Below are 68,082 nucleotides of genomic sequence, written 5' to 3' on the forward strand. Positions count from 1 at the left end.
GGGGTCCCAGCCCTGCCCACCAGGAAGCGGAGCCTTTGCCAGAGGCCACACTCACGGAGGGGCTTCCTGCCTTACTTTCACTCCAGGGTCTCCGAGTCCTCGTGGCAAGGTCGGGGGGCTGCGAGGAAAGCAGAGCGAGGAGAAATTGTTCCTCGTGCCTCCCCTCCCTGCTCCGAGCCTGCTTCCCGCCCCTGCCCGTGGGCCCAGCACTGTGCTAGCATCCCAGCCGTGGAGGCAGGACCCAGGCCGGAGCCCGCCGGAGAGCCCAAGGGAAGGCCCGGGGCCCCAATTCCGGGACTGGAGAGCCGGCACAGGCAGCCCGAAGGAAGGGCCTCCCCAAGGCCTGTCCGTGGCTGCCGTGCCCGGGCGGGCTGGCACCGTCTGACGTGTGTGGCAGCCCCATCGTTTCGTCATAGAGGAGGGCGAGGGGCCAACGGCGTTTCCTCTGCTTTTGTAGAAAAGTTTTGTCACGTCTGGCCGCCTCCGCACGCCAGGGACACGGAACCGGGGAGCCTCGGACCCGGCCCGAAGGAGGCTAGGATGGAGGCAGAGCTCGTGCCGGGCTCCCAGAGCCCCCTGCGAGGCTCTTCCCTCGGCCCTGTGGGCCCCCCAGAATCTGCCCTCCACTTCCCACGGATCTCGGGGCCCCAGCGCCCTGCCACCCCCAGAACGGAAGGGGAAGAAGCCACCCTCACACCTTTGGGTCCTGGAACCCCCTCCGCTCCTCGAGGCCCCGGGGCACCCTGGGGAAAGGCCATTGGGCCGAGAGCCTCTGAGCCGGGAAGATCAATGGGAAGAAAAGCCTCCCGCGGCTCCCTTAATGGCCTCCTGGAGGCTCCGTCAATGGCCTTCCCCGGCCTGGCTCCGGGCCACAGACAGCCCTGCTGAAATGGACCTGAACCGAGCACGAGTCCTGCCCAGAAGGGGGGCCCGGGAGAGGGAGCCCCGATTCTGCAGGCAGCGCTTGGAAAGCGTCCAAGTCCCCCGAGGAGAGAAGCGAAGCAGGAGAAACGAGGAAGAGAATCGGAACCTTCGGGTCCCAAGGTGGGCACGAGGCTCCCGCAGAACCGGGCCGAATCTCCCAGGCTCCAGCCGACGCTGCCCGCCCTGTCCGGCCTCCAGCCCCCTCGCCCAGACCCCCTCAGCCCTGGGCCCTCTCCGAGGCTCCGCTCAGGCCCGGCCCGGGAGGAAGGGGCCTTCCTTCGTGCTCCCCCGGCCCAGAACACACGGGGCGGCTGTTGGTGAAGGCCATCCGAGGACAGGCGAGGCCTGGGAGCCCCCGCGAGGGGCTGAGACGGGCCAGAAGCGGAATCTGCCGTCCTGACCCCAAGAGCGACTCTCCAGGAGCCTGGTGGGAGGCACCGAGGGGCCCCGAGCAAGGAGGGTCCTGCACGCACCCTCTCCTCGCTGGACCCCTAGGAGGGAAGCCGGCTGCAAGCGATGGAGCCGTGGACGGCCAGCACGCCGGAGACGGGAGCCGGAAATCAGGGGCGGCCCTTGGGGCCCTCGGTGTCCCCTTCTTCCCGTCGTCTCCCCGAAAACAGGAGGATGAAAGCTGGGGAGCTGCGAGCCAGAGGCCTCCCGGGCCTTGCCCAGCGGCTGCTCCGAGCCTGTCCCCGGCCTTCCCCCCCGGGGGGCTCAGTCAGCTCCAGCGGCTCCCTCTCCGGGATGTCCGGCTCAGAGAAGCCCTCTCGGGCTCCTTCGCACCCACTTTGCAGGCTTCGTCCCCAACAAGAGACAGACGGACAGATGGTGGATGGACAGATGGATCAAGACCGGGACCAGGATGCCACGTGGCGCCACGGAGAGCCTCTGGGGCGGCATGAAATTAGGGGTACGCCCAGGGCCTGCTGAGGGCTCCCCCTCGCTCACCACCTGGCTGGGGGCTGAGCCCAGACCCAGAGAACTCTGTGGGGAATGGAGGCCCCGCCGGGCCCGACTCCGTCAGAGCCGCCGCGCTGCCGGGCCCGACTCTGTGGATGGCTGCGGTGGGACGGAGGGATCCGAAGCCGCCGGGCATCGCCCAGACGGGCCGCCTCGGCCCACGCGCCCAGCCTCTCGGGAGTCCGTTTCCGGGCAGACAAGAGGCTCTCCTGGGTTTCTTCAGCTCCAACAGTCTGGGATTGGGGGAATCCTGGGGCCAAACCGGTGGCCTCTGGGGAGGTTTTCTCCCCTCCCCAAGAGTCCTCCTCCGCTGCCTCATCATGGCGGGAGGCTCTGCCGGTCCTGGCAAGTAGGAGAGGGTTTGGGGAAGGGGCCGGAGACCGCCGGAGTCCCTGTCATGCCCGCAGGAGACTTTGGCTGCGGAACGAGGTTTCAGGCCCAGAGAGTCGCCCCCTCCAGCCCCTCAAGACACCGGAGGAGGGAAGGTGTTGGGACCTGCACCAGCGGGGCGAGGACCCCCCAGCCCCCCAAGGGCTCTGGCACGGGGGTGTCTCTTGGGGGCGCCCCAGCCCTGACACCCAACAGATGCGTTCACACCCCAAGCGCGGGCCCGGAGCGGCCTCCTATCGTCTGCCGCTGCTCGAGGCCCCTCTGGGCTAGGCTGCCCTTGGCCAGGGCCTCCTTCTGGGCCTCCTTCCTGGGAGTCCGGCTTCCCCCAGAGGGGACGACATTGCGCGGCATTCGTGGCCACGTCGGCCGCCAAGCAGCCTTCACCCCGCGCTCTGCAGAAGGCGTCCACGTTTCCCAGTCGGGCCAAAGTGGAGTCACAAGGCCGGGGGCCAGGCGGGATCCGAGATCCCAAAGGGCAGAGGAAGCTGCTTTGTGACCGAAGAAATCAGGGCGCCATGGAAGAGGCAGCAGCCGGGCTTCCGGGGTTGGCTTCGCTTCTAGGCGGCCCTTCCATCTTCCATCCACCTTCCTCCTCCTCCCATGTCATTTCTCCTCCTCTTCTTCCTCCCTCCCTCCTCTTCTTCCTCCCTCCCTCCTCTTCCTCTTCCTCCCTCCCTCCTCTTCTTCTTCCTCTTCTTCTTCCTCCCTCCCTCCCTCCTCTTCCTCTTCTTCCTCCCTCCTCTTCCTCTTCCTCCCTCCCTCTTCTTCTTCCTCTTCCTCCCTCCCTCCCTCCTCTTCCTCCTCTCCTTCCTCCCTCCCTCCTCTTCCTCTTCCTCTTCTTCCTCCCTCCCTCCCTCCTCTTCCTCTTCTTCTTCCTCCCTCCCTCTTCTTTCTCTTCTTCTTCCTCCCTCCTCTTCCTCTTCTTCCTCCATCCTTCCTCTTCTTCCTCCTCTTCCTCCCTCCCTTCCTCCTCAATAGGGCAGGGAACACCCCGGGCCTTGGAGTCCCAGCTTTGCACTTCCGCTCGTGTGACCTCGCCTGAGACGTTTAACCTCTTTGGGGTTCAGCCTCCTCATCTGCCCAATGGGCCCCTGAAGGCCCCCCCGGATGCAGACCTCTGATCTCCCTGCAGTCACGCAGACTGAGGGCCCTTCCAGAAGTTGGGAGCCTCTTGGGCCTCCCTCATGTGTCTGTCCTCCATCCGGACTTCCCTCCTGGTCAGACGCCCCCGTGCCCCCCCTTAGAGGCTCTCCGGCTCCTGGACTCGGTCTTGAAGCCAGGGCGCATGACTCTAAGCACTGAGCTGAATCGAGGGCCCCCAAGCCAGAGATGGGGGTCCGGGGCCCGCTCCCCGCTCCCTCCCCGGGCCCTGCTGTCTCAGCTCATCTGGGCCAGCGAGGTCCGGGAGCCAAGGAGATCCTCCCCTTTGGGGCGAGCCGCTGGCCCCCCGGGGCCCGCGCAGGGCTGGCTGGTGGGCCTGGAGCTCTCCAGAACCAGGAAGAGTGGCCGCTGCCTTTGTGCCCCAGCCCCAGCCCCTGGTGAGTACGGGAGGAGTCCGAGCGTTGGCTCCTGCCAAGGATGCAGACTGGGCGCCAGGACGCCTGGCACCTGGGCCTCCCCCGGGTGTCCTCAGCCAAGCGCTGGCTGCCCGCCTAGCACGGGGGAGAAGGAATCTGTGGGAAAGCTGCCCGAGAAGCCCCGAGGCTGCGCCGCTCCAGTCTCCATGGGGCCTGTCTTGGTCCCCGGCCCTTCGCTCCTGGCCCTCCTCTTCCCTCTGATCACAGGCAGTGGGCACTGCCGTGGGCAGAGACCCTCGCCCGGGGGACCCGGCATCGGGCCCCTGGGAAAGTCCCTCGACTCCTCTTGGGCTCAGTTTCCCCGTCTGTAAGATGGACGTGAGTGTGGCGTGTCCTTGGTGCTAGCGAACAGGGAGAGGCTGCTGTTCCCAGTCAAATGTGTCTCGAGTCCCAAACCTGGGGGGGGCGAACCCTCGGCCTCGGGGGCCCACGAAGGCCGACCGGGTTTGCAGGTTTCTGTTCCGGCTCCGCCGCTTCCTGGTGGCACCGCGCTTGGATCAGAGCCAGAGGCCCTCTGCGGCCTGCCGCTTGGCCGTGTGACCTTGGCGGAGTCCTTTCCCCACTCGGGCCTCTGCGAAATGGGGGTAAGGGACGAGGGCTCTTGTGGCACGGGACATTCGGGGGTCCTGGCCCAATTCTGAGGGAGGGCCCTGGTCTACCCTCCTGTGGGCACTTCGGGCTCTTTGAACCTGCATTTCCCGTGGTTCCTCTCGTGTGATCACGGAGCCGGGAAGGAAGCACTGGAGGGCCTGACGCAGGAGGAGCCCCGCAGCGGCTTCCCTGTTCTGATGGCTGTTTGTAAGGCTTTAAACAGGATCTCTTTAAATCGGACCTGTTTTATCACTTTATTTCTCGCCGTCTCGGCGCTCCTCGCCATCGCCAGGCCTTGGCAAGGGCCCATTTTCTCCCGTCCTTTGGCCCGATGGTCCGTGTCTTAGGGCAGCCGGTGCCAGCCTGTGGGGGGCAGGATGGGGGGACGCCGGGCTCGCCGGGGCTCCTGAAGGCCGGGGCCGAGGCACAGAAATCTTCCCCAGAGTGTCAGCGGAGCTGAGCTGGGAACGGGATCTGCTGCGGACACACGTGGTCCGGCTCTGCTCCAGCCCCCGCTAAGCCAGGCCAGAGCCAGTGCACGCTCACCTTCGGACCCTGGACTCCAAATCCTGGCCCTGAAGGCCGGGGGCGCCAGTCTGGCCCCTCCTGAGCTCTGCGGAGGAATCGGGGACCCCAAAGGCCTCCACGGCCTCACTGGCCGCCGACCCCCTGAGAAGACGGCCAGGCCCTGGCCGCCTGAGCCTTAGCCAAAGGAAGCTTGGGGCCCCCCAGCACCGAAGAAGGAGGGAGCCTCTCGGGCTTCTCCGGCCCTCCTCCTGGTATCAGAGGTTGGCATCTGCCAGGGGTCCGGCCCGGGCCGTGGGACGTCCCAGAGCAGAAGGCAAGGAACCCCCGAGGATTCAATAGTCCAACTTTCAATGGGCTGAAGAATGCTGCCTTTGGGGGCTCCCCAGTAGCTGGACCAGGTCTGGGGGGGCTGCTGACTTCCCAGGGGTATTACCCCTCCCACTGGGCGCTTCTGTGCCCTGGCAGCCGACGCAGGCTTAATCTCAGAGCTGCTCCGGTGGAGGACCTCACCTTGGGCCCAGGGAGTCATCCCCAGGGAGAGCCTAATGGAAACTATGGGAGACCATGAGACAGACAGACAGACAGACAGACAGACAGACAGACAGACAGACAGAAGAGAGCCTGCGTGGCCGTGTAGAAGATGAGGGTCTCAGGGCAAATCCTCTGGCTCGGGCACCCCCACGTAGGGTACACGCACGATCTGATGAGCCCAAAGGTAGGAGGAGAACGAGGGGAGAGAAGGGTCAGCAGAAAGCCAGGCCTCCGACAGTCGGGAGAAGCGAGATGACCAGGAGCCGAGCCTCGCCAGTCCTTGGGAGGACAGTCGGCGGAGGGACGGCGGCAGAGGCAGATCCCGGCGGCTTCAGGAGCGAGCAGGAGGTGCTTAAGTAGAGGCGACCCTCCGAGGCGAGAAGGGCAGAACGCACCCAAGAAAGGGAAGAGAGGCCGCGGCAGGCTTGCGAGGAGGTCCGCTTGCACAGAGGAGATGTGGCCGTGCTCGAAAGCCGCTGGGAAGGAGCAGGCGCTGCGAGGAGGCTGGAAGACAAGGGCCGTGCTATGGGATGGGCGCAGGGATCGGGGGCATAAGAAGGGGGGTGGTATTGGCAAGGGGAGGACAAAGAAGACTATCCCCGCTCCCGGGAAGCTTCTACTCTACTGGGTCTAGGAACGTGGGCAAAGAACAGCTGGCACAGCATGCGCACCGTTCTCTTCCTTTTTTAAAGCCTTTACTTCTGTCCTAGCAACAACTCCGAGTGAAAGGGCAAGGGCTTAGGCAAAGGGGGGTAAGTGACTTGCCCAGGATCACACAGCTAGGACATGTCGGATTTGAACCCAGGCGCTCCTGCCTCCAGGCTTGGCACTCTTTACTGTGCCAGCCAGCTGCCCCATGAGGTCATTGCTATAGAAAAAAAGAGGGACAGACACCTAACAAAGAACACATCCGAAGACGGACAATAAGAATAACCCTCCCAGAAGGGGGAAACTTCAAAGGAAACACAGCCACAATTTGACAAGCGGCCGTCTCTTCCCTGCCTCTTTGAGTCCCTGCTGGTTGCCACACAACCGGAGGGGGACAGTACACTGGCAGGCCTTGGTGGGAGTCAGTGCCAGGAGGCTCCCGAGGACTTGGGCACGAGGGGCAGGAAGCTGAGCGGGAGGTGTGTGCCGGAGGCACATCTGGCAGCGGAGGAGTTAGTGATCTGGGAGACTCCAAAGGACGGAAGAACCCCCTCCAGCAGCGTGGCCACAGGGCCTCCTTTGGGAGCCAGATGGAGGATGAGGCTCTGGGGCTGCCCCAGGGAGAGGTGGCCATGGCCACAGGGAAGCCCTGGATGGACACAAACGACAGGGAAGATGGCACGTACCCGGTTGCCCTGAGTCCCGAGTCCAGGGGCACCCCTTGGCCCTCGAGGTCCCCCGGGCCCTAAATCTCCCTGCAGGGAAAGTAAGACAACGTGTGCCTCCGAATGAGGGCATTCAGAGCTGGCTATCTTGTGTTTCTAGAACGGATCCTCCCCACCGGGAGAGACTCTAGTCTCCCTCCCACGGGCCGCCCTGCGCATGAGGAAACAGATGGGAAGTGACTTATCCAAGGCTACCTAGCCAGGAAGTGTCTGAGCCAGTATTTGAAGCTACACCTTCTGCCCTGGACACTTCGTGATATAGTGGAAAGAATGGCAGCTGACTCTGAAGCCCAAAGGCCTGGATTCAAGGTCTCCCTACTTACTCCCCCTGCTACCACACAGCCAACTTCTGGGAGCCTCTGTTTCTAGCTTTTAACCGATACTTGGAGCACCTGTTTGGCAGAGCTATTGGGAGATTCATGGGAAATCACGGCTGCCAGAACTTGCCACCATTTCAAGCCCTCTGTCAATGCCGAATATTATTTTTCTTCCGTCTGCTGGCCTCGTGGGTACCGAGCACATCCTTAGTCGTCCCCTTCTGAGGGCTGCCGGCTTGGCAGGCCCAAGAGGACGTGGCCGACTCCTTGCCGCGGTGCTAATTATGGGATGCGGAGGAAGATCAGCAGAGCGGACTAGATCTACAGCACCCAGATGGGAGCTCAGCACTGAGAATCCCCAAAGCCCAGCAAGTGGAGCCGGAGCTCCGGCTCAGCCCCCAACTTCGAGAACTGACGGAAATCGGTTCACTCCAAAGCCTCACAGCCGAGCCAAGGCGAGCTCCGAACGGCCGCGCGACTTCACCCGAAGGCCACGCCATGAAAAACCGCTACAGAGAAGCTAAAAGGGGCGACTTTGGCTACGTGAAACCGAAAACGGTTTTACACGCGGAAACCAACCACTCGCTGGGAGAAAAGTCTTTGCGGCGACTTTCTTTGTGATCAACCCAAATATATAAGAAACGGATTCCAGTTTTTAAGGCGTCCCCAAATTCACATCGCCGAAGGCTGAGAAGGAGAGAACGCAAGTCATGGGTGGCCTCGCCAATCACGTCAGCAAAGGCAGCGGCAGTGGGAAACGACAACTGATGGAGGCGCTGCCGGCAAAGGGACTAGGAAGGCCCTGTTAGCAGAGTGTGATTCGGGCCACCAGTTCTGGAAAGCAGTTTGGAGCTCCGGCCTCAAAGCTGCAGAACTGACCCAGCGATACCATGGCCAGGTCTACGCTCAAAGGAGATCAGAGAGGAGAAACACGTCCACACTGAATCCCTGGGAGCTGGGAAGACCACGAGGAGAGGGGAGACGAGGGAAGCCTGGGCCCAGAGCCCCAGCACACAGACAGTGGGGGGCTGAGATGCGCCCCCAAGGACAATCCGGGAAAGGCGACTGAGGCAGTCCTGGGGCTTCCACTGCCCTGGACCACAAGACGGTGACGTAGGAGCCCAGAAGGGCAAAGGAAGGAGTTTGCTCTACAGAGTGGAGGGTGCGTGGGAGTCTGGCCAGTGAGGACCAGCTCTTTACTGGTTGACTGATCCAGGCTGGCCAGTCCGAGCCTTCGGGGTCATGGAGGAGGGGAGGTTAGAAGGTGGGGCAGCGGGGCAGGGTCCACATGGGTCCCCTCACCTTCTTTCCTCTGGCTTCCCCAGCCAGTCCTGCTGCTGTCCATCTGGTCTTCTCACAAGGAGAGGAAGGGCTTGTGGGATGGAGGTGGGGGAGGCCTGGAAGGAAGGAGGCTATGGAGCAGGGAGGCTGGGGTGGTCGTTGTGGCAGGAGGGAGGCTGAGGGACATCTTGCTCCCAGTGGCATCATATAAGAAATGTTTTCAGCGGCTTCCTCTCCTGGAGACCCTGGCAAGAAGGAAGGGGCCTCGAAGGCAGAGCCTACCATCCCGTCCAGGAGATAGCACAGCAGCCTTCCTGGCAGAAGACTACAGACAAAATTCACTTTTCTTTAGGGAAGTTTCCTTCCTGCTTCTTCTCTGTCTCCTTCCTCATCTAAACCGTTAGGTTCCATGGCTGTGCTTCTTCTCTCTCTTCTGACTCCTTCCTCATTCATGCCCACCCCAATTCTGAGGTGAGGGCCGGACTAGGAGTCAGAGACCCGAATTTAAATCCTGCCTCAGATCCTTAGCAGCCGAGTGACCCTTGGGCCAATCACTCTCGGTGCCTCAGTGTCCTCTTCTGTCAAGTGGGCACCACAATAGCCCCATCCTCCTAGGGCTATCGGGAAGGTCAGCCCAGAGATGATCCGCAAAGAGCTTTTCTGGCTGTGGTTACTCTGGGCTCCTGTGACTACCTCTGGGCAGACGATGCCAGGCCCGTGCCCTCCTGACCTGCCCCCTGTGCTCCCCAGCCACATGCCCCACTGTGTCCGGGCCTGACTGTCCCACTGGCTACTCAGGCTGCACCAATTTCCCCACAGACCCACTCCTCTGGGTGGTGTCACTTGTTCTGCCTGGGGCTCCCCTCTCTCACTGCATGTCCCAGGATCCCCCTTTGACTCTCTCCTTCTCCCCTCTCTAGTCCAGGCGGTTCCTGAATCCTCTGGCCTCACCTCTGCCAGCCTGGAACAGGATTGCTCCTTGCCCTCTTTGCCCCATCATTCACCCTCTGCCTCGAGCCTCACCACTCCTCCCCTCTCTAGTCATCGGTAGCTCCCCATTCCTCCTCAGACCTCGAGCTTGAGGGCTACCTCCCAAGTGGCGTGCCTGGCCTCGGGAGGAAGCAGTGTAAGGGGGAATAAGGGTTTTTTGGCTGAATATATTAAAAGATGGTCACCAGAGGATTGAATAATTATCAATCCTCAATTAAGAATAATCTCAAGTCAAAATTGACTTTATGGAAGTTTATTTACAATTGAGAAGAGAGAGAGGAAGTGAGGAAATAAGAATCTAACGCAGTAGGTAAATTACTACGATCCTCTAATTAATCCAGGTAGATCTAATTAACCCTCAGAGTCAGAGGGTCAGAGGCCTATTAAAGGGAAGTTCCTTAAGAGAAGTTCAGGAACATTGAGGCGGTCTTTAAACTCACCACGTGGACTTCTAAGAAGATATTGAAAATATTCTCACCGCGGTCTCAGCGTCCCAGCCAGCACTCCTCCACCGACCAGCCGCCCTCTTCACCTGAAGCCCTTTGACGCACTCAGCTCCCTCTTTTTAAAGGGGTCCCTTATGTGTCCCTTCCTGTGCCTTCCTCCTAATTTGCATGTCCAATCACAACAGACACTTCTCTTAGGACAGCCCAGGGGGCAGTCAGTCGAATCTGATTCATCCCTCACTCTAGCACAGAATTGGAGATGTTCTCACCTTTGGTGATTAAATCTAAAGATGGGCAGTATAGACTTAATCTAATTATCACTGAGGGAGGCCCCCGTGAAGAGCTCAGGAATGGGTGGGACAGAATTCCTCGGCCTCATTTATTCATTCAGACCACAGGGGCCCCTCTGGGAGTGCCCACCTCCTGCCCCATGGAGTTGGCACCTCCCTGACAGATGGGGCACCTTCCTCCTCAGGTGCCGCACAACACACGGCTCCTTCATTCATTCTCTCCTGCCTAGATTCCACCTACATTGCTGGGGCAGAGGCTCCAGGTCAGGCCCTGGGGGAGAGTCCGAGGGGCTGACTGGAGGCCCAGGGTGGTACCCTGAGAGCAGAGTCCTGCCAGCCCCTCCCCTGGCACTTAGCAGAGGGTCCCAGGACCTGCTAGACATAATTGTTCCCAAACCCTGTCGGTCCCCTCCCTCTCTGGCTCTTTGGAAACTGAGGAAAGTCAGGAAAGCTGTTGGGAGCCGGACAGCAAGGTTTGCTTTCCTTTAAGCTTCCCTGATGGGAGGAAGAGCGCAGACAGAAGGGGGGCTTCCTTTCAGGCCTGGCATCTCTCTCCTGTAGGGCCTGGTTGGGCAGCCTCTAGGCCAGAGCCACACAGGGAGGGGAGCCCACCGATCCTCGTTCCAGTGGGGAGGCCCAGCGCCAAGCCCTCCATCTCAGGAGCTCTGAAGAGTCTGAGCAGACGAGAAGACTCCCCCAGAAAGTGTGCCTGCCTTCTACAGATGGGTTCAAGTCCAGGCCCTCCAGAACTCCCCAGAGAGGGCAGCCCCTCTCCCTCCAGCCCTCCTCCCACTGCCCACCCTCCTCATTGTTCAGAGCTGCCTCATTCGTGTGGTCCAGGTGCGAGCTCTGGGCCCCCAGAAGCTCTCCAAAGCAGGAGCCTCTTGGATTCAGAAGGGATGCCACCGGTCCTGCGGGGCATCTTCCACTGAGCCCTGAGAGCGGAGCCGAGCCGTTCCCCGCGTGAGCCGACGGCAGCCCTGGCCTCTGACGGTCCATCTTCCCCTTGGTCCGCAGCCTTCTTGGCCCGCGAGTCAGAGATGCCCCCGACGAGCCCTTCCTTAAGACGAGATTGCCAGCTGATGGTGCGCCAGTGGGGATTCGGTTTGGGGCTCAGGAGCATCCCTGATGTTTGCAGCGTCCAACTGGGCCTGCGGGGAGATTCTAGCTCTCTGGTCATTCCGACAGGTCCCTGCTCAGCTTGGCCCAAGTCAGAGGAGTGGGATGGCAAGGAGAGTCGGCCGGGACTCTGAAGGCCCGGGATCGAAGAGCAGCTCCGCTTCCCTCCCGTGTAAGCACCTTCCTCCTCTGCCACAGTAGATGACCAGGACGCTCGGGGAAGCGGAGGGGTGGGCTGCAGCTGCTCAGGAGCGGGCTCCTTCCCATGACGCCCTCCCAGGACTCCCAGCTGTTGTCCGAGTTCTCCAAGACTTACGTTTCCTGAAGCCTTTTTCCTTTTCCAGGGGGGCGTGAGTGCGGGCCGAGTGGCACCGGGGTTTCCATCTGGCTCATGTTCCCTCACTTAGCTCCAACATTTCAGGGTGCTCCCTCACCTACCCCCACACTCCAAAACCTTCCACAGTTGCCACAAATGGCACAGGAACCCTGCAGTCCACAAGTCATCAATCCCTCTACTCTGAGTGGGTTTGCCTGGGTGCCCTCAGGAAGCCTCTAGGCCAGAGCCAGCCTCTGATTTCTGCAGCGTGCATAGAAGCTGCCCATCCACACCGTGTCCGTGGGGCGAGGCTCCTGGCACTTTGTCCACTGCAGGGAGAGCACACAGACTTGTTGGTCTAACCCTTGGGTGAGAGTTTTCCTCCCAACGTGAACCAACTGGTTATCACTCTGTGGGAATGCTCATTACTTAGCCAATAGGTGTTAAACATACCACTGGCATGTGGCCCGCAACACGCCACGTATAGTCCAAACCAGATTAAAATGTCGTTTCTCTCCACTTTTTTAATGTGTTGGGCCATTGATTAAAAAAGAAACATCAAACCACACAGTTTTCCAAGCCAATGCTTTGGCCCCCATTTCTATTTGAGTTTGGCACCGATGTCCAAGCTCCTTTTTTGCCACTCACGGCTTCTGAAAACTATTTGTCTGATGCCAGCTAGAATGCTGCCACCAAATCCCCTTACAAGCACCAGCTCACAAAGCTCACAAAAGAAATGTGTGAATTGGCAAGTATAAGAACTTGTTCATGGGGCTTTCATCCAAGCCCATAGCCAAGCCTCCCCGAGAGGATGGCAAACCAACTGCTCCCATCTCCCATGTGGCCTCTCCATGCAGATGGCTTCGTGCTTTGGGGGTCTTGTTGCACTTCTCTTCATTGCCCAAGAGAATGTGCTCGAGGTCCTCTCACAGAACTCGGGGTGGAGGTCTCCCTCCCCATAGAACTTCTTTGGTGCTGCTTTCCTCGTGTCCCAGGGCAGGCAGGCAGGCAGGCGATTATCTCCAGGAGATCCCTCCTCCACCACTTTCATCCCTCCCTCCCTCTGGGTCCTCAAGAATCCCCCTCTGGGCTTCTCATTCTTGCATTCTGCCAGCTCTTTGCCTTCTCTGGGCAGGAGAGGGAGGCTACCTTTCAGGAGAAGGACTACCCTCCCCACAGACTCTTAGAACCCCTCCCCGCTTTAGGACTCAGAACTCCCTGGGAGAAATCACGGGCAAAATCTCTCTGGTTTTCTGAGATTCCACCCGGCTTCCCCTAATCCTCGGACATCTGGACTAGGAGAGATGAGAGGGGAGAGCTCCCCACAGCAGTGCAGGAAACAACGATGGCCTTGTGGTTCCTACATTCCATAGCATATTTGTTTGAGGATAAATTATGGAGTCATCGGGATGATCTCATTTCCTCATCTTTTGATGTTCAGATAAAAATCATCTGGGGACAAGCCACAATCCTGCTATGGTTTCCTCGATGTAACATTCCCGAGACTCTCCTGGTGCTCTGTAGGGCAGCTGCTCTTCTGTAATTAAATAAGAATACTGGGCTGTCGGAAACTCATTGTTTTCAGGCTTTCTGGCAGCACCGTCGACCTCGCTCCAGAGTGGGCCAGATGTCCGAACGATGTCCTTCTCAGCCTGCTTCCATGTGCTTTTTATGTTATCTACATCTCTTTGAATGAAATGAAAGTTTCTCACTTCCTGTAGCTTAGAAATGATGAGTATTGAGGGGCAGCTAGGTGGTTCAGTGGCTAGAGAGCCAGCTCTGGAGATGAGAGGTCCTTGTTTTGAATCTGGTCTCAGATACTTCCTACAATGTTGACCCTAGGCAAGTCACTTAACCTCAGTTACCTGGCACTTGCCTCTGTCCTACCTTAGAATTGATACTCAGACAGAAGGTAAAGGGAAAGAAGGATGGAAGGAGGGAGGGAAAGGAGGAGAAGAGGAGGGAGAGAAGGAAGGAATAGAAGGAAGGAAGGAAGGAATAGAAGGAAGGAAGGAATAGAAGGAAGGAAATCACATTTGGGTTCCAAAAGTCCCCTTGACTGGAGAAGGATGGGGAGGGGGTATGAGTGAACAGCAATTTTTTGGGGGAAAACTCTGACCATCTGAGGGGGAGGCTCAATCAATGAGTGGCAACAGTGGGATCGCCCCCCCCCAAATGGTACTGAAATATTCAGTCTCATTGAGATATACCCATTGCCCAGGAAGTGAAGGAGGGGAAACCATGGGGTGCCATGTCCTTGGACAAGCCTAGAGAAGAGGAAGAGGAAAAGGAAGGGAGGAAGACTTCCCATGTTTGAAGACCAGAACAAGGATCCAGAGGAACCTCCTTGTGGGGAATGTGGCATAGAGGACGAATCCTGATCAAATGTAGGTCACATCAAACATCTCTGAGGTCCTTTCTAGCCTTGTGATTCTCAGAAAGAGACCAGGGAGATCCCAGAAGGCATCAGCTCAGGGAGGAGTATAAAATCAAGGAAGAATTCATTGAGGATGAATTAAAACAGAAGGTGGGTCATCATCTTGTCCATTAATAACAGCAGAGGGATGGAGTGTAAGGATGATTGTGCCCATTTTTCAGATGAGGAAATTGAGCAATATTCCCAGTTATCCCTTTTTAGAAGCTCCTTGAAGACAGAGACCCTTGAGGTTTTTACTTCTGAATCCTCAGTGTCTGGTACCAGTAGGCGATTAAGAAATGCTTGTTGAACTGAGTTAAGTTTCTCTCTGGCCGAAGGCAGAATTCAGATTTGAATTCAGGTTTCCCAATATCGAGTCCTGCATCCTAGTCACTCAGCCACACTCCCTCTCAGGATGCCAGGAGCTGAGATGATGGAGTGTGGGGGTGGGAGGGGGAGGAGTGACTTTGGGAGGAGGCATGGTCTAGATAGAGGCAGCTAGGTGGCACAGTGGAGAGAGTGCCAGGCCTGGAACTTCTTGAGTTCAAATCTGACTTCGGAGTCTTCTTAGCTGTGACCCTAGGCAAGTCATTTAACCTTGTTTGCCTCCATTTCTCATCTGTAAAATGAACTGGAGAAGGACACGCCAAGGCTTTCTAGCATCTTGACCAAGAAAACCCCAACAACTACTAATGACCACCTCAAGGTCCAATAAGGGCATCCACAAAGCAGGAAGGCAGGGGCTCAGCCAGGCTAGCTGAAGCTCAGTGTGTGTGTGGAGAGAAATGATGTAATCTGCCTAGTCTTGAATGCCGAACCACGGAGCTCCTGTTTGATAAACATTAGGGAGGCAGAATCATTTTTTGAGGGAAAAGGTAAAATGAGTTACTTAGGCCAGGAGAGTCACTGAAGTGGAAAGTGCCCGGGACCTCCTGCTAAATACAGGGGCTCCAGTCCTCTCCCGTCACGAGCTTCCAGGATGGGGGAGTCCTGAGGGAAGGTGACATACCAGATGTACTCAGAGGGGAGGCCCTGAACCGTTCTGGTGGGGTCTTGGAGAGAAATAGGCAGGTGAAGAGGGAGGACGCTCATGGCCAAGCCTGGCCAGCAGTAGGGAGATCCCCGGGTATGGTAGGGATAATATTCAACAGGCTGCTCTCTGTTCAGCAGCTGGATAGCACTTCCCTCTGGGGAGGGTCAGAAAGCTGACTGTTGGAATTCCCAACTGAAAACAGGCCTAAACCCCTGTTTCTTTGAGGATGTATTTTTCAATATCCTCCTCAGCCAGGAAACAAACCCAACCGTCAGAACTAGACAGTGAGAATTCTTCTTGGAGACGATGGACGAGACTGGCAACCAGACCTTAGCAAGAGGTAACTCTTTTCATCTAAAGGTAACAGGAATATCTTGAGGGAGTGAGGATCAAGGATTGCTGGGGGAGGAGAGAGGTTAAAAGGAGCAAGCTAAACTGAAATCTACTTGATAAACAGCTGGGCAGATCCCCTTAGGGAAAAGCCTTGAAAGGAATTCTGCCACCCTGGCTTGGCACCCTTGGCCTAGTAGCTGAGCTAAACTTGGCTGATTATAAACCTCTGTTGATCTTCAGAGATGACTTTCTGGATGGTTTTGATGGACACGGCTGTGGATGAGGATCCAATATAATTTCAGATTTCAGTACTGAACAATTGACCCTAAAATGTGCCAGCTAGCATAAGTCTGTGGTGAAGCTTCTCGGACTGGCTGGAGAGCTTTTCCCTTTCCACGCTTTGCCACCCACCTAACTCACAACGGAGTCCCTTTGCCTTGGGGTGATCTCCTGTTTATAGGGGTTCCAACGGTCTTCCACTGTCTCATGCCAGCTTTGGGCATTCTAAAATCTGCTACAGTTGGCACAAGATGGCTACTGGCAAAAGCTATTTAGAATACAAGATGGTCATTTGCAAAAGCTATTTACAGTATCGGTGCAAAGGGTAGGTGGCAGAGGGAAGAGCAAGGCTCTGGACGCTCAGGAGTGGGGAGAGTGGTTTCACTTGGAGCCAGAAGTGCCCACAGGAGGCACTGCCCTGGGAATTCTGGTCAGCCTTGGGGAGGAGGAGCAGCCCCCAAGGGCTCCTGCCAGCCAATGTGCCCTCCGTGGGTGTGGGTGAGCACTGGGTACCCTGGCAAAGACGGAGGACCTGAGCCAGACCCCTGAACTCAAGAGCTAAGTCTGGACCTCCCTGACCCACTGAACCCAGCCTATCCTTGACATCAGGGCCCTAGACTTGGCCCTCCCACTGGGGCACCGGGCAGAGCCAGGAGCCTTCCTGACCTCTGCTGCGGACTGCCCCGACCACTTTGCGAATGGCCTGGGCACCACCTAGTGGGCACAGATGGGATGTTCCCAAGCCTGAGCCTGACGCGGGTAGGGGCTCCCGGGCAGTTGTCTGGCTGAGCCCCACCTGCCCCTGCTGGGCCTTGGGGGCGGCCCCAGCATAGGGCAGGAAAGGGAGCTGCCAGACTTCCATTCTCCGCGCATTTATGGAGCGCCAACCACGTACCTGGCCTTACTGGGAGGCCAATTGAGGGGGGAGCCCTCCGCTGAGCGCGCGGGAGTGGGGGCGCAGAGCTCTGCACCCGGGGTCATTAGGTTCGATGGATTTACAGAGAAGGAAACCGAGGCCGGGCTCGAATCTGCTTCTTCCTCACTGGACGGCCCGGGTCCCAAGAGGCCCCCTCCTTAGGCCATCTCTAGACCAGACCTGTCCCGTTCGGGGGCCGCCCCTTCACTCCCGCACCCATCCCTGCACCAGCCCCCACACCAGGCTGAAGAACCGAGGAGAGGGTGAGGACTCTGGCTAGACGTAAGCGGGGCCTGAGGCTAGGGGCGGGATGTAGGCGGGACCACGAGTGAAAAGGAGAGCGCAGGCCCGGCCCGGGGGCGGGACCGAGGCGGGGCCAGGATTGAAGGAGAGGGCGCAAGGCGATGTGGGGGCGGGGCCTGGAGCGAGGGGTGGGACCGAGGCGGGGCTAGAAGCGAGGGCAGAGCGCGTGGGGCTGGCAGGGGGCGGGTACAGGGCAGGGCCACGATCCAGGGGTGGAACCCAGTGGGGCGGGCACACATACCGGCTTTGGAGGAGAAAAGGGCGGGGAGATACGGAGTGCGCATGCACCATGGGGGTAGGGGTGTGGTGGGGCGTGCGCAGTAGGTTCTTTGACCCGCTGGGCTTCCGTAGTGGGCTGTGCGCGTGTGCAGAAGCCCCGCCAAGGCGGCGGGGGCTAGAGTGGAGTGAGTGTGCGGCCGAAGCGGTCCTCCCTGCTCCACCAGGTGAGCCCGGGCGAGCGGCGGCCGCGGCGAGTCCTGGGCCCAGGGCCACAGCGCTCTCGGGGTGGGCTCGCTGCTGCTCCCTTGACCAGCCAGGGGACCCTTGGAGAGCTTTCCGGAGCCCGTGCTCCCGGCCCCCCTCCATCCCCGGCCCCTAGCCCTCTTGGTTCGAAGTGCGGCCCCTTCCCCTCCCACCTATCCCAGCCTCCGGCCGCTCGCAGGCCCCGACGCCTTTCCCCCGGGTTCGAACTAGGCTGAATTTCGAACCCTGCTGAGCTGAGGCAGCACTTATTGGGCGTCTGCTGTGTGCTAGGCACCCAGTACCATTGGGAGCCCCTGCGGCTGCGGTGGGGGGAGCCAGCACCTGCTCTATGACAGGAAGGCTCCCTGCCTTGAGGGATGTGGGGTGGGGACAGGGGCCCCTGCAGCTCAGAGACACACAGCATGCCAGAAGCCTCGGGGTGGGGGGGATTGTTGGGGGGTGTCTGGGGCAGTCTTAGTGGAGACAGTTAAGCCAGGAAGCGCCGTCATGTCCCCCATCCCCCTCCCCGTGAAGGGGCTTTAGCCCATGTCTGCAGGGCCAGATAGCCAATGGGACCCAGGAGTGCCTTGACCCTGTCCTGACCTCCTTTCTCTTTTCTGCTCAGGAGAAGCTGCTTCTCCCCTTCCCCCCACCGCTCCCTTTCCCCACAGAGGTCAGCCAGCATGAGTGGCTCGAAGCCAGACATCCTGTGGGCACCACACCAGGTGGACAGGTTTGTGGTGTGTGACTCAGAGCTGAGCCTTTACCATGTGGAGCCCGTGGGCAGCTCGGAACTCAAAGCAGGCTCTCTGAGGCTGTCTGAAGACTCCGCGGCCACCCTCCTGTCCATCAACTCAGACACCCCGTACATGAAGTGCGTGGCCTGGTACCTCAGCTATGACCCCGAGTGTCTGCTGGCTGTGGGCCAGGCCAACGGCCGTGTGGTCCTCACCAGCCTGGGCCAGGACCACAACTCCAAGTTCAAAGATCTGATCGGGAAGGAGTTTGTCCCCAAACATGCCAGGCAGTGCAACACCCTGGCCTGGAACCCGCTGGACAGTAGCTGGCTGGCCGCTGGCCTGGACAAGCACCGTGCTGACTTCTCTGTGCTCATCTGGGACATCTGCAGCAAGTACAGCCCCGAGACCACGGTGCCTCTGGAGAAGGGGAGGCTGGCTGCCGCAGGGGACACTGAGGCCGGGCTGGTGGTGACCAAGCCCCTGTATGAACTGGGCCAGAACGACGCCTGCCTGTCTCTGTGCTGGCTGCCTCGAGACCAGAAGCTCCTCCTCGCCGGCATGCACCGGAACCTGGCCATCTTTGATCTCCGCAACACCAGCCAGAAGATGTTTGTGAACACCAAAGCTGTCCAGGGAGTGATGGTGGACCCCCACTTCCACGACCGTGTGGCTTCTTTCTACGAAGGCCAGGTGGCCATCTGGGATCTGCGCAAGTTTGAGAAGCCCGTGCTGACCCTGACAGAGCAGCCCAAGCCCCTCACCAAAGTGGCCTGGTGCCCCACAAGAACGGGGCTGCTGGCCACCCTGACGAGGGACAGCGACATCATCCGGCTGTACGACATGCAGCACACGCCCACACCCATAGGAGATGAGACTGAGCCGACCATCATTGAGCGCAGCGTCCAGCCCTGCGACAACTACATCGCCTCCTTCGCCTGGCACCCCACCAGCCAGAACCGGATGATCGTGCTGACGCCCAACCGGACCATGTCCGACTTCACTGTGTTTGAGCGCATCTCCCTGGCCTGGAGTCCAGTCACCTCCCTGATGTGGGCCTGCGGCCGTCACCTCTATGAGTGCGCCGAGGAGGGTGGCGGCGACCCCTCTCTCGAAAAGGACATCGCCACCAAGATGCGCCTCCGGGCTTTGTCCCGCTACGGCCTGGACACCGAGCAGGTCTGGAGAAACCACGTGCTGGCAGGGAACGAAGACCCCCAGCTGAAGTCCCTCTGGTATACTCTGTACTATATCCTTTGAACTGAGGCCCTGTGGTGTGAGTGCCCACGGAGACCGGCAGCCGGCCGGCCCATGGAGGAGGGCCTAGCCGCGACATGCCGCCCTGTTGTGTGGGAGGGAGAAGTGGGTCTTGGTGGGCCCCGGAGCAGCCTCAGCACCCACAAAGTCTGTACCACTTGGCTCCTTCAGAAGGAAACGTGGGCTAGTTTTCTGAGAGCTCCTTCCAGCCAGCCGTAGTATTTCCTATGCATTTCAATACTCATGAAGCAGTACACCGAAGACTTGGGCCCGAAATCCCCCGGCCACAAAGGCTCGCTGGTTTACGCAGGCATTAAAACCATCGTGAAGTCGTCTCTGGGTAAGGACTGCCGCTTCGTGATTGGGGAGGATTCTCGGCAGGGATGTCTTCAGGGGGCTCCCTTTAGCTGTCTTATTACAGGATGCTAAGATTACAAGTGGAGAGAGGGGGCAGCACCTAGTGGAGAGCCAGGCCTAGAGATAAGAGGTCCAGATCTGGACTCACACTTCCTAGCTGGGTGACCCTGGGCAAGTCACTTCTCCACTGTCTAGTGTTCACCGTTCTCCTGCGCTGGAACCACTACCCATGTTGAGTGTGAAGCAGCGGGGGAGTGTTTAAAACAATAGATGTGGTCAGCCTTTGTAGCCAGATGCTTTCTGGGGGGAGGGGAGGGGGCTGGGGCCAGGCCTCTTGGATAAACTGGCTTGTGACCCGGACCTTGAACGAGGCAGGTCGTTAGCACGTTACATAGGCCCCTGCACATAGTAGAGCTTTTGTCCTGACCTCGGCCCTGAGTGTGCTCCGGTTCTCTCCTGCCTTGTGCTCCCTCCCCTCTGGCCCAGCTCAGGCCCAGGACAGGAAAGGGTCTGTGCCAACCGCCCTTGGAGAAGCAGCCAGGCTGGTTTTTGCTTGGTGGGCTTCAGGCCTTGTCTTTAAACCATTTCCTTGAAAGGAGAATCTCACTTTCGACTGAGCTCTCAGAGTTGTAGCTTTGGTTGCCTGGCCAAAAAGAGCGAGGAAAAATGATCCCTGGAATTTTGGGGCCCGGAGTTGCCTTATTGTAGAAATCAGAAGATGAATTCACCCTCCTAGACTGAGTTGGTCGTCCTAGAGAGCCCCAATGACACACACACACCCCGACAGGAGACTGAGACCCAGACCTCGGCCTCCCAGGGAGTCTGACTGGTGGGGAAGCCCCTGGCTTGGTGGAAGCATGGATGTGTCTGCTCCTTGGTGAATGGGGCTGCAGCTTCCTTACTCCAGGCTGAGGAACACGTACCCCCGAGGGGATTTTGTGACTAAACTTAGCTCAGAGGCCCCTCTTAGGGCAGACCTTTTTCTGGAGGGAGATGGGAATGTTTTTTAAGCTCTCTACTCCCCCTCAGAATGGGGCCAAGCCTTTGCCCACCCTCCCAGTCCAGCAGGCTCCTCGCCTTCTTCTCTTTGTTGTGACATAACCAAGAACTTAGAAGGAAGAAGCCAAAATCTAAAATATTTAGAACCATTTTTTTAGTCACAGCTTCTTGGACCTAACCCTTTAGAATCTTAATTATCATTTTCATTTTGAATTAAGAAAAGATGAGGGGCAGCTGGGTAGCTCAGTGGATGGAGAGTCAGGCTTAGAGACAGGAGGTCCTAGGTTCCGATCCGGCCTCAGACACTTCCCAGCTGTGTGACGCTGGGCAAGTCACTTGACCCCCATTGCCCACCCTTACCACTACTTCCACCTAGGAGCCAATACACAGAAGTTAAGGGTTTAAAAGAAAAAAGAAAAAGAAAAAAAAGATGAGACTTTCCATGGAATCCTAATTCAGCATTCACCCTTGGGAAAGAGGGGCAGTGTATCCCAGAACTCAGAAGCAGTGAGTCCTGGGTGACTGGTCCCTGAAGGCAGTGCTTGGGCACAGGAAAGGGGGGGAGTGTTACCCCAGTGAAGCAGAAGGTCCATTGCAGAAAGGAATTTTCTTTTCAAGCAGCTCCCCCACCCCTCCTGGCTCCCTTGGTCAGACCCCTGGCCCTTGTGCCCACTTACCCAAAGGACCCCCAAGCCCTCAGGATGCCTGATCCTTGCCCACAGACAGTGGCTGATGGTGTTGTCCTCTAATGACAGGGCTGCCCAGGGAGCCAAGCTGTAATAAAGGGAAGCCTGGCTGGGACTCAGCCTCAGAGGGTTGTACAAAGCTATTCATTATGTACTTGGAAGAGGCCAGGTGGCTCCCCCAAGGGTGGCATGGGCACCTCTGTGCCAGAAAATTTCCATGTGGGGGAGTCAGGGCAGGGGCTTAAGGCCTGCAGCTGGGCCTCCTGAGCAGGTCTGAGGTCAGCCGCCAAAGACTTCCCTCTTCCTGGCCTGTTACCCCAACCTTTGTCAGCACCCTCCTGGGGAGAAGGCAGGCTGGCACCTAGCAGAGGACGCCCCCTGCCAGTGGTACTCGCTCTTTTCTAGGCATGGCAGAGGGCAGCAGCAGGCATAACTGGAGCGGGGCTTCTGAGAAGCCGAGCGAGGGCCAGAGTCTGAGCGAAGAGAGAATCCTGGCCTTGCAGCTCTGTGGCTGGATCAACAAGGGGACCAGCGTGGATGTGGGCCCCTTCCTGAATTCCCTTGTGCAAGAGGGAGAATGGGAGCGCGCTGCCGCCGTGGCCTTGTTCAACCTGGACATCCGACGAGCCATCCAGATCTTGAACGAAGGTGCCTCTTCTGAGAAAGGTACCGAGTTGGAGCCTGCCGGTGGGAGGGGTGGCTTCTCAGGCCATCTGGAGGGTCAGGTCTTAGATCTGATGGTGGGTGGCCCCAGGGGGTTGGGGGTGGCTTCTTGTGCCATTTGGACCCAGTGTCCTTCATAAGTCAGCCTGGACTGTAGAAGGGGCTCTTTTTCTCAAAGCTTGTGCTCGAGCCCCATCTAATCATCTTTTTTTTTCCTCCCCTAAGTTCAAACAGAGGAGGTGTTCCTCTGAGGGACTTTGGGGACTGCTTACAGTCTTTCCCCCCAACCTTAAACTCAGACTTGGGCACTGGTTGGGCCCAAAAAAATGTTCCCTTCCCTTAGAGTTAATCTTCCTCTTCCCCATCCCAGCTGGGCAGAGACTCCAGGTTGTTTTCTGTGGTGTCTAGCCAGGTTCTAGGGTCAGAGGTGACCAGTGGCTTGGCTGGCCTTCCCTTTCCTTTGTATCCCAGGCCAGGCTTGGCTCTGAGGAGTATGGTGGTCAGGGCGAAGCCAGTTCATGCTGACAGATGAGGGCATTTCCACTTGGGGCATGTGGAAATTGAGTATGAAAAGGGCACAGATAGAGAAAAGGCAGAAGGGAGCCACAGGGAGAAAGGAGATCAGAGCTGGGAGGTCAGACTGAAAAAGTCATCAAGTGCCCGAGAGGGTCTTGAAGGCCACACGGCCTCCTGAGGATGCTCCTAGAGATGGCCTGAGGGACGATCCCTAGATCAGTCAGTAACTGCCAGCTTAATTTGAGAAAGCTTTTGTTAGCTAGCAAGCTACCATCATGCCAATAGAGAGCCAAAGGCAGGTGGAATTGGTGGGGGCAGGGATGCCAGCTCACCCCCAGGGCCTCACAGAGGATGCTCACAAAATGGTTTTTCAGTGATTGGTAGCCCCTTAGCAAAGACACAAGCTCGGTGGTGAGGTTGGCACCATTCCTCACCCTGGAAGGCGCTTTCCCTGGTCCTTGCCATACCTCCTCCTTCTAGGGTATTTATTGGGGGGATCCTCTGTGCTAAAGCCAAGGGACCTGCTCACTCTGACCGGGCTGCTTCTGCTGTGCAGGCGACTTGAACCTCAACGTTGTGGCCATGGCACTGTCAGGGTACACAGATGAGAAGAACTCCCTTTGGAGGGAGATGTGCAGCACCCTACGGCTACAGCTTAGTGACCCCTACCTCTGCGTCATGTTTGCCTTCCTGACGAGTGAACCTGGCTCTTATGACGGTGTCTTGGTAAGCTTGCTTCTGCTCCTCTCCAGCCTCCTCGTTTTGGGAAGATGAGCCTAATTGGCCATTTTTGAGGATGATGCCAGCCTGGAGCTAGCATTCTGTAGCTCTAATCGACTCCTTTTTTAAAATCCTTGCCTTCTGTCTTGGAATCAGTACTGGGTATAGGTTCCAAAGCAGAGGAGCAGTAAGGGCTAGGCAGTGGGGCTGAAGTGACTTATTCAAGGTCAGATTTGATTCCAGGACCTCCCATCTCCAGGCCTGGCACTCTCTTCCCAGACCCCCCCCCCCCACCTTGCTGACCCCCAGTAGACTTATTTTTTTCTCCACGGTTACATGATTCATGTTGTCTTCCTCTCCTTTTCCCTCCACAGAGGGAATTGACAAAAGGTTATATGTGTATTGTCACTCAGGAACTATTTCCATATTATTCATTTTTGTAACAATGATCTCATAAAATCAAAACTCTAATCCTATCCTCATCAAACCACGTGATTGATCCTATGTTTTTCTTCTGCGTTTCCGCTCCCACAGTTCTTTCTCTGGAGGTGGATAGTTTTTTCTCCTAAGTCCCTCGGGATCATCCTGGGTCATTGCATTGCTAATAGTAGCAAAGTCATTTACATTTGACTGAGCTACAATGTATCTGTCTCTGTGTACAATGTTCTCCTGGTGCTGCTCCTTTCACTCTGCATCAGTTCATGGAGGTCTTTCCAGTTCACATGGGATTCCTCCAGTTCATTATTCCTTTCAGCTCAATAGTATTCCATCCCCATCAGATACCACAATGTGTTCAGACATTCCCCAATTGAGGGGATACTCCCTCATTTTCCAGTTTTTTTGCCACCATAAAGAGCATGGCTATAAATATTTTTGTACAAACAGGTCCTTTCCTATTTTCTTAAATCTCTTTGGGGTTTCCCAGCAGACTCTTGGGCAGTGCCACAGCTCTTGGAGTGGTGGGTCTCAAGCCCCAGACTGAACTTGTGTCCCATTAATGACCTGCTCTATGGGCCGTCTCTCATAGCTCATTTCCATCTAGTTTATTGCTGGGCTGTGGATTGTCACTGTGTGAGGCCACAGAATACCTGGCCTCGTGGCAGGACTCCGTGAGCAGGCCTGACCCCAGCCTGAGCCCTGCTGGTGCCTAGGCCAGGCTCACCTCTAAGGAGTGGCTCACTTTTCTTTTCTTTTTAGTACGAGAATAAGGTGGCCGTGCGAGACAGGGTGGCATTTGCCTGCAAGTTCCTCAGCGATGCTCAGGTGAGCCAGGGTGGAGGCTCTGTGGCTCGTCCGTGGCCCAGGGGTGAGGGGGTGGCTCTGTGTCAGGGCCCTTGGCAAGGAGTTCTCCTAAATACAGAGCTGTCTTGGATGGAGCCAGACATTGCCAGTGGGCGACGCTGCCAAATGCATCTGATTGAAACAGAAGTCCTTGGTGCCCTAGGCAGTGCCTGTCTGACCTTGGGCCGGGCCTTCTCGGGCCTCGTGCTTCTCGGGCCCAGGACCCTGCTTGGGCTCTACCCCAGGGAGCCATTCTCCTGAGGGAGCCTCAGCCTGCTCTTCTGGAAAGTGGATCTGCTAGAGCAGATGGCTTCACATTCTCCACCTGCTTGTCAGAGGCTCTCGTATGGCCTTGGCAGACTCTCCTTTGAATCAATAGGCTTTTGCCTCGCTCGTGTGTCAGGGATGCCACGAAAGGGCTTGGTTGTCGTGGCTAACCTCCTCTCTTGGTATGTGCATCGAGTGTGGAGACTCACTCTCCTGCTGAACCAAGGAAGCTGCTTTAAGGCCTCATCTTGGCCAGCTCTGAAGGCTCTTCTGGGGGCTCAGGCCGGCTTTGGCCTCCTCTCCTGACCACTGGCTGGAGTGGGTTGGGGTTAAGCGGGAACTGTCCGGAGCCTTCTCAGAAGGGAATGGATGGGAACTGACCTCTGACCTCTCCAGTTGAATAGATACATTGAGAAGCTGACCAACGAAATGAAGGAGGCGGGCAACCTGGAGGGCATCCTGCTGACGGGCCTGACCAAGGACGGGGTGGACTTGATGGAGAGCTACGTCGACAGAACGGGGGACGTGCAGACGGCAAGCTATTGCATGCTCCAGGTCAGTGTGCCGAGGCCGGGGGCTCCCCAGGTTACAGCGGCCGGGAGAAGCCCCAGACGCTGACGCCCGCATTTCCCTGGCCAGGGCTCTCCCTCGGACGTCCTTAAAGACGAGCGGGTGCAGTATTGGATTGAGAACTACAGGAATCTGCTGGACGCGTGGCGCTTCTGGCACAAGCGCGCAGAATTCGACATTCACCGCAGCAAGCTGGACCCCAGCTCCAAGCCCCTGGCACAGGTAAACGGCACCACTCGGGCATCATCCCTTTTAAGCCGCCTAATGCTGGAGCCGGCAGCGAAGGGGAAACGTTTTACAGCAGAAGCAGCTTGTCCGGCCGCGCTCGTTCCTTTTCCCAGCTCGCTGGTGCCCGAGGCTGTTGCTCACAGGACGCCTACCTACCCGCTTGGGATGGGGTGAGCTAAAGGAAATGGCTTGAATCCTCCTGCCGGCTTGGTGCTCACGGTGAGCTTGTCTTTCCTTGGCCTGCCGCAGGGCCGGGGTTTGGGGCTTTCTGGGGCCCAGAACCACTTCGGATTTGGGCCTGAAAGTTCCGAAGGAGACAGTCCATCATGCGGCGGTTTGCACACGCTCTGAGCCCCGTCGTGGTGCCCCACTCGGTTAGGAGGGTTGTTGGAGGGTGCGCACAGGGGTTCTGTTATCTGCCTTTCCGAGACGGTGCGAGGCCCCCTCCCTACGTGGGGGAAGAGCCAGCCTTCGGCCACCTGGCGTCTGCAGCCCGCCTCTGAGGCTTGAGTGGGCCTGGGGCAGCGGCGGCAGGGCGAGAGCGGGGGGAGTTTCCTCACTGGCCTTCCCTGGACCAGGGACGTCACGAGTCCGCTCTCTCTCCCGCCCTGCTTTGGTCTTTAGCAGCCATTTTATTTTGTTCTTTAAAACAGGGCCTTGTCTTTCTTGAACTTTTACGATGAATTTTATTTCCATCTTCTGTGTCTTCTCTGACCCTGGTCATTCCACGACCTGCGGAGTGAGCGGTGCCAGCATGCTGACGGAGCCTTTGGCCGTGTCCGATCACGCGTGCTTGCGGCCTCCCATCACCCTCCCCAAGGCTGGTGCAGCTGTCTGGCCTCGTGCCCTTCGCTTTGGGGCCGGGGCCGCTCTGGACTTGTGGGCTTCCTTGGCTCCAGGCCTCCGCTGGGCTTCCAGCTGCCCAGCCTGGGCGCCTCTCTTCTGGGCACGATGTAGGGCGCCCTCTCCTCCCCGCTCGTCCCTCGGGGTCGCTTGGGCTGGGGTGCAGGGTGTGTCCGAGCGTCCGTGTCGCTGGATCGGCACGAGCTCGTTCTGAAATGCTCTGGAGCGAAAGCCGGCTCGCGGGCTGCCTCGCCGCTGGGGCCTCCCCTCCTTCCCGTCCGTCAGTGCTGCCTTCGCTTGCAGGTCTTCGTCAGCTGCAACTTCTGCGGCAAGTCCATCTCGTACAGCTGCTCGGCCGTCCCCCACCAGGGCCGGGGCTTCAGCCAGTACGGCGTCAGCGGCTCCCCGACCAAGTCCAAAGTGACCAGCTGCCCCGGCTGCCGGAAGCCGCTGCCGCGCTGTGCCCTCTGCCTCATCAACATGGGGACGCCCGTCTCGAGCTGCCCAGGTAGGCCGGCCCGGCGAGGGGGGCTTCAGGGGCTGCCCTGGGGCGTCTCCGTCCCTTGTCTCTGTCTGTCTCTGTGCCCCGGCTGTGGCAGCAGCTCGTGGGGAGGCCCAGCCTCCGTCCCTGCCCTCAGCAGCGCAGCTGGCAGGCGCTTAGACATCGCGCGTGCGCTGCTGACGGCTGGCCCTCCCCACCGCTCCATCCTGGCCTGTAACGCGCCTTCCTTTGCCCAGGAGGGTCCAGGCCGGACGAGAAGGCGGACCTCAGCAAGGACAAGAAGCTCGCCCAGTTCAACAACTGGTTCACCTGGTGCCACAACTGCAGGCACGGCGGCCACGCCGGCCACATGCTCAGCTGGTTCAGGTAAGCTCCGCCGGGCAGGGCTCCTGCTGGGGCCGAAGAGGGATCCAGATCGGGGCTCCGTCCTAGCCCAACCTGGTCAGAAAAGTCTGCTTTTCACCCCACAGCCTTGCTGTGTTCCCCACTGAGCCAATGCTGCCTGCTTGGGCAGGATGCCAAGATGCGGGCCAGGTAGAGAATGGCTCCCTTGGCCCGGGCGGCATGGTGGAGGTCCAGCCCCGGAGATGGAGGGTCCTGGGTTCAGATTCAGCCTTGGACGCTGACTGGCCCTTCCCACTCTGCTGCTCAGGCCCCCCTCTAAAACAGAGGAGAGTCTCTAAGCTGCCTCCCTGCCCCGCCTCCCATCCATCCTTGGCATCTTCCTGAGTGCCTCGAGGCAGTGTCTGCTGCAAAAACCTTTCTGGAAAATCTTTAGCGATTTGGAAAGAAAAGTTGCCCATTGGGCAGTTCAGAAGCTTCTGCTGGGGGGAGGAGGGGACTCTTTTCTCCCCGATTCCAGAGACTTCCTCGTGTTGGGGAGATGCTGGCTCCTAACGCCGAGCCTTTCCCTCTTTAGGGACCACGCAGAGTGCCCCGTGTCTGCATGTTCCTGTAAGTGCATGCAGTTGGACACGACCGGGAACCTCGTTCCGGCAGAGACCGTGCAGCCCTAGGCCGTAGGTTTCGGGGTGCTGCTTCCTAGCAGGGCTCCACAGAGCCGAGTCACCCCCAAACACACACCCCACTTGGAGGCCCATCCCTCAGCACTTTTCCTCGAGGCCACCAGACATCACCCTGATGACCTCATGCCGTTCCATTTGGGTAGAACCATCGTGGTGGGCGAGCGGGAAATTCCTCATCAATAGTGTAATCCAGCCCCCACGATCCCAAGAGGCTGGATCCATCTTCAAATGGGGCCTCTGAACTTCTGGAGGGTCTCCTCCCTCTCCCCTTCTCCAGTCCCCTTCCTAACCCCCCCCCCCCAAAGAGGAGTGATTCATACAACAGGATGGGGTTTCCTGTCCCAAGGCCCGTCTTCCTGCCATCCACTTCCATGGTTCCATTTGGGGACCTGTTAGATGGGCCCTCAGTGTGCCAGAGGAGGAGAGTCCCTTCCCTGTGTGGCCCAGTTCTGTTCCAAAATGCCCCTCTAATCCCTGGGCCTGCCCCCCGGCCCCTCCAAGGGCCACCCAGCCAATTCTCAGTGCAGACCCAGGAAGAGAACACGCATGGACCCTGGGCCTTGACCCCCAAGCAGCCAAAACATCTGGGGGGCAAGGGCCCTGGGCGTCCTCTGGGCAAGCCCCTCTGGAGCAGTGGGAGCACAGGTCAACCCGGCATCCTGAGCCCCGGAGCAAAGCTTTGTGCTGCCCAGCTGGGTCATTCTGGTCACCCCGGGGCAAATGCTCTTCAGGCAATCACAGTAGGTGAGCTGGATTCAGAAACCAAGCTGTGACCAGAAGGGGCTTGGGGCAGCCTCAAGGAAGTGGCTCTGTGACAATCTGACTTTAAAAGCAAAATTGTAATTATTGTGGATATTTATAATTTTTGTACAGGGCTGTTTTGTTAATAAAGAGGATGTTCACATTGTGTTAGGAGGGACATTTTCCTTTTCCTACCTATCGCTTCCAGAGATTGTTTCTGGGCCTCCAGGGCAGGGCTTCGCACGGGCATCTGCAGCAACGTGGCCCCGAAGGGGTCAGCGCCGGCCCCAGTATTTACAGCAGGGGACAAGGAGGTGGAGAATTCTCTGGCAGATTCAGGGAAGAGGCTCCGAATGAAATCTGCCTGGACTTGGTGAGAGCGGAGGGCCAGGGGATGGAAGAGCTGGCTCAGCAGCAACGGGCCAAGCGGAGAAGGCCCATATCTAGGCACGAACATTCCCATCAAGAAGAGGCCAAGGGCCTGGACCCGGCACTAGCAAGCTTCCGAAAACAGGAAATTGGCTCTATTTTGACAGAAAGGGGGGAAACGGCTCATTCCCGAGGAAGCCCTCTAAATCGGCGGCATCCCATCATGCCACCCCCTCCCAGCATAAAAGGAAAAATGAAGAGAAAGCAAGAAAGAACAAAAACTAGCCAAAGGCTGCGCGACTTCAGACAATGCCAGCCTGACCTCAAGAGGTGGAGGAGACCCACATGCATAACGCTGCACGCTTCGGGCACCCACGAGAGCCAGAGAGCCTCCAAACTAGGAACACATTGACTCACTAAGTGGGCAGAGGTGGCACATTTGCTGGAGAATTGAAGGGGCAGTCGAGAGAGGCATGTGGTGGGCAAGGGCCGCCTACAGCCCGGTGCCAACACAATGAGCGCCCGGGGCAGTCCCCAGGAGTTTGCCAGGGAATCTCAGCTACTCTTGGGGTAGACCCGGGCCTGAGGCTGCCTGGGCTGGTTGAGTGGCCGGGGGAGGCCCTACCCCATTTGGAGATGAAAAGTAAATCCTGCTGTTCTTGCGTAAACAAGGAGCTGCCAGGCATTTATTACAGGATTAAATGGGGCAATGGCCCGTTTTTACCTTGAAGCAAAAACAAGTCTTCGATGTTGGGCTTGGAGCTTGCAAGCCTGGCTCATTTCCCACCCTGGTCCCAGTGCAGGTGGGTGTGAGAAACCGTGCCAGGGGGCTCTCAGGAAGGGTGGTTGGCACCTTGAAGGGTGCCCGGGGTTGGGAGGCTGGTGGGCCTTCGCTAAGGCTGGGATCTGAGCCTCCTCGGAAAGTCCCCTGGTGCTGGCCCCACCTCGCACCAAGCGAGCCTCACTGGGGGAGCGGGGGAGGGTAGTCTATTCTCTGGTAGCTGCTCTTGCCTGGAGAATATGGTGTGATTTGAATTCCCTTTCCTCCCACTTGGCCCCCGTGGGATGATTTCTCTCGGCTTCTTTCTCACCTGTCAGATTTCCCACCTCTAAAGTCTCTGTCACAAAGCTGCTCATCTCTGTCTGTCTGTCCATCTGTCCGTCTCTCCCTCCCCACTTTGGGGAGACTCTCCCAAGTAGATGGATTCAACTTAATCTGCTCCTCGTGTTTTTAAGGTTGCGTGGAAGGCTGCTTCGGGGATGCCTTCGCTCCAATTCTCGCATTCATTTTCCCTGGCATCATTTTGTGATTTCTGGCATTCAGTCTTTGCAGTCTTTTCTCAAGGCTGGGCTCGAGCGGTCAGCCGCTCTGGGATGTTGGGGCAGCCGGTGCTTCAGAGGCCCGAGCCCTCAAGGGGAGGCTCGCCCCGTCCCAGGTCACTGGGAATGTGCCTGGGCGGTTGGGCTTTGGCATTAAAATGTGCAGAATGGTGGCTCATGCCGCAGCCTGGCACCTCAAGCCCGGGAGCATCACTGAACTGGGGCTTTCGGATTTTGTCCTCGTGCAAACCTGCCAGCGGTCGTGGGACCTCCGGCCGACAAGCCGCTTCGCCCAGGGCTGACGGGGGTCCTTTGGTCGGTGGCAGTTAGTGCTCCTGTAGCCGTCAGGAGGGACCTCTCGCTGAACATAGTCTGCCAAGGCCCCCCTCGGCTGGCCTCGTCCTTCCTGATCCAGGCTCATTCGCTTGGCCCAGCCTGGCCTTCTGCTCCTCCACGGGGCTTTGGGGATGAGAGCCAGCAGCTAGCAAGGAAGGGAGGCTCCTGGGACCACCACTGAGGTTCTACTCCCGATGCCAATTCAACCAACCAACCCATGAGCACGCACTTGGGAAGCACCTACTGTGTGTCTGGCCCTGGGTCTGAGGACAAAGAACAAAACCATCCCTCCCTGCCAGGGTCGATGACAAGAGCAATCCGAGCGTAGACGGAAATGGCACAGGTCAGGAAGAGGCTTACTGGCAGGGGGAAACGGAAACCTTCATGTGCCTCAGTTTCCTCCACTGTAAGACCTGCCAAGGTCCCAAGGAACAATGAGATGGTGCCCAGAAGGCATCCAGTGGGCACTGGGTACAGGTTGGCTCTTGCAGGTGTCAGTGTGAAGAGTGAATAAATGTTAAGGGGTTAAAACTGGGGTGGGGGCAGCCCAGCATAGAGGATCAGGAAAAGCTTGTCTTGGGGGAGGTGAGGAAGCACCCTGGGGGGGCAGAGGTGGGTGCCCTGACCAGGGCCCGGGACAAAGAGCCAGTCAAAGCCCATCAGGCATGAGATCATGGGGAGGCATGACCAGCAGTCCTGGCCCAGGAGGCGCTGCCGGTCTAGTCAGCAGTGAGGTCCACTCAGGGAGGCCACCTCAACCTCACTCTCTGCATGGGTTTCTGACCGTGAACAGCACATAAGGAGGAAACGGCACTCTCCTGACCCCCTTGCACTCTGGTCCAGTCCAGCCCCTTGGTTCCCTCCCCAGAGTCAAGCCGCAGGCTTCACACTGGGCTGGCTGGCACCCTTTGCCTTCCAGTCTGGGACTTGCTTCCAAGGACGCCCCCCCCCCCCCAATCTGACGCATGAGGAAGCAGGCTTAGAGATGAAGTGACTTGCCCAAGGTCACACAGGCAGTCGGAGGTAGGACTGGGATCTGAACTCAGGGTGGCCCCTGCTCTCTGGGAAGGTTAAAGATGGCAGATGCCAGGTGGAGCACTTCTCGGGCAGCGTCTACACCAATGTGGCAAGTGGCCCTGGGGCGGGGGAGCCACCAGACTGAACTGGCCCTGGCCAAGAGGGAGACCCAGATACCCCCCAAAAGCACCAACAGAACACACAGGATGTTGGGAACCGGCTCCGATGCCAGCTGCCACCCCGCTCGGGCTGCTGGGAGGGAGGGGAGCCTCTGGGGACGGTAAGGGTGCTGGCTCCTCCGAGCCAGGCCCAGGCTGGGCAGTCAGCAAAGGCCAGCTGAGGGCCAGCTCCAGACATCCCAGTTTCCCCTCACAGACACGACACACTTTGTTAGCTGGTGTCTGCTGAAGAATTGGCACCTTGGGGGGAATGGGCTGATGGGAATGTGGCGGGAAGCCTCTCTTTCTGGCCCCTGGATTCTTCAAGTGGGATAGATGCCCCCTGGCAGGGACAAGCCCCCTCCTGGCTTGCTTTTGGGGGGCCATGCAGGGAGCACTGCTGATCTTGGGATAGCTGGTCCTCCGAAGAGGCCGGGGGACCTCAGTAAATGCTGGGCAGTGACTGGTGAGCCTGAGAAAATGACCCATGAGGGACTGGTGGCCTGAGGCTTTGGGACCCTTTGGGCCAGAAGGAGCCAAGAAGAGGCGGAGGGAGGATTCCACAGTGACCCAATCACCGCAAAGAGCAAATTATTGTTCTCTTTTATTAATAAAGAATTGTTTGCCCAGGCCAAAGAACCCAAAGCTGACCTCACGAGACACAGACAAGACAGACGGACAGACAGATGGATATCGGTGCTCCGGAAGTGCCCAGCTCCCGGTGGAGGCCCCGTTAGTCAGATGGAGGCAGGGGGGTCAGTCCTGCTGTGTGGCCCCGAATGGGTAAAACTGTGGGAACTCGTGGATGATCTTGAGCGCGTCATTGTAGAGCCTGAGGTCTAAGAGAAGGCCCCTCCTTGGTCATTCCTCTGCCAGTGCTACCCACCCAGTGACCACAGGCCGGGGGAGGATCGGCCTTTTGCCCCCTCCCCTTTGTACCTCAGTGGGAGAAGCGGACGAGGACAGAAAAGGTCAGAGCCGCCAAGGGCTGGCAGAGGAGGGAGCTTTTGCTTCAACGGAAATCTTTAACCAGAGGGAGGACCACAAGTGTGCCAGCAAAAGGGCGGCGCAGAAAATGCCTCAAGGCAGTCCTGGCCCAAGATGGCACCAGTCAGGGCACCTGGACGGACTGTTGGTCAGGACACCAAGACCCAAGAGTTACTCCACAATGCATGGTGCCCTCTGAGCCAGCTGGGCACTGCCAGGCTGCTCCACAGACAGAGAATGGTCCCTTGAGGGCACGGCCCCCATGCCTTGACCCTGCCTGAAGCACCAGTGTGAAGCCATGTGAAGCCAGCGGTTCAGGCACCCAGGCTCAGAGGGGACAAAGAATGGCCTGGCACTTTGCAGGGAGCCTGGAAACTCCTGTCATATAAGGAAAAGGCCAGGAAGAGGCCCTCAAAAAGGAAAAGGAGTCAGCCACTGGGGCATGTGTTCAGGATGGTGGCAGGTGAGCCCCGGGTGGGGGAGCCCCAGAAGCACAGTCAGCAGGGCCTTGAGGGGCCGGACACTCACCAAAGCTGTGGTTGTGGTCTCTGAACGGGACGTAGGACGCACACAAGATGGTGGCTTTGGCCGTCACTCTGCCCACCACCTCCAGGACCCCGGAGATCTCCTCTTCCAGCTGCCAAGGGAAACCAGGCTCTGCCAGACCCTAGATGCCTCCCACCCAGGGTGGCTACGGGCCCAGCAGGGACCACCCAAGGGACCTTTGGCATCTGCATCAATGGCCTCTGGGGCCCAGGGTGACCCTTGGTGGGCATCTCTGCCAATGGCCCCTGGGCCTCCGTGCCATTTTGCTGGGCATCCGTGCCAATGCTGCTGGGGCCTTGGGTGACCCTCGCTGGGTATCTACTACCCTGCCCCGGGCCCTGTCAGCTCGCCCTATGCCGGGCAGAGGCCTGCCTGGAAGAGACCTCAGGGTCTGGGTGCTCCCCGCCCCCCCCCCCCCCCCCCCCGCGGCGCGCACTCACGGGCTGGGCCAGCTCCACGGTGACCTGCGCGCCTTCTCCGTCTGTCAGGGTGAACGACCTCCCGGTGGGGTGGATCTGAGCCGGGGCGGGAGTAGGGTCAGTTCCCGCCATTTCAGCCCAGCACACCCCACCTCCTCTGTCCGAGCCCTCGCTGCCCCTCTCCTTCTCAGCAGGGGCCCCTCCCTCCCCTCCCCCAGGACCCCTTCCCACCTTCTCCAGCCGCCCCACGAAGCACACGGGCCGGTCGATGAAGCTCGCCACATGAGCGGCGCCGATGCGGGTTCGGGGTAACTCCAGCACCTCAGCCATGGCCCGAGAGCAGCTCGGAGGAAGGGGGGGGGAGGAAGGCCCGCGGGGCGGGACTTCCGATCACCCCCCGCCAACCCGGAACGACCTCGGCCGGAAGCAGATCCCGTTCCACCGCAGCCTGCCGGGAAATTAGTTCTGGTTTCCTGGTGACATCGGGCGTCTCGGAACTTCCGGAACAGCGGGGTGGTGGGCCGCGATCACGCCCCGGAAGTGGTTTGAAGGAGGCGGGAACGCGGTCGGGCTAGGCACCGAGGTGCGGGGGCGGCAGGTGTAGGACGCGCCTCGGAGGACTGGAAGGTGGGGAAGGTGGGGCCTCTAGCTCTTACGCGATCCCCCCCTTGGGGGCGGAGCCAAGCTTTGGGAGGGGCGGAGCTGTCCTTCCCGTTTTACAGATGGACAAATTGAGGCCGAGGAGAGGCCCTCTCCGGTCTTTGGTCACCGTGGCCTCAGCAAGTGCTCCAATCCTACAGCAGGGGAAACTGAGGCCGCGGTGGTAACAGGTTTTTCCGCTGCAGAGCCTAGCCTTGACCTTTTGCCCCAGCCTCCTGGTAACTCACAGGCGTGATGGGGAGGGGAGGGAGAGTGCGCACATCAGTTTGGGTAAGCGCCTGATGCTCCCCACAGAGGGAGCCCTGGGGCGTCTCCTGGCCCCCCCCCTCCCCGTGCCCGGCACCCTGCGGCGCAGCCCCTCTCGGTTTACAGATGAGTAGACTGAGGCAGCCCGAGGCCGCAGGGCACCGGGTTAGTGACACGGGTCACTCCGCTTCAGAGGTGACCTCAGCACTGTAGGATTTTGGACAGGGAGACCTCCCCCCTCGCCCCCCCCCCACCTCCGGCCCTCAGGCGCCCCCCATGTGTGCCTCAATCGGAGCTGTGATTGGAGTCTGAGAACCAGTAGGCGTCTTCTGTCACGTGACCTGTCTGTCTCTTGTCTATCTCTTCAGAGGACCGCAGGACAGGAGGTGGCCAGCTATGTTCCACTTCTTCCGGAAGTCCGTGGAGTCTAAGAAGGGGCTGGGGCCGGGGCCTGAGAGAGAAGCAGACGGCTTTGTCCTTTTGGGTGAGGCTTTGGGACCCGGGGCCAGAGGGAGGCTGTTTGGGTGGGCTTGTCAAGATGCCCCAGATTTGGGGTGTAAAGTCTGGACGTTCTGGAGCTGAGGCTGAGGCCTAGAACATCCTGGTGGAACTCTAGGGCGGACCTTAAGGTAGGTCCTGGGCAGTGGCAGTGGCAGTGGCAGGAGTCTGGAGGGCCATGCTTCCAGTCTGGCCATGAGATCCTTCTGCCTTGGCATCAGTGCCAGGAGGGCCAGAGGGGGCCCCAACTCCAACAGGGAGGTAATGGATTCACCCCAAAGTGGGATCTTCCCAGGTCTTCAGAACCCTGGATGGGCCTTATTGATCCCATCTCACAGAGAGCCACCCCAGCAGCTGTGACTGACGGGAGGGGGCAGTGCAGGGGTGCCCAGAATTGATGCAAGGTGCCCAGTCTGGGCGTGAGGCACTCACACTGGACACGAGCCACCCAGACCGGGCATGAGGTGCTCAAACCAGACACTAGGTGTCCAGACTGTACACAAGGCACTCAGACTGGGCACAGTATACCCAGAATGGATGTGGAGGTGCCAAGAGGATCTGTACAAGAGAAAGTTAGCTGTGGTGGTCCTGGGGAGAGAGCAGTTTAGCAGCTAGAGGGCAGGGGGCTGGCTGTGCAGAGGAGCCCAGACCGGATACAAGGTGCCAAGAGGATCTGCAGAAGAGGAGGGAGAAGGCTGGCACTCATGGGAGGGCTTTCAGAGCCCCCCTAAGTGTTGGTGGCACTGGGGAGAGAGGCTCGGCTAGCGAGACCATCCGGCTACCCCATGCTGAGGGGCTCTCAGCATCCCCAGGGAGAAGTTCCTTGGCCCCTTTACTTTAGACCCTTTTTCTCATGGGAGAGGCCAGCCCGGAAGTCCCATTTCTGGGTGGGCCTCAGCTGTTTCTCTGCACTCTGTGCTGGCAGTTCAAGCTCCAGCCCCCCACCCCGAGCAAGAATGAGTCCAAGGGTGCCCCCACCCCACTATTCTCACTAGGGGATCATTCTTGGTCCTTTGGACCTCCTCTCTCTGACTAGAGAGGCCTTGAGTGACAGACTCAGAGCAAACTCCCGCCCTAAGGCCTAGCCTACCCTGGGCTTCTATAGCCTACAGCAGGGGTCGGCTCTTGAGCCATATCTGGCTCCACCTCCTGCCGGGCAGAGCCCCAGGATGTGCCCCAGGGGGCCCTTCCGCCTCCATCCTCCTCCTTCCGCAGGCGTTTATGGCTCTCACGGCCAAAAAGGTTGCAGACCATTGGCCTACAGGGTGAAGGAAAAGCCAGGGTGAGGCCCCTTGGCTTGGTGTTTGTTCTGGTCAGTAGATTCAGCTGACTCGAGTTCAGATCTACCTCCAGCAGTCACCAGCTAGATGACCGTGAGCCTCAGTTTCTCCTAACTAGGAGGCACAGAAGTTGGTGGCAGCCTTGCTTCCCAAAGCTGTTTACTCCCATGTCTCTGGATGGATGGCGAGAGTCCTTTAGTAACCTCTGGCATTACTCTTCCAGACTCTGGCCTGGGCAGCTCCTCAGACCACTCACCTCGCTACCAGAGAGTGGCAGGGGCTGCAGGGGTGATCCCATTCCCTCCCCCCGGTGAGCTGCTCCACAGCCTGTGCCCCCCTGACTCTCCTCTGTGTCCTCCTGCCTTCATTATTTCACCAGAAAGCCCCGATGAGGTCTAAGAGGCCAGACATCCCACCCTGCCCTTGTTAAAGGAGGAAGCCAAGGTGAGGAAAGGGTCCTCAGACTCTGCTGCCTCCTCAGTGGCCCCTTCTGGATTGTGCCCAGGTGAGCCTCCCTCCAGGAGACCTGGAGAGGCTGGGCTTCTGGAGGGAAGAGGCTTGAGGCTCAGAAGACTTGTCAGGGGTCCAGAATCATCCGGGCAAAAGGTCCTGAGGGCCCTATCTGGCTGAGGAATGAGAAGAGGTTGGGCTCCACCAACAGTATGCATGGAGATTTGGCAACTGATTGGATGGGGGCAGGGGCAGGGATGGCCCCAAGGTTGTGAACCCCTTACCCCAGCAGGATGGTGGCCTCGTCAGAAGCAGGGACGTTCAATAGACGAGGCTTTGAGACACTGAACTTGAAGTGTAGAGCTCAGAGCAGAGCTGTGAGTCTACTGTGTAGAGATGATAGTAGATGATTAAGAAAGAAGAGAGAGCCCAGGACAGAGCTTTGGGCGACCCCCATGGTTAGTGTGGAAGAAACCCCACAGAAGAGACAGAAATGAGAGAACCAGGAGAGAGCTGTGTCTCCCAGCGTCCAGGAGGAGAGGATCATTGACTAAAGAGAGGCCAGGATGGACAAGAATGGGAAGAAGACCGTGTCTTGGACAATTAAGAGGGCAGCCGGCAGCCAGGAGAGAGCCGAGCAGCCAGATGACCGAGCAGGGAGAGCAGAGGAATCGGGGGCAGCCAGGACTTTGGCTAAGAAATGGAGGAGAGATCCAGGAAGATCCAGGAAAGCCTGGTGGGGTTGAGGGAGGGTTTTCTAATGTTGCAGGCTTGTCTAAGAACACACTCGTGTGAGGGGACAGCACTTTGGTGTGACCCGGTTTGAGGCCTAGCTCTGCCATCTCCTGGCCCAGTGACCTCGGGGCAAATGGCCTAACATATTTTGAGCCTGTTTCCTTATCAGTCAAATGGGGGGTTCTGGATTTGCCCTGCCTGCCCCTCCAAGGTCCTCCTGAGTAAAGTGCTTTGTAAAGCTTCCAACATAGTCCTGTCTCCAGGCTCCCATCTCACTGAATCTCTATCAGATCTCCTTGAGGCTGAGAATCAGAGACCGAAGAGCGGACCAGAAAGGAGGGACACCTGGAAGATTCCCCAGAATCTTTGAGAGCTCGTAAACTCCATTTGGATTTGGCAGGACAAATTTGCACGGGTTCAGCTCTACCTGTTTAACACAACTAAAACTTTTTTAAAAGAATTTTTATTGGTTAATTTAGAATATTTTTCCATAGTCACGTGATTCGTGTTCTCCCCCTCCCAGAGCCCACGAGCAATTCCACTGGGTTTTACATGTGTCATTGAGCAAGACCTATTTCTGTATTATTCATATTTGCACTGGGGTGATCGCTTAGAGTCTGCATTCCCAATCATACACCCATCGCCCCATGGGATCAATGATACGCTTCTCTTCTGCGCACAACTACAGCTTTGACCCAAGGAGCCCGTCAGCATTGTCTGCCCAGGCCAAGGAGGACTGCTGGGTGCTGGAAAGGTCCCCAGCTCAGGGACTGCCTCACCATCCCCAAACTCCCTTTTGGCAACTTGGGTAAATTTCATTTGGAGTCACTTTCATTTGACCATCTTTGCAAATGACGTTTTTCCCAGAATGACTTGCAGGATTCACATGGGAGAGTGAGAGTGGGCATTCCTACTCTGCATAAGGGGCTATCTTGGTTCTCAGTGCCGATCTTGACAGAGAGCACAGCAGTTTGGAACGACATTCTCTCTTCAGTAGCCGTCCGTAGGCCTCTACATTCGAGGGCCTCCCTGGGCCCCCTGTCAAACTTGAATAAGCAATGCTGTCTCCAGACCTGGGGGAATGCCTCCCCACTTCTTCCAGAGCTTTGGGGTTTTGTGCCAGAAAGGACCCACTTCTTAGCCCAGGGCTAAAAGCCTCTTCCCCGACAGGGAATCACTGGGTGGGGTTGAGTTGGTGTTCCTGGGAGTGTGGTCTGGATGAAAGGATTATACTGCTGAGAGAAGGAGGCATTTACCCATTTCTTTGGTGATCGCCTTCTAAGCCTTCTTCCCTGATGATTTTCCCCTTTACATTTCACTCTGTGCGCATGTGCCTAACCTATTCTGTAGCTCTTCGCAAAGACTGCTTTTCTTCAGAGGCGAAAAATAAGACAGCTGAGCAATCTGTTCTTGTCGTTTGCATATGTAAGAAATGTCAGTGAAGACACTTCTGTGAGCAAAATCATTTTTTTAGCTTTCCTTTTGAAGCCAGTTTTGGAAACTGGAAACTCCGAGAAACACTGGTACAGTTCGAACCATCAGAGTAATCAGAAAATAATACTTTAATCCTGGCTAATCCACTTCGTTGACCTATTTGTGGTGATTTGTCTTGTGCCAGCTACTCACCAGAAAACTGATCCGGAGATGAGCTCTTCGCTTTGTCTGATGGGTAGCATTTCAGCCCATTTTAAGAGTCGGTTATTTAGCGTCTCTGGCCTTATCAGAAACTAACTGCTGATCCTTTGGTTTAATTTGTGAATGAAACCAGGTCGGTTCCCCTCTGACGGGCGTAAGGCCTGAAAGGTATGGCAGTGTCGCCAGCCTCGGCAATTAAGGGAAACTTGGGCTTTTGTTGAGAATTCCTTCCTTGGTAGCTCGAGAGGTTTTTTGGAGGTGAAACATCAAGGTGGACAATCCTTGTGGGAAATTTCTAGGTCTGGCTCTAGCGCTTGAGGATGACACGTAGCCGCTGGCCAATCACTGAGTTTTCCGACTGAAGACCTTCAGTCCAGATGAGCTCTTTTTGTCATTGTTCTGACGTTTTGCTTAGAATTTATTTTCTTGACATTTTTGAGCTAAAAAACTAGAAAGTGGCCTCAGGAACCCCAGCTATATGGTAACTTGGGGGTATTTTCCCTTTCATTGAAGCTAAGAGCTGATTCTTTCAGGGATCTTCCCTGCCAAGAAAAGGCACTCAGTTTGTCTCCGTCCTCAAGTTTCTTCTACCTCTCATCTTCTGATACATACATGTGTGTCTCTGTGTAGCTCTACATACAAACACATGAATGCATACATAGGCAGAGATTCCTGGGATAGCTTACTTCATCCTGGATAATCCCCTGCTGGCTGTACTCCTTCTTGCCTTTGTGTTCTTTGATAGATGTCTTTTCTGAGGCGCGATTTTGCCATCTGTAGAATGGGAAAATAGGTGTCATGAATAGAATTGATCCCAAAGGCAAGAAGACCCAGATTAAAATCTGGCTGTATGATCAAGAATAGGTTTCTTAAAAATCTTTTGGTGCCCCAAGTAACTTCTAGGACCATCCCGTAGGTTCAGCAAGCATTTATTAAGTGCTTCTTGTGTGCTTGACACTGTGCTAAATGCTGAGGGGCCAGGAAGGATTCCCTGCCCTTGGAGAGCTCCTATTCTAGTTGGAGAGACAACATGCAAACTGCTGTGAACATCGGAGATGTGTGCAGAGTGGAGAGGAGGTCCCTTCAGGGTGGGGGAGGGAGGACCCGGAAAGCCTTTCGGCAGAAGGAGGCCGAGGTGAGCAGAAAGAGCTCAGCATCCCAGGGCTGAGGAAGTGCCATCTGCCTCCCTGCAGGGAGTTTCCGTCCTAGGTATTCCCTACCTTGTCATCATGGACCTCCAGCTGAAAGAAGCACTAGCCTTGCGCTCTGGGCTTCTCCAGTTCTTAATCCCATATTCCCAAACTCCATCTTGGACCAGAACATTTTTGAGAAGGCGCGTCTCTGGTGACGGTATGTGTTTTTGCGCGTGGATGTGGCCTCTACATGTAGAATGGTAATTATTCTACTACATACCACAACATTCTCATCCCAGGGCAAAGTCTGTTTGTAAGAAGCCCCATTTCTCCCTGGTACTGTGAAACATGAAGCCGTCTCCCAGCTGGTTTCCAGAAAATCCTAGGAAGTCGTTGTGGCTGAGCCCGAGAGAAGGCAAAGGCGTCTGCGCCCCTCCTAAAGTTCTTTCTTATTGCTTTGAAGGTGACCCGGCAAATGAGCAGAGAACATCACCCCGAAGTAGCCCTCCGGCGGGAGCACAACAGCCTTCAGAGGTAAGAGGCAGCGCCTCCTTTCCTGTGTCTTTGATGACGAGTCTTTGGGGGATGGCAGGGCCCCGGCTGCTGGGGCCGTAGTAATTCTGCTCTTTCTCTGAGGACTCTGTAAACGGGGAGCCTGGCTAAGCCCAGAAGATGAGGGCTATTGGAGATGGCCTGAGCCAGCCTTCACTCTGGTGCTAGCTTCCTTGCTCAGGGGTTGCAGGAACCGAATGGTTCAACCAAGGCCCAAGCGTTTACCATTCCTTCCTCTGAGGATCCATTCCACGGTTTCTTGCTGTTCATCCGTTATTTCTGGGGAACCCTTTAAACTTTTTCATTGAGGGTTTGTTCCCTCTTCCCTAATGATACGTATCGATTCATTGGGTTGTGCCCCAAACTGCAATCCCAGTCACTTCCTTCCTTTTTCTGAGTCTCTTGTTTTTTGCTTGGAAGCATCACTGGTTTCCAAGCTTTCTCTCTTATCTGGCTTTTGAGAAGGAGGCGTGATTGGGCATCTGCTCTGTTGGCGCCTTCTCCACTCACAGCCTCCCTGTTTTCTTGTCCACACAATGAGCCCTGGACGGGGTCATCTCGGGGATCAGCGGCACGCTGGCTGCCATGTATAATTGGAAGCCCATTGCCCCATCCGTTCTGAATTAGTGGGTCTCCTCTCCCCACACAACTGTTCACTCCTCCAACAAGGTAAGGCCAGTTTGCTAGTCACCCCTCTTCTGGGGGCCCACGTGCTTATGTGCCATTAATGCTACCACCTAGCCTCTCCCAATACTCTGGGGAGTAGCCTTTAGGCCTGGGAGGGGGGTGGATTCCTTTCAGTCTGTTCCCTTGAGCTCTGTGGCTGTCGAGCAAGACCTCTGGCAGGGTGGGAACCCAGGGGAGCCTCATTGTATGGGCAGGGAAGGTCTCTCCAGAGTGATACCAGCCTTCCTTTTCTCCTTTGGAATAAACAGCCCAGTCCCTTGGGGCATTCTTGTGCTGCCCCCGCATTTGGAATAGCCACAGAATAAGGTCTTGGCAGTGAACTCCTGCTGTGGTTGCTCTGCAGCCCGAATGGGAGAGAACGCAGAAGGCAAAGGGCCGTTTCCTGTCTGGGGCCATTGGAGACGGGACATCCCCAGGGCTGTGGGACGATGGTGTGCTTGTCTCTGTGTGCCACAGATGGGCCAGCAAGTAATTCATTGTCCAGGCCTCCGTCTTTGAGCCTTGGGGCTGGCTCAGCCACCTCAGCCATTCTTCCTCCTGCAGAAAAACAAGGAGGAGGGGGAGAGGCTGCTTGTGTACCTGCATCTCTGGTTCGCCAGAAGGAGTTGGGACTCGAAGCTTCCTGAGGTCAGGAACTGAGGGGCTGTGACCGGGTTGTCTTGTACCCCCAGCGTCTTCGAGAGGCCTTTGAGCACACAGTGCCTGGCATACTGTCATCACTTAAGAAATGCTTATCGACTCATCGCCGGCTTGGGTAGAGAGCCGGAGAAGATTTGGGGGAAGGAGGAAGGTCCACGTGCTAATGGTCTCCCGGGGTTTTAGAGACTGTTACGTGCAAGAGGGATTAGACTTGTTCTGCTTTGCCCCAGATGGGGAAACTGGGAGAACGGGCAGATTGAGGCCTGATACAGGGAAATACAAGGGCCGCTTGAACTTCCATGGAGAGAAGTAGAGGCTGGGGGCAGCCATTTGTTGAGAACGTTAGAGAGGGAATTCTTGGCCAAGTACTGTTTGGACTCAGAGGCTTCTAAAGGCCCTTTTCATACTGAGATTCTGGGATCATGAAGAAGAAGAGAGGTTTGGACCAGAGTTCCTCTCTTCACTGCCCTTGGTGGCTTCTGGAGGAAGCACTGCAGTGGGGGCTTGTGCCCCCCAACTCCTCAGGGCTGACCACGGAGCCCCAAGTACCCAATCTGTCGAGGTGAGCACATTGGGATGGAAGCTCCTGACCTGTCCCACACGCTGGCAACATCATGTAGGTTTGGATTAGGCTTTCAGACAGGAAGAGCAGGGCCATTTCCTTGGCTGCACCATGGTGTTGAGAAGAGCACGTAGACCTCTGATGTCTTGGAATTCCATTCTTGGGAGAGCACCCACAGGCTGCTACGAGGCAACCTAAAACTCGGAAGTTATTCCCCAGAGCAACATGGCATCTCTTTATGTAGAGACTTGGCTCAGCCCCTGGGAAATCTGATTGGTAATGGGGAAATGCTGCCGACATCCTTAGGCACAGCTCCTCCCGGGTGCATCCCCACCCAGTTTGGTTCCAGTCTCTAAAGAGAACTCACTGGACTTTGGTCTGCTCTGAAGAGCCTCAGCCTCTCTTTGGCTCTACATAATGGCTCATGTCAGGTTGCCTTCAAAAGGAACAAAAGATCTCATTTCCAGATCTGACTTCCAAAGCAGGCAGCTACCAGGTGTTTGCCCAGCTCCGTAGAAAACACAAGAAACCATCATTCTTACAAGAGAGGGCACGTTCTCCATAGCGGCATCTTTTCTGGCAATGGCAACGAAACAGAAAAGCAAACTTCTTAAAAAACTCCTTAGACCAGCGATGGGCCAACTTTTGAAAGAGGGGCCAAAGGAAAGGAAACGCTCATCTGTCAGCCTGTTTCCAAGGCAGCTCTTTTGAAGTTTCATTGTATTGTATCCCACTCGTGGTATTCGTCAGATTAGGAAGAACGTCTCCAGGCCAGATAGAACATTTCAGGGGGCCGCATCTGGCTGCAGGCTGTAGTTTGCCCATCACTGCCTTAGACCAAGTTCAGCTCTTTGGAAAATCCTGGACTGTTGTGGGGTTTCTGGCCTCCAGAATCATCTCTTCTGTTTAGGGGGGAAACTGGTTATTCATTGGAAAGAACCCTAAAAGGGTCCAGCGAGAAGGGACTCAGAGCCCCCTTGAATAAGAACCTTCAGGGTCATCCTGGAGATTTCATGGCCTCTATCCCAAGCCCCCATTTGATAGATGAGACGGAAGTCAGTGATGGGTCCCTCTCCCTCCCTGGCATGTTTGTCTGGCCTTGACTTGAAGACTTCCAGGGAGGGGGCGCACACTGCTTCTCAGGGCTTCCCAAGGCCCTTGTGGAGGGCTCTCCATATTGGGCTTTCCTCTTCTGCCCCAGCCTTAGGGGGTGTCTGTATGTCTGCCTGTGGCTTTAGGGCCAAGAAGAACCAGACTATTTTCTCTTACAGGCCAGGCCTTCCGATATTTGAGACAGGGCTCGTGTCCTCACTAAATCAGCTGTTTGTGCGTGGCGTGACCTTCAGGCCCCTCCAGGCCCAAACCCCATGTGCAGAAGGTCTCAGCTGGGGGGCCGAGGACAGCAGGACTCTCATCCCTCACCCTCCATGAGCCCAAGGTGGCAGGAGCTCTGGGTTGCCCCATCACCTTGGGAGAAGCTCCTCAGACTTCCGCTCCTCACCCTACGTTGTTGTTCTGGGCGCTCCCCGTCTGCGTTCTCCCAGTGTCTTCCAGGGGAGCTTCTTGGCCTGTGTTGGGCCCTGCACCCTCTTGGCTGGCCATCTGGTGGGACCTGTGGTTTGCTGGTCATTCAAGGAAGTGCTCAGTTTCCATGAGAGGGTGCTGAAAGGTGAGCTGTAGCCTTGGTTCCTCTCTAGCCTTCGAGTGTGCCAGGGTCCAGGCTCTGGGCCCCTTCCCGTCCTGTGGATATTTCAGCATGAAGCCATTGGCTTTCTGTTTGACATCCATCCGGGCCCTCGCTCTGGGACCTGCCTTCGTCCCTTTGCCAGCAGGCTTTTCCTGCTGATTGCCTGTAAACTGCTTCTCAAACACCAGGCATCGTGGGTGATGGTCTGTGGCGTGCTCACACCCACTGTGTGTAAGCCATGGGTGCCTTGGCTGCCCTGTGACATTCCAGGAGTCATAGACCCACAGCCTTACTGGAAAAGGATGGGCATTAAAGGGATGGGCTCAGAGCAGAGCTCGGGCTCAGCCCAGGTGTAATTCAAGCCATTCTGGGTCTCCTTTCCAAAGGAGGATTTCCCCCTTCTTCCTCTGTACCTTCGTTACTGAAAGGCCGGCTCTCTTCCCTTCCCCCCAGGCTCCAGGGGCAGGGGTGGGTGTCTTCTACCCCCGACAAGTCACAGGTGAGACTCTTGGGACGAGGAAGCTGCCCAGGGATTGTCCGAGGCCCTTCCCTTGTGGGCCTCGCTGCACCGGAGACAGACCTGCCTGGGGAAACTGAAGATTCTCCCCTCGTCAGGGAGGGGCACAGCGGGCGGCTTCAGAGGTGCTGGTCAGGCTCAGTACGGAAACCTTTTTGTAATGAAGGTGATTGAAATGTAGGCGAGGCACAGAGGGAAGACAGCTGTCCCAGAGGCCAGTCCGCCAGCATGACCCCTCAGTGGCGAAGAAGGAGGCCTCCCGGTGCATAGACTGAAGGAAGATGGTTTGAAGTGATGCCCTCTAGTCGGGGACTCCCCGGGGCCTCTAGATACTTGCAGGTCCTGGCGCAGACAGCCTGGGGCAGCCTTGAACCCTCACAGGTAGGCATTGGCTGTTGGGAGGAATGCAGGAAAAAAGCCATGTTTGGAAGCCTCCTTAGTAGCCAAGGTATGTCCTGAGCTGCCAGGCATCTCCTCAGCCCGAGTCCCCGAGGAAGGATGCCCAGGCCAGAAGGGACCAAGCTGCCTTCTCATCCAATTCACGTCTACACCAGCCCAGTCCGTGAGAAGGAGTCAGGGAGGAGGAGCACACGGATCAGTCCAGTGGAAGCTCTGGTGCTTCCATGCTGCCCTCCTGCTCATCTCCGGACAGTTGCCCCCCGGTCAGTGTGGCTTGGGAGCCAAATAGGAGGCGGTCCATGGCTTCGGGCCCGTCTCATTGGGTCCAGTTCAGATCCCGTCTGTCCTTTCGGCATCCCCGTGCCTTCCAGCGAGGCTGCGGTCCCTGGGGACCTCTGCAGGAGGACTGGGAGGAAGGAGCAGGGTACAGAACGTGGCCCAGAGGAGCCTTTCCCCAGGCGGGGAGTCACCTGCTTCACCTCGGGAGATTTCGTTCTACAGCTTGTGCTGAGCCTTCGTCCCTTCCAAGTGTCTGAGCTGGAGAATGGCCCGATGGAGGGACGAATGAATGGAGCGTTTATTAAGAACCCACAGAGGGCCGAGGCCTGGGGAGGCCCACACAAAAGATGGCTGGGCCCTGCTCTCCGAGAGCTCCCATTCTAATGGGGGGGGATACCTGCCAGTCACAGAGAAACGTGCTGCCTTCTGCTTCCCCCTCAGGGGACCCCAACACTTCGGCTGGACTCGCGTGCCCTGTGAGGAGCGGTTGGTTGGCGCTGGCGCCTTTGCCCATAGCTGCTGCTTGTTCGGGCTGGAATGAAGCAGGCGTTCTGAGGGGCCCTCCCAGACCTGTCTGCCTGCTTGGCGGTGAGCAGCGGTTGCTGCTGGTGACCTCTGCAGTTACTTATTTCACCCCTCACTGATTGGTGGGGCTGGGCTAGAAGCAGGCCTTGGGGGGCACGTCCAGTCCAAGGCTCAGGGGCTCAGGCTCCAAGATGGGACAGCAGTCAGAGTGGGGAGCCTGCGCTAGACTGAGAAAACTGGCTCCTCCCGTAGTTGCTGGGTCGTTTTCTGCGCTAGCACCTGCCCTCAGAGGGTCAAGTCTGAGAAGAGAAGTGAGCACAAACTGAGACTTGGCACAGCACTTGTGCCTAGGCAGCCTGGCATTCTTGGCCTGGAAGACGTCTCGCGGACAGGGGAGAGCATCCGTGTGGAAAAACGAGGCCAAGCACATTGGCACTAAAATGGCTCTGGGTGAAGGCTGTCCTTGACAGGATGGAAGGGACTTGGGAGGGTCTCTCTGTTTCCCATTGCTGAGCTCCCTGAAGGCCCTGCAGGAGAGAGGTGAGGGCAGGAAGGACCTTGGGAGCAGACCTTCGTGGGGGGCACGAGGGAAGTGTGTGAGAGGCCCCCAATTCCGTGCTTGCAACCTAGGCCTCCAGTGGAGTGACTTCTGCGAGAAATTCCAAGGATCCTGTCAGAGCTCCGGCAGCTTCGCTCCCTAGCTTCTCCTTGGCCCTGGCAGCCTCACCCAAGCCTCACCCAGCCAAGCCCTGTCCTCAGGGTGGAAGCCCTGAACACGGTGGTGAGGTATGACCTGGGGACTTGAGCAGAGGACGGGCCCCCAGCCTTCTGGTCCCCGCAGCCCGTATCCGGTCATTCTGAAAGGACGTGTGTCACAGAGTCTGCCTTGCACGTGTAGGTAAGAAAGCAAGCCAAGCCCTTCGTTCCAACTGGACCCCACCATACTCCCCTGATGAGCGTCTCCTCTGAGCCCTGCTCAGGAGTCTTGGCAGTGGTGGGGTCTGTAAGATGGTGGACTTGACCTGAGCCGATTGCCCTCATGAGGTCACAGCTATCCCGGGCCTTACCCAACAAGTGAGGCCACTCTGACAGCCACTGCCCATGTCTCTCTTCTCACGCCACCATCTTGGCACCGTCTCTTCATCCGCCTCCCTCCCACTTTCCCATTCTGGATCCATCATCAGCATCCCTGGACTTTGTGCCTCTGTCCAGCTCGCCTCCGTGTGTGCCCTCTCTCCCTGTTCGAGTGTAAGTCTCTGCCTTTGTAGTCGGTCAATGAGAAGCATTCATGGAGCACCTGCTGTGTGCCAGGCCTTGTGCTAAACACTGGGGATACAGCAGCAAAATCCCAGTCCCTGCCCGTGAGGAGCTCCCAGTTTAATGGGGAAAGTGATCTGGACCAGGTCCGTACTCCTAGCAGCTCTGCAGATGGGCATGGCACTTAGAGACTCAGGATCTCTTCGGATCTTCCCCCCAGGCTACTCTTGGCTTATGGGGTTCTGATTCTAAAGTTTCTCGTGAGTCTGGACTCGGCCTCTGCAGATGGGGCTTTCCCCCACCTCTATCCAGTGTCCCTCTTCACCTTTGGGTTCTCAGGAGAGTCTCCTGTCGAGGGCTAGGAGGGCACCTCCCCTGCCTGGCTTTTGGGGAAGTAGGAGAACTTCTTCAGCAAGCCAGCTTGCCGGGCTGGCCTTGGATTGGACTGTGTGCTGAAGGCACCTCTTGTTGGTGAATGTAGGACACTTGGTTCATCTGGCGAAGCTCCCTTCTCCAAAGCTTCTGCCTCGCCTGGATGGGAAGGAAAGATGTTGCAAAAAGAGAGAACGAGTGGGGATTGTGACCCGTAGCCTGAGGAGTTTCTGTTCTCCCCCAGCATTTCCTCTTTGGCCTGAACCTGAAGTAGATAACCTGGGCAGTACCAGCTGACCAGAGGAAAACCTCAGAGGCCATCAGGAGGATTCATTTGAAGGCTTCAGGCAGTTTCTGTTGGAGACAGAGCCAAGGAAGGGGCAGGGGCCTGTGCCTCCTTGGCTCTTGAGGCATTCTGGCCTTTGGCCATCCCTAAGACCTCCATAGACGATCTGCCCAAAGAGGGAGTCCTTGCAGGTGCAGGAAGCATGCAGGCTATCTGTCTGGCACCCCTCAGCCCTTCTCCTTTTCTCCTCATATCTCTAGTGATGCTTTCCATTATTGGTGATGTTGGTAGTTCACTCAGAGTCACCTTCTCTCCCTCCACTAGCCTGTGGCCCCTGAACCTTCAGACCTTGGCGGTCCACACCGTTTAGCTGAGCCCCATCTTCTCAGGGGCAGGGACCCAGTTTTGCCTTCCTGCCTTCCCTGAGGCCGTTGCCTGCATGAAGCAGATCCAGTGAACTTGGGAGGAAAGAGAGGGTCAGTAGAGGTCTGATGGAAGGTGTGGCCTTGAGCCAAACTCCGATCAAACTAGTGATTTCAAGGGGTAGAGAGAAGGAGAGAGCTAATGGTGGCCACGACACAGCTTGTGCAAAAGAATAGTGTTGGTGAATGGGCTCGTGCATGAGAGACAGTGTGGCTGGACCCAAGAGTCTAGGAGGAGGTGACATGCAAAGAATCGAAAAGGCAGATGGGAGGCAGACCAGGAAGGACTTCAGAGACCAAACAAATTTGAATTTACCCGTCGCAATAGGAGGCCCGGGGAGTTGCATTATGCAGGAGAATGGTGTGTCCATCGTTGCACCATTGGCATATGTCTCCTTGGTATCTGTGTGGAGGAGAGACCCTGGAGGCCTAATGTGGAGCCTGGGGCCGAGGTGCAGAGGAGGCCTGGATCTTAAGGAAAGGGATCTCATTCTACCTGGGCATGTGGGGTCCGTTAGCTTTAGGACATACATTTGGAAATGTCTGAGACCCAGTTAGTGGCTGGCCTGTAGCTGAAACCACATCCAAGAAGAGAGTGGAACCCTTGGGTGCTGGTGATGGCGCAGGGGCCATTGTTCTTTATTCCAGCAAGTCTGGGTAAACAAGGCACTCCAGTGCTGCAGCCGTTAGACCGCCACTTGGAGTCAGGAAGACCCGAACCAGTGGCTGCTGTGGGATTCCTGGCAACTCCCAGAACCTGTGTCAGCCCCCATTTCTTCATTCATAAAAGGGGGTGATAATAAGAGCCCCAGCCTCCTGGGGTTGTTGGTAGGACCGAATGAGGCAATGCAAGTAAAGGGCTCTGAATGTTAGTGGTGATTGTTATCACTAACGAGATCCTAGTGATGGAGCAATAATGATAGTAAGAGCAGTGAGTGTTTGGGAGACTGACCCTGAAATGCAGTAGGCCCCGATGGGATCTCGCCTTTGGTCGGGCTACACTTCTTGGGTCTTGGCTGCTCCTTGTCTCAGGTAGTTCTTTGCTGATCCCCTTGGGTTCTCTTAAGTAAGTTGTCTTGGTGCCAACAAGGGTGAAATAGAAACAAGCCTTCCCTAGCCCTGTGCTAGGGTGCTCCCCCCTCCCCCCCTTTATCAGCTAGACTCCTTGTTGTGGCTTCTTTCCCTCCCCAGAGCTCAGCCTGGCTTCTTTCCTCTGCCTTCGACCAAGGTCCTTTTCTCCAGAATTCCCCCGATGTCCTCAGGGCTCAGCACTCCTTCCCCCAGATACTCTCTGGTCTTCTTGGATGACTTGGCATCTCTTTCTCACCGCTTAACTTTGGGTATTTCTCGAGGCCTTCCCCGCTCTTTCAGTGATTTCATCAGTTCCCATGTTATTGTTATTGTTATTGTCTCGAGGCAGGTGGCTCATTCGTATTTCTATATATCCAGCCCCAGTTGCCTACTGGATATTTCAAACTGGATGTCCTGGAGGTTTCTCCAACCCAGCATGCCCCAAACAGGCCTCCTCTTTCTCTGAAGTCAGTGCCCAGGGCGTTGTCCATTCTAGCAATCCTCCTTGGCCCATCTCTCTCCCCCAGGTGTCCTAACCTTCCCTTTTCTGCTATAAAGTCTTTCTCACATTCGATAATGTCAGCCACCATGTTTGTTCTGGTCCCCTTCACCTCTCTCCTTGTCCTTGGTTTCCTAGCCTCTAGCCTTTTCCCCACTCTGATCCAACTGTTGCTGGAGGGTTTTCTCCTAAATGCCAGCCTGACTATGCCCCTGTGGGCACCCTCTACGTGAACTTGAATTGGCCCTTATGTTATCTCAGGGCCTAATCTGATGGGACATGCTGCTTTTTATCCATTGTCTTTTCTTCCTTCACCTTTTCCCTTTAATCCCAATGTCCCCTGCCCTCTAGGCTTCAGACCCTTCCTGCCAGAGCCCTCTCCTGAACCCACAGCTCTTTTCCATTTAGTGTGTGTACATCCTTGGCTTTTACTTATCCACAAATGTATTTTATCCCTCCAGTAGAAAAAATAAGTTCCTCAAGGATAGGGAATGCCTCATTATTATTCTTTTTTTGCCTTTTTACCTCTTGCCCCAGCATAATGCCATGCACATAGTAGGTGTTTAATAAGTGTTTATTTAAATGAATTTGTATGTGAAAAAACATATACTCTGTGGCATTATTGGGGTTACTTCCCAAGAAGGATACCATTTTGACTGTTGGTAGGCTTCCAGAATGCCAGGCATCTTTTTGATCCCAGAACTACCCAATAATAACCACCTATTATACCATTTCCAAAAACTTGAGAACCAATGAAAAATCAAATCCAGATTTATACTTTTTTCTTTAAGGACTTCAGAGTTGATTTTGTCTAGCACTTCAACAACCTGATCTCCCAGTTTTTCAAGGAATTTCTTTAAAAGTTTGAAAATCTTTAAAAAGCCCAAAAGATTTAAAAAAAAATAGGAAAGATTGCTAAAGATGAAATAAAAGTGCCTCAGGTCAGGATGGAATGGGCCAAATAGGAGAAGTAGTGTGTGTGGGGGGGTGTCTATGGGCCTCATTAGAAGTCAAGCTAATTAAAATAGGGATGTCTAAGAATTTAAAATGTTAGGTTTTATGTTAAATATGAAAGTTCTAAAGTAATATTGTGATCACTGATTTAAAAATAGTATAGCTTAAGTCTAAATGACTTTTAGCAGCTTTATTTACAAAAAGGTGGAAAGAGTAAAAGTAGGGAAATGTAAGAAGAAGGTAGAAAATTTCACTGTAAGTGCTGCTCCAGTGTCTGGCCCAGCCCTGGCCGGACTTGATAATCTTCAGCCAGAGGACCCAGTGGTGTCTTCAGCCAGGGTTCCACCAGCACAGCCTCCTCCAGGAAAGGAAGGCCTCTCCGGAACCAGTCTCTCCAGAAGCCAGGAAAGGAAGGCCAGCGACTCACCCAGCAAGCTGATGCAGGATCTCTAAAGAAGTCCCAAAGGAGAAGTTCCTTGGACAGGAAGTTCAGGACTTTTTATAGGCCTTTTTCCATGTCCCTTCCTGTCCCTTCCCCACTTTATAGGAACCAATCGCAGTCTTTCAATTTGCCTAGCACTGCCCAGTGGGGGCGGCAGTAGCCTTTGGAGGAGTGAGCTTACTTAAGTGACTGTGAATTCTCTTACCTGGCGCTAAGTAGGGGTGATTAAGTTTTTGATCAATTAATTTAAGAGTTGCTGATTGATAGACAAAGGGCATTTGATGAGCACTCCGTCGGCAGGATTGTGGGCACGTTGGCATGTAAGTGGTCAGGGTTGGTGACCAGGACAGGGTAGTCTGCATGCTAGGAGGTGGGACGATGTTCTATCAGCAGGATTCAAACAGTAGAAGACATGTCCATTTGGCCTTTTTCTTTTGGGGGATGTCTCTGCAACCAGGGGGCTGCTGACTAGATAGCTCTCATTGTTCGGCTGTCGCTGACTTAGATTTTAGCAAAGCTGTTGGTTAAGTGCATGGTGCCATTCTTGGCTTTGTAGCTTTGGGGAATTGGTAAGTGGTCATTTCCTTGTCCTTTGCTCTGAGCAGACATTGTCCAGAGTCTTGGGGTCAGGTGTGGGGACCATGGTTTAAGAAGGACAAGGGTCAGCTAGAGAGCAGCTGCCAAGGGATGAGCTTGGGAAAACTTCCCAACAGTGAGAACAATCTCCAGTTGGGGAGAGCTGCCTAGAGAGGTGGTGAGCACCCTGTCCCTGGAAGGCTTACCACAGAGGCCAGAGGAGTCCTTGGTGGGTCTGGTCAAGTGGGGCTGAATTAGACAAGAAGCCATTGCAGCCCCCTTGCACTTCTCACGTTCTGAGATATTGCAAAGGTCTGGGTTTGAAGCACTAGGTGTGGAGTCAGTCTCTGGCTTTGAATCCTGCATCTGCCACCTTGTAGCTGTGAGAATGAATAAATCGCTTTACCCCTGAGCGCTTCGGTCTCCTCCTCTATGAAGGGGTGAGTCATATTTTCATGTGTCATAAAGTTGCTCCAAACAATACATTTTGTAAGCCAAAACCCACTCAGAATGGGAGTGACTCCCCCTCCTCTTTTTTCTCTGCTTCCCCATCTCATGGACAAGTCAAGAGGCATTTGGGCCATGTGGATATTGTTCTGAGCTATGGACTCTTCACCTTTTGGGGGTCCCCAGTCTGGGGAGGCCTCCTGAGCCAGCTCTTCTCAGAATCATGTTTTTAAATGCCTAAAATCAAACAGGTGGGATTACGGAGGAAAGCTGTGATGCTAAAAACAGAGAGCCCAAAATAGTTACCTCGAAAAGTTACCCCGCAAACCTTGGGGCAAGAACCCTCATCTAAAGGGAGAACCCAGTAGAAGAGAAGATGGGAGTGAATGGGCAGTCAGCAGTTTTAGGTGGCTAAAGAGATGGAGAAGGACAACTAGGGGAGAGGAAGACAGGAGCAAGAGGGAGAGTGTGCTGGAAAAGATGGTCTGAGGCCCTCCGTGCCCCCCGGCTGTCACCTCCCACCTGCTTGGATCCTGTCCCCGATGAAGAAGAGACTTGAGCCTGCAGTCCCCAAATGGCTCGGTTTCCCCACTGATCAATCCGTCACTGTGCTGCTATCCAAATGGTTACGTATGCTGTCGGAGTATGCATTAAACAGGTGCTAGAGATGTTCAGTGATTGGTCCTGGAGGGGATGGCGAGCTGCTGACGTTTGTGACTGGGACAGGAGCGGGAGCTCAGGCCTGCTCTAGAAAAATCTCTTGGGCAGCTGGGCGAGAGATGGAGGGGGGAGGAGAAGGGCTAGAGATGGGGCGCCATTGGGCAGGGAGGAGGCAGGGAAGACCCACACCTGGGGGCGGCACTGTGCCTGGAGGATGAAGGGTACACGTGTTGGGTGGGCAGAGCCAGCAAGATTTCATGACTGGCTAGACAGAGCTTCCCCGGAGATGAGGCGCTCTCGGAATGACAGAGGGGAGGGAAGGGAGGATTGGAGCCCAGAGCCTGTGAGAATCTGCTGACTGCCAGGATGGGGGTGAACTTCCTAGGAAGATGGGCATCTGCTGTGTGGTCTGGATCCTGGGTGACCCACTTTCCCCAAAATGGAGGGGCCCTCAAGTGGAGCCCAGTCTTTTTTTCCCTCTTCTTAATGAATAGATCCCTTATTATGGAATTTCCCCGTGACTGCTGAATTGTTTGTTAATTGTTCAGCTTAACTGATCATTTAGTCTTTTTTAAACAATATTTTGTTTTTCCCCATTACATGTAAAAACAGTTTTGAATATTTATTTTTTTTAAGTTTTGAGTTCCAAATTCTCTCCTTTTCTTATGACTGTCCTCTCCCTCCACCTGCCCTTCCACTCCTGAAATGATCAGCAATCCGATGTAGGTTTAAATGGGGGGGGCATTCACAGACCGAGGGACCCCAGATCTCTGGGGACGTGGGGCATTCGCACGAGGGTAGACATGGAGAAGGAGAGCCCTCAGAGCTGACCCCGGCTCCCTCCTCCCTGGTCCTTATAAGCGGTTCTGGCACAGGAGTAAGGAGGCTCTGCCCCGGGAGCCGGGGGCCTGCGATTGTAGGTGGGCAGGAGATCCTGGCAGCCCCTGGCACTGTCCTGGTACAAAGGTGGGCGCTCTCTCCGTCAGGTCTACCATTCTTCTTTGTTTCCTTTAGACAGACATGGGAAAGCCCCCGTGTGGGAGCGCGCCAGGCCCTCGGAAGGACGACGCAGGCCCCAGCGTGGAGGGCTGCAGCGTCGTGGTGGAGCTGCTCAGGGACGTGCCCTTCACCTTGGCGCCACACGTGCTGGCAGTGCAGGGCACCCTGGGCGACCTTCCGCAGCAGCTGCTGAGCTCCCGGGTCAGCGACGACCTGTCGCGCTTCTGGTACGACTTCACCCTGGAGAACTCGGTGCTTTGTGACCCCTAGCGAGCAGCGCCTCCGCCTATAAAGCCTCCCCTCGCTCCGTGCTCTCGTGTCATTCTTTCTGTCCGCAGCCCGGCGCTGCTCCACTTCCAGGTACTCACTCCAGAAGCAGCCTCTGCCCTGTGGGAGGACGGACGGACGGACGGGTGTCTGCACGTCCTTCTCCATGTCCTTCTCCACGTCCTTCTCCATGTCCTCGGGCCAACAGGTGGCCGGGCTCCATCTGACCTGCTGAGCCTGTCCGCCAGGTTCTCGCTCGATCTCCCTCGGTGTTTGTCCATCCATCGCTCTTTCCTTCCCCTTCCTCCCTTTGCTTTTTCATGGACATTTCCTCGGCTGCTTCCTCATGGGAGAGAGCGCTGGACTTAGAGCCGGAAAGAGCCGAGTTCAAATGTGGCCCTAGATCCTTGTTTAGCTACATGACCCTGGACGAGTCACTGAACCGCTGCCTGCCTCAATTTCCCCTGTGAAATGGGATGAACAGAGCGCGTGCCTCCCCGTTGTCGCTTCGCAGACCTTGGGGTGCCGCACGCACATGCCTCCGATGTCCCCGGAGCGACACTGTTTTTGCACAGATCAGCCGCTGCTCGTCGGCCTCTCTGGAGTGACGGATCACCCGTGGCCACGGTGTCGTCACTCCGGGAGGCCCAGCTCCTTCCTTCTCAGGCGTGGGGCAGAGGTCCGTCTCCTCCAGCCAACGGCTCCTTGGGGACATCGCCTGGGGAGCACGTGAGGGCTCCCGGGGGCCCCCCAGAACTTGGCCCGGAGCCGCCATCGTCCTGTCCACCGTAGGGACCCGGAGAGGGCAGCTGTGCTCGCGGGCTTCGTGTCGGCTGGACAAGTCACCAGAGTGGTCAGTGGAGCGCCTATCGCGGCCAAGTGGGCCTTCTTGGGAAAGGGCCGCTTGGGCTGTGTGACCAAGCAGAGAGCTGCATCCTCTAATCAAACTGAGCCCAGAAAATGTGACGCCGTTTGGGTCATCGGTTCTTAGAACCGAGGCTTTTCTCAGACGCACCCTCAGATCTAGTTTTACACTTCAGCCTTTTTCCTGAACACTGTTTTGTCAGATCTTGTCTAAAATACTCATCATTTCCTCCGTCTCTGTTACGGTGTCAAGTGCTATGATTTGCAGAAAACATTTCTGATTCTATTAAAATGAGAATTAAAATACGAAACATTTGTGTCCATTTCACATTAAGACAATGGTTTCCGTTGTATTATTCAACATCCCTGTACAATGGAGGAGTTCGTTAGGGGCCGACAAATTGAATATATTGTTGGTGAGACACAGAGAGTTTTAAGTGAAAGTCAGTTTGAAAAGAAGAGTAGTTTTATATTGCAAGAAAAGCTGCCACTGCCAGGACAGCCTCCTGGTTGGACCCCTGGTGGAAGGGGCCGCTCTGGGGGCCTTCAGCAAAGGTCAGGAGCCTTGCTGTGTTGGGTGGGGGTTCTAGGTGGAGTCAGGGTTTCCCTGAAGACGGCACCCGCGGTGTGTTTAAAGCCTAGATTAAGGGGGGCTTTTGGAAAAGGGAAATTCCAGTTCAACAGACTTTCTAGCTGACTTCAGTGAAGCCATTGTGGCTTCAGTCTTTTGATCGTCCCAAAGGAGAGCATTTTGGGCATCAGAGGAGAAGGTAGTGATTACAGCCAAGCCTTTCATTTTGAAATTGAAAAAATGAAGGGACCCCCCCCCCCCCCGGCCAAGGTTAGGTGACATGGCTGAGATCACACGGCTGCAGGACTCCACGGCATGCCCTCTGCTTCCCATTTACCTTCCTTGCTTAATACACCTCCACAGATGTGATTTCCCCCCTGAATGATCGAGGAACTCAAAAGTTCTTTAATATCAGCGTGAATTGGGAAGTTCCACAGATAGAGGCTATGGAGACCTTCCCCTTGGTTATCTCATAGAAGATTCACTGATGTTTACATGCCATTTGTTCTCCTTTCTAAAAGGAGAAGCAGAGGAATGAATGAGAGGCTGGATGACTCAATGGACAGTGTGCTAGCTGGGAGTCAGGAAGACTTGAGTTCAAACTCTAGCTCTGCCACTCATTGGTTATATGGCCATGGAAAGTCATTTAATGTCTCCGAGTCTCAATTTTCTCGTCTGTCAAATGGGAGTTATAGCTAGTTCCTTCTGATGTGAGCCTCAAGTGAGATAACATGTACAAATTCTTCCTACTCCATAAAAGTGAATGAACAGAAAGACATTTTGCTCAGTTTTGAATGGATGATCGAAGCTTACTTGCTTTTGTTTTTTAATCTTATTGCAAAAATTCCAAGAATAGCTCAAGAACCATCGGAAACTCCAAGATGCGTAAGTGGTCTTCTGTCTTCAAGTAATATGAGACAAGTTTTTGACTCCTTGCCCTGCAGTTGTTTCCAGGTAACTCTTTTCCCAAGAACTGGACCCTACTTGGAACAAAATTCTGTGTTAACTGGGCCTGTCCCTCAAACTCTGAGCACCTTGGTGTCCTCCTCTGCCACCTAAAGGGTTGGTTGAGCTGCCCTCCGACACCCTTCCAGCTTGTGATGTTGGCCCCGTGTGCCTTCCAGCTTTGCTCTTGCCTTCACGTCCACCCTCTAGAGTCCAGTCTTCTTGGCCCATTTGCCTTTGCTCCCACCGAGGGATCCATCTCCCACCTGTGCAGCTGTGCCCAACTGGCCCCCATCTGTTTGTGCCTCCCCGGCCCCCATCTGTTTGTGCCTCCCCTTGCAGCTCAAACATCACCTCCTTTGAGACAGGAGCCTTTCCTTCAGTCCTTCACTGCTCGTGCCTCTGACTACATGGCAGAGGTCTGGGCTGTGGCTGAGAGTTTTGTGACCGCTCCAGCCACGTGACAGGAAGCAGCCTCAGTGTCCAGAGCAGACTAATGTACTCGAGTTCCTAGAGGAAGAACAAGTCCAATCTTCATCCTAGAACTTAAGAAAGAAGGCATTTCAGCCTTAAACACGGGCCTCCCTAACTACCAAAATACAAAGTCATTTATTTTTGTCCAGAGAGGCTTTCGAGATTTCTCCTGGTTAACAGTGACTCACAGTGTGCTCTGGAACAAGGGGGATCTCATTGGCTTAGGGAGAAAAAAAATCAAGCCAAGCAAAAGAACTTTTTTGTTTTGCCCTTGAGAGAAATGTGAATCTAGTTCTTTGTCAGGACTCTGCCCAGACCCAATTTCCACAAAAGGAAACATTCCCCCCAGTCAAAGGTAAGTCAAAGGATAATTGCATCCAGATCAGCCCCTTAGACAGCTCACCCTGAGCCAGCCCCCATAGGCATCTTCTTAGCTATGAGAGAACCCAGAAATCGAGCCTATCAGTAGCCTTTGGCTGAGGTTCATGCATGAGGTGGCATCAGACCCATGGCTGCTGCCAGAGCTGGGCGATCAAGTTTTAAGCTGCCCAGTGGCACATGGCCACAGGTTGTTGAGTAAGGCCCATGGAATGAGGGTCATGTTGAAAGGGGATGTGCCAGCAGTGCTTGGCAGAGAGGCCAGGAAGATGGGGCAATCTGGCAAAGTGGTCTGGAGGCTTCTGCCCAAGAAGGACTTCCCACTCCCTGGAGTTCTTGCTGCCATTCACTGGAACACATTCATGAAAAGAAGCATTGGTAAGCCCTCAGAGAGGGGAGCCCCCAGGAAAATGGGCAGAGGGGTTGCTTGTGCCTCCTCTCAAGCCAAAGGATGTCTTAGCCAGATTCTACCTACCACAGACAATCTCAGACACACATTTTACATGAAACCATTTAGATCGGTCCCACCAACTCTTCTACCCCAGGGCCCACACCCTATCATAAGTCTTCCTCTGGAAGGGAACATTTGGAGCTGCTGCCTCAGACCAGTGTGTTTATGTTCTCTGAACCCAGAGATAAAAGCCTCTGTTGTTAGAAATGATGGTGGCTAGAGAAGGGAGAAAACATCTGGCTCTTGTTTTTCCTTTTTTAATGGCGGAATTACAAAAGAAAAATAGTTGAGCTTTTCATCCTCTCTGACCCAGAAGTCCTCCTCCTGGCCATCCATGAGAAGGAAGCCAAAGACAGAAACCAAGGGCCAGTAGAAACCAAACTTTCATGTCAGCACTTTCTCAGCAGCACAAAACTGGAAGCAAAGCAGGGGCCTCTGGATGGGGTCTGGCTGGACAAACTAGGGTTGGTCCAGGAAAGCAAAGAAGCCCTTTTGTTCAATGAGGGGCGATGGTGTGACCATGAGAGATTCCAAGAAGCAGAGGAAGGTTTGCCTGAAGTGTGCCGAACCCCAAGACCAAACAATGGAAAGAAAAGGTCATTAAGAAGAAGCCAAGTATCAGTGAGTGAAGGGCCATCTCTTGGTTCTTCCCTAGGCCATCACCTCTGCATTGCCTACGCTCTCCCCTCTTTCTGGTCTGGACCCCTTGGTGAGCCCGTTGAAGTCTACCCCATCCAATGCCTTCACTTCTCAAGTGTCCTTGGCCTGTTGCCAGTTTTGCCTCAAGAAGTCCTAGCCTTAATGATTCTCACCATTTGTCTCTTTCACTCTTACTCATGCTGATGAAGAACAGAGTTGGGGAAAGGCATAAGTCTCTGTTGATGCAGTGCAAATTTATGTTCAATAATCCCCAACAGAGTCCTCAGTAATGCAAGGCAAGCATTCTTTTCTGTAATCATTGTCTACCCACTCTCCATAGTGGCTGTTCCAGAACTCTTCATCTCTTCTTCAGCCTTCCCCCCATCCTATGAACCAAAAATCTTATTTCATACTTCATCACAAAAAAATTGAGCCATTTGACAAGAATTTCCTCTTTCCCCCTCATCTCATGTCACCCAACTCTTTCTCCATTGTCTCCTCCTTCAATCCCATTTCAATTGAAGAGGGAGTTCTTCCCTAAGGCAAACCTCTCTACTTGGCATCTCCCATGAGTTCTCTATTATAATATCCACTCTGTTTTATACATACTCTCTCTCCATCTACTCGTGACCTTTACTGCTGCCCACAAACATGCCCAAATCTTCCCCATCCATATAAAAACAACTCTCATTTGATCATGGATAAAGTCCTTGAGGAAGCCACCCAGGCTAAGTACCTTCACTTCCTCTAGGTCCTAGCCTCATCATCCAACTGATGCTTTCCTCTCCAGATGGTCTATCATTTGCTCAATTCAGTAGCCTCTTCTCAGTCCTGATCCTTCTTGACCTTTCTACCCCCTTAACTACCTCTTTCTGGACACTCCCCTCGGTTTTTGGGACACTGATCTCTTCTGCTTCTCCTCTCATCTTTCCAACTATTCCTTCTCTGTTCTTTTGCTGATTCATCATGATAGATTTGGAATTAGGGTTAAAGAATGGAATGGATTCCCCAACTAGGAGATTGTCCAGAGGCTCCACCTCTTTTCACTCCATCCCATCTCACCTGTACTTTCATCAGCTCCCATAGGTTCCATTATCATCCCTGTGTAGATGATTCCCAGGGCTATAATTCAGGCTGAGTCTGCTACAGTCATACATCTCTTTGACATATCAAATTGGATGAGCATCTTAAACTCAACATATCCCTGTTGCAGGCCCTCATCCTTTCTCACCAATGCTCTTTCAAGGGCCTTCCAAGGGGTCTCCTGGACCCGAGACTGAGCCCTTCACCTGTTTCCCCCCTAGAACTCTGGGTATGAAAGCACTTTTCTTAATGTCACTCTCCTTGAGAAGCTCCACATCAGTCCCCTACACTTATGAACCCCATGCCAGGGGTGTGTGTGTACTGCACTGTGGAAAACAAACCAGGAAATTCAAGGACACTCAAGACAAGGCCCTAGGCCTTCTGCAGCTTAGAATTCCTCTGGTCTCCTTGGCCATTTCTTTCCTCATGTTTCAGACCAACTTATACAGTCATAGACATCCATCTGGCATGTCCAGTTCAATGAAACATTTGTTGTCCCTCCAACCTCTTAGCTGTTGAAACCTTTCAAAGGCCAATTCTATGTGTGAGGTATTTTGTCTCTACCTATGGTCATTTGAGTTTTGCTTTGGTTCCTTTCTTCTGCCTTTCATTAAGTCATCTCTGGTCAATGCCAATTAAATCACAAAGCCTTCTTTGAAATTGTGTCTCTGTGTAGGAGCCCTAAAATAGAATTCCCAAGGATGGCATTTTCTGTTGGGGTCCTCTCACCTTCCTGAAGGGGAGGACAATATTAGCAATTTGGTTGGTGGTCCAGAAAGCAGGAGAATCTCCGCTAGAAATGAGATGACTTTGGTTCCAGGATGCAGAAATGCAATCCTACATATTGAGAAAGACCTCTGGCTGTGTGGACAATACTTAAGGCAGCGAGTGCTCTTAAATCCCTTCAATTCAGCTTTTGTCAAAGGTCTACAGGAGTGTGCAGAATGCTTGGAAAGATCAGCTCCATCACGATCCCTATCTTCATAGAGATGTGGCCCAAGAGGTAATTGGATCCAGTCACAAATGACTAGACTTCACCCTGAAACCTGATCAATGCATAAAGGAGGTGTGGGCAGAAGGATGCCTGAGCCTCCCCAAATTGTTTTAGGGGCAAGATGTTTTGTGGTATACACACACACACACACACACACACACACACATATATTCATAGCCACACTCCATGGTGGCAAAGGAGAGGGGATGTCCCTCGATTGGGGAATGGCTAACACATCATAGTGTCTGATGGTGGTGGAATGCTATTGTGCTGAAATGAATGATGAACTGGTGGAATTCCATGTGAACTGGAAGAACCTCCATGAACTGACGCTGAGCAAAAAGAGGAGAACCAGGAGAACATTGTACACAGAGACTGATACATTGTAGCACAATTGAATGTAGCTGACTTTGCTACTAGTAACAATGCAGTAATCCAAGACAATCCAGAGAAATTTGTGAGAAAGAACACTATCCACATCCAAAGAAAGAACTGTGGGAGCAGAAACGCAGAAGGAAAACATAGGATCAATCAGTGGTTCAACAGGGATAGGACTGGGGATGTTGACTTTAAAAGATCACTCTATTGCAAATATGAATAACATGGAAATAGGTTTTGAACAATGATACATGTAAAACCCAGTGGAATTTCTTATCGGCTCTGGGAGGGGGAAGGGAAGAAGGGAGGGAAAGAACATGAATCATGCAACCAGGGAAAAATATTATAAATTAATTAATTAGTTTAAAAAATAAATAAACAGCAATAAAGAAGATTATTAAATCTTTTTGGGTTAGTGTAGACCAAAACTTTGGCATCTAGGTGGCACAGTAGAGTGCTGGACTTCAAGGCAAGAATATTCCTTTTCTGAGTTCAAATCTGGCCTCAGAGACTTATTAGCTCTATGACCCTGGGCAAGTCACATAAACCTAGTTGGCCTCAGTTTCCTCATCAAACAAGCCAGAGAAGGAAGTGGAAAACCACTCAGATGCCACTGAAAAACAACTGAACCCCAAGACCCAAACTTCTTTCCTATTGCTTAGTGACACTGAATGTTATTGGTTTATACTGGGATTTGTAAATGAATTCAAGAATCATTTGTTATATACCTACTGGGCACTAGGCACTATGCTAGGCACTAGGAACATGAAGGCTAGATCAAGAGTCCCTGCCTTCCAGTGGCTTATCATCCATTAGAGGAAATAACTGGGAAGGTAATTATTGCTCAGGGTTGTTATTATTGTTCAGTCATTTCAGTCATATCCAATGCTTTATGTCCCTATTTGGGGTTTTCTTGGCAAAGATCCTAGAGTGGTCAGCCATTTCCTTCTCCAGCTAATTTGACAGATGAGGAAACTGAGGCCAACAGGGTGAAGAGACTTGTTCAGGGTCACACAGCCAGTAAGTGTCTAAGGTCAGATTTGAGCTGTAGAAAAATATAAGTAATGGAGACACCAGGGATATTAAAAATCAACTATGGGGTTTGTGGGAACACTCTCTGGGATGTAAGAGAGACTAAAACTGAACACTGAAGTCTTGTACAGCTACACCACTCCCAACTGAAAAAATAACAGCCAACTGTCACTCTGGCCAGAGGCCTTGAATTAACTGACAAGGTAACAAGGTGAAATTGGGTTTTAATTAGAAACAACTAAAAGGAGGGATAGGAATGACTACTCTAAAATCTTAACACCTAATAACAAAACCCAAAGGGACAGGGAAGGACTTATTCAACTACACTAATCTAAATTATCTAACTAATAGGGCCCAAGGAGCTATACTGGAGTCTCTGGGTTTCTGCCTCAAACCTGGAACCTGCCAGGCTTGAGTACAGCTGGGGCTTTTGTGGCTTTGGGATTTCTCACTGCAATCCACTGATGATGTCTGGATGCCAGGAGCTACAGTTGTCTCAGGAACCAAGCAGTAAGGGGTTTGCTTGGAGCACTGTCCGCCAGAACTCAAACTACACCTCTTCTATTGGCTCTGTAGATCTTGTCCTTTACTTGATGCCACACCACACAGGATCCAAGGGAAAACAGGAAATAGGGTGTCCTTTGCTCTGAGGTCTCCCAGGCTGGCAACAGTTTTTGCCTACCACTCATGGAGTCCACACACAGAACACAGATAGACTTCCTCCTCCTTCATTCCAACCTGGAATTCCCAGCTCCAGCTCCTTCCTGCTAGGTACTTCCTAATCAATATATAATCAATACCTAATAACTAGCTAATCTAATCTTACTCATAACAGAGCTCACGAAGAAGAATCTTCCTGACTCCAAACCTGGCCCTCTATCCATTGTATCACCTAACTATCCACATGCTTGGACCATGCCAACATAAGGAAACAGGATGCTACTTAAATTAACTTTTGTGTTTCTGTTATATCAATTAAGCTAGCAAGGGAATACTTTGTATTTTAAATACGATATTTTTTCATTCAGCAAAAATCTGCCACCTTTCCTTCCCCTCTAATTCTCCCTCACTCCTGCATTGAGAACAAAAGTAGAACAAAACCCATTACAGATGTGGAGTCAAAAAAAACAAGTGATTTGCAAGATAGCTAGGAAGTGTCTGAGGCTAGGATTGAACCCAGACCCTTCCAACATCAGGTCTGGCACTTTATTCACATCGCTGCCTTAACTTTGAATATTTCTTGATCTGTCATGAATTATTGATTTCTATAGGCTATTATATTATTATATATAATTTATATCACTAATATATTAATGTAATAATATATTGTATATAAATAACATATCATATACAACATATTCTATATCATTAATATATTAAGTATTATAGTCTATTGGTCTACTCTAATTTTCAGAGAGTTTGTTATTTTGGGTAAAATTTTGTATCACTTGTGCCAGGCTTTTGATTCCTTTTCCAATTCTTTCTTCTATAACTGATTTCCTTTCCAGTTTCTTCCCTCCAGCTCCCCGTTTCACTGATTTAAAGAAAGGAAACACATTCTAAGCTTTTTTTAAACTTCTACTTCATCTCTCCCAGAAATTCTAGCTGAATTTGTAGCCAAACTGCTTTTTTTCTTTGTGCCTTTCCTGGGAGATGTTTTGGGGTTCCTCGAGCAGCTTCCCAGGTGAGATGAGCGTGTCTGTGTCCCTCTGATCCTGCCATCTACCAGTCCTTTGGCATGTTCTTGTTTGATCTGTTGGGTGGGCAAGCCTGTGTGTGTTGGGATCCTCAGCGGATGCTAGTGGGAAGAGAGCTCACTGGTTCTGGAGTCTTGGGATCTGGGTTCAAATCTACTGCTGTCACACCTGGTCCCACCCCCCTCTGGGCTTTAGTTTCTACCTCTGTAAAATGAAGAGGTTGGGCTCGGTGGCCCCTGATGGCCTTTCCAGGGCTCACTCAGGGTTCCTGGTCCCAGAACGAACTCAGCATTCCATGACCCTCCTTCATTCTTCGCCAAGGAAAGAGATCTTTTCCTCCTCTTCAGAGCAAGTCTGGATCATCCTTATGTGGCAGTTCTTCAGACTGAAGCGAGGCGCCATTCACCTCCTGTCCTGGGCCTCGGCTGGACCCAATGCTTGGCTTTGCTCTCCAGGTCACTGACCAGTCCGGTACTAATCCCAACAACGATGCTGCTTGGGGAGCCTGTTCTGCACCCGGTTCCACGTGGGGGCCACTCCCAGGAAGGTTGGAGGAGGTCAGTTCGGCCAACCCCTCGCATCAGCCTGCTGGCTCCTATGGGAAACCCTTCCCGCTCCCCCCTCGCTCCAGGGCTTCCCTCTGTTAATCCTCTCCCCTTGATCCATTCTGTGGCACTGATGGCCTTTGGGTGTTCTCAGAGCTTGGCTGGGGCCGGCAGCCTTGTCCAAAGGGAGCTTCTGCCTGTGCTCATAGGAGGGTCAGAGGAGGCCCTCGCCCAAGGGGCATCGCTTCGGCTAGGGATGCTTCCTCTCTTTGGCTGCTGCGCCTGGCAGGGCAAGGGGAGGCCCCTTCCCTCTTTTCTGTGTGTCAGCCAGAGCTCAGCGCTGCAGGGAGGAGGAGGCAAGAAGGGAGGCCTCCAGGCAGGGAAGGGAGATCCTTAAGGACCCAAGGCATGCCCAGGGGCAGCAGTTCCTTAACAAGGCCCTTCTTTGCTGGGAAACCAGCTCTTTATGTGGCATTTTGGCCTTGCAACCTGTCCATGGGCTGCTTTACAGTTGGGGAACAGCTGGTAGGACAGAATCACAGGCGATCTTGCCCAGAGTTCCTGGCTGAGGGAGAATTTGGCCATTTGTGTAAAGTCCGGCCCTCCTCCGTGGCCTCGAATGCCATCAGAGAATGCTGGGGAATGGCAACATTTCTCAGGAGTTGGCCTGAAGCTCTTCCTCATCCCCGACTCCTTGCTATGGTCTCTGGAGCTCCCTAAATGGAACTTTGGTGTCTTTTCTATGGCGTATCTGCTAGAAATTTTCTGCATTTTCTCCCCTAGAATTCCTCATTTCCGTGTGTGTGTGTGTGTGTGTGTGTGTGTGTGTGTGTGTGTGTGTGTGTGTGTGTGTGATGGGGCATCAGCTGCCATTCTTCCTTGACCTGCACATCCGCCACAGGCCCCTCCTGAGCTCCAAGGCCATGCTAATGTGGTGCTTCGTCCTCCATTGCCCCATGTCACCTTTTTCCCAGAGTCATTGATGTCTAGTGGCAAGACCCAAGTCAGGAAGGGGGGTGATGGCCCAGGGGGCCAGAAACGACCTCGGGTCCTTCTGTGGCCCCCAGGTTTTAGATGGGGGGGACAGGCTGCTCAGGAAGGGCCTTCTCAGGGTCACGTTTCTCATCCTGGGCTTCAGGCAGCAGCCACACGGCTCTGCCAAACATGTGGGGAGAGGGGGTGCCTGAGGGGACTTGGCCCCCTCCAGGACTCAGGGAGGTGTGTGAGGGCTTCCCCAGCACAATGGGCAGATGACAGCCACGAAGGTACTTGTCAAATAAAGTGAGCGAAGCAACAAAAATACTTTCTGGGAAGATTCCAGGGGTCCCCCACCCAAGACCTGACACTGTCCCAGGCAAAAGGAAGCAGCCAGGGCTGGGGAAAGTGGAGATTTTGGAAGTGAATCTCCGAGTGGGATGAACTTTATGTTAGTCTGACTTGTCATCGCTCAGCTGTAACTAGGGTGAGGCGGCCGGGCCTCTTCTCAGGGTGCCTGCACCTCCGCTTTGTCTCTGAGGGACTTACTTCTACCAGCAGCCCTCTTTGTGGCACCCTCCAGGGCCGTCAATCAATGAAGGACAGAGCCGTCAGAGTGTGACTACACCAGCCATCAGAGTGCCTTTTGCGCCCCTGCCACTGGCCCCCATTCAGCCTGCCACTGCTCCTCTCCTTCTCTAGCTGCCCCTCTCTATGGGGTGGGGCAGTAACACACTGACCCTCCACACAAGAGGCTCCGGCCCCCTCGCACATACTGGTCCTGCCACCTCTGACCCATACCCTTGGCCTAGGATGAACCCATATCTGCCCATCATGGGGAGGCTCAGGGGCTGAGTAGGTTGGGCCTGGCCCCCTGGGGAAGGGGCGTCTCTTCCTCATTCGGCATGGCCATGCTCCACACATGGACAGGGAAGGCTGATATTAGGAGACCCTGAACCCTGCCCAGGACCACAGGGATGCAGTCATGGTACTCACTGATGCCAATGATGTGGGAGACACCTCAGAAACCTGGCAGCAGGGGCAATGGAAAGAGAGGGTGTTGGACCTGGCACCAGGCCTAGGCTTGGGACTCTGCCAGAAGTCCAGCAGAAAACCTCCCCGATGGGAAGAAAACTTCCAGGGATCCAGAGCATGGGGCCACGGGAAGCCTTTTGCTGTCAGTTCTCTTTCCACTCCGTCCTGCAGAGAGCCTCCCTCTTTGTGCTTGTTCCCCAGCTGGCTCCCCACCTGGAGAGCAGGGGCCGTTTCTGCCCTTCCCCACACACCCCCACACTCAGCACTGGTGCCCAGGACCCCGGAGATGCTCATTGACTGACTGGGAGCCAATGAGGCAAAGGGTAAGAATCCATCCTAACCAAAATCTGGCCACCAGGACCACCAAGACGTTGGCATTTACTCAGCAGTCTGATCGTGCCTCTGTATTTAAGAAGAAGCAAAGAGGTCACAGAAGTAGTTTTATTTCCCTAAAACATTCACTGTGCCATGGCCACTTCTTATCCTACTAGGGAGGCAGTTTGTCCTTCTGCCTTTCCTCCTCATCCCTGACTTTCCAAAAGTGCTCAGCCCCAACTCTGTGACCTTGACCAAGTCACCCACATCTCTAGACCTGAACTTCAGAGGTCTGAGGTGACCTGGCTGGTGTCCAGGGCTGTCCTCCAGACCAATCCACTGAGAGAACTGCAGCTCCAAGGGCTAACTTTCATAATGAAGCCCATTTACCTACTCATTCTAGATTTTCCACCCTTCCTTCCTTCAGATAGCCAGTGACAATTTTGTCTGATTCTGGAAAGAAACTCTTTGATGGGTTGACTGGTATGGCACTAATGTTCATTAATTTGGTGGCATCATCATTTGCAGTCTTGGCCCAGCCCAGCCAACAACAATGACAAGTTCTCCAGTGACACAGTTCTTTTTTCAGATTTGTCATTGGATTTCTAAAAACATCAGATATGTCCTGATCAGTGGAAAAAAATTATTTTATGATTTCTGTGGCTGTTCTGAATGGAATTTCTGCTGTTCCTGTTTCATTTTGTCAACTCAATGCAGAAAGACTGATGATTTTATGGACCGATTTTGTTCTGGCACTTCTAGAAGCTATTTTTGGCATTAACTAGCCTGATTCATTTCATCATATATTTGGAGGCATTTCTAAGGAAACTCTCAGGCTTTCTGCAAAAGAAGAATTCTTTGTATTCTTTTTCCTATGTTATAGAATGCTCTTTCTTTTCTTATTAATATCAATAGTATTTCTAGAGCTATGTTCAAAAGAGTGCAGAAGGTAGCCCCTTGTTTTACTCCTGTACTTACCAGGAAAACTTCCAACATCATTCCATTACAAGCGCCATAAGGGCTTGTTTTATTGATGTATTTATTTTAACCA

General features: G+C 54.9%; 3 protein-coding genes across 5 annotated transcripts; 2 read left to right on the top strand and 1 right to left on the bottom strand.

Moving 5' to 3' along the window:
- Positions 1-18,058: 18,058 nt before the first annotated feature.
- On the top strand, positions 18,059-28,933 carry MIOS (meiosis regulator for oocyte development). Of its 2 annotated transcripts, XM_044677274.1 has the most exons (10): positions 18,059-19,361; positions 19,611-19,709; positions 21,817-22,077; positions 23,147-23,316; positions 24,508-24,573; positions 25,255-25,413; positions 25,498-25,650; positions 26,803-27,007; positions 27,238-27,367; positions 27,921-28,933. In XM_044677274.1, the coding sequence occupies exons 1-10, from the start codon at positions 18,059-18,061 to the stop codon at positions 28,015-28,017; spliced, it is 2,643 nt and encodes an 880-aa protein (XP_044533209.1). In that variant the 3' UTR covers positions 28,018-28,933. The 2 variants fall into 2 exon arrangements, with proteins under 2 accessions (XP_044533209.1, XP_044533210.1); XM_044677275.1 differs by lacking the exons at positions 25,255-25,413; positions 25,498-25,650.
- Positions 28,934-32,553: 3,620 nt separating this feature from the next.
- RPA3 (replication protein A3) lies at positions 32,554-34,287 on the bottom strand. Its single transcript, XM_044678134.1, has 4 exons — positions 34,151-34,287; positions 33,941-34,015; positions 33,483-33,591; positions 32,554-32,806 (listed from the first exon to the last, which is right to left on the bottom strand). The coding sequence occupies exons 1-4, from the start codon at positions 34,247-34,249 to the stop codon at positions 32,724-32,726; spliced, it is 366 nt and encodes a 121-aa protein (XP_044534069.1). The 5' UTR covers positions 34,250-34,287; the 3' UTR covers positions 32,554-32,723.
- A 187-nt stretch (positions 34,288-34,474) lies between these two features.
- UMAD1 (UBAP1-MVB12-associated (UMA) domain containing 1) lies at positions 34,475-55,832 on the top strand. 2 transcript variants are annotated; one of them, XM_044678047.1, is made up of 4 exons: positions 34,475-34,546; positions 35,194-35,309; positions 41,020-41,090; positions 54,404-55,832. In XM_044678047.1, the coding sequence occupies exons 2-4, from the start codon at positions 35,222-35,224 to the stop codon at positions 54,656-54,658; spliced, it is 414 nt and encodes a 137-aa protein (XP_044533982.1). In that variant the 5' UTR covers positions 34,475-34,546; positions 35,194-35,221; the 3' UTR covers positions 54,659-55,832. The 2 variants fall into 2 exon arrangements, with proteins under 2 accessions (XP_044533982.1, XP_044533981.1); XM_044678046.1 differs by having other exon boundaries at positions 34,524-34,555.
- The last annotated feature ends 12,250 nt before the right edge of the window (positions 55,833-68,082 follow it).

Source organism: Gracilinanus agilis, chromosome 5 (assembly GCF_016433145.1).
Source record: "Gracilinanus agilis isolate LMUSP501 chromosome 5, AgileGrace, whole genome shotgun sequence".
NCBI classification, from domain to species: Eukaryota; Metazoa; Chordata; class Mammalia; order Didelphimorphia; family Didelphidae; genus Gracilinanus; species Gracilinanus agilis.

Bases quoted from the DNA above. Each gene is read 5' to 3' on its own strand.
- RPA3 (XM_044678134.1), bottom strand. From the start codon at position 34,249: ATGGCTGAGGTGCTGGAGTTACCCCGAACCCGCATCGGCGCCGCTCAT. The intron at 34,016-34,150 runs GTGGGAAGGGGT...GCCCCGGCTCAG, and splicing joins TCGTGGGGCGGCTGGAGAAG to ATCCACCCCACCGGGAGGTC. The intron at 33,592-33,940 runs GTGAGTGCGCGC...TTCCCTTGGCAG, and splicing joins CCGTGGAGCTGGCCCAGCCC to CTGGAAGAGGAGATCTCCGG.
- MIOS (XM_044677274.1), top strand. From the start codon at position 18,059: ATGAGTGGCTCGAAGCCAGACATCCTGTGGGCACCACACCAGGTGGAC. The intron at 23,317-24,507 runs GTAAGCTTGCTT...TTTTCTTTTTAG, and splicing joins GCTCTTATGACGGTGTCTTG to TACGAGAATAAGGTGGCCGT. The intron at 24,574-25,254 runs GTGAGCCAGGGT...TGACCTCTCCAG, and splicing joins AGTTCCTCAGCGATGCTCAG to TTGAATAGATACATTGAGAA.
- UMAD1 (XM_044678047.1), top strand. From the start codon at position 35,222: ATGTTCCACTTCTTCCGGAAGTCCGTGGAGTCTAAGAAGGGGCTGGGG. The intron at 35,310-41,019 runs GTGAGGCTTTGG...ATTGCTTTGAAG, and splicing joins AGACGGCTTTGTCCTTTTGG to GTGACCCGGCAAATGAGCAG. The intron at 41,091-54,403 runs GTAAGAGGCAGC...TGTTTCCTTTAG, and splicing joins GAGCACAACAGCCTTCAGAG to ACAGACATGGGAAAGCCCCC.